The sequence below is a fragment of the Triticum urartu genome, chromosome 7A (genome assembly GCF_056163025.1).
Source record: "Triticum urartu cultivar PI428250 chromosome 7A, HENAU_Tu73, whole genome shotgun sequence".
Lineage (NCBI taxonomy): Eukaryota > Viridiplantae > Streptophyta > Magnoliopsida > Poales > Poaceae > Triticum > Triticum urartu.
The window spans coordinates 10,863,283-10,934,845 of NC_141879.1; the positions used below are offsets into that span (position 1 = coordinate 10,863,283).

Below are 71,563 nucleotides of genomic sequence, written 5' to 3' on the forward strand. Positions count from 1 at the left end.
CTCGCTCGCTCGATCCCGTCGATCTGGACGAAGTCAGACGCCACGGCCACCATGACCGACCCTGTCAACATGGCCATTGCCCTCCCTGCGGTCTAGGAGCTTGTCGAGGAGCTCCGAACGCCTTCGCTACTTCGTCTACGCCAACGAGATCAAGTCCAGCACCCCTGCATCAATGTCGTTGTCGTCTTCCTCAACCTTGGGCCACCACGACATTGTCGTTCGATCCGCGCGGCCCCGAGCTCCCATGTCTTCCCCTAGGGCGCCATTGACACCGCCATGATCTCCTCTTGCCTTTCCCCTGTTTCCCCTCTCGTTTGCTCTCGTTAGGTATTTCGTCGTGGCCGAGAACCACCGTCCGCCATGGCCATTGCAGGGGTAGCCACCGAGCTCCTCGGATTGACCCCGTGGCACATGCCCGCTCCTATGCACGCCCATGCCCGAGCCTGCCGCTCTTCTTCCGCGCCCGCGGGGCCAATCCCTCTACATGCCCACGCCCGTGCTACATCGTGTCGGCCGCGCCCGCCGCTGCCTTCGCGCTCGCCGCAGCCACCGCACCACTGTGCCCCGCGTGACACACACCCTGGCCGCGCGCCACACTCTCGCTGGCTACGCTCGCCCCGTCTGCTGCCGCCTATCCCTTCGCTCTCCCCGCTGTCGCGCCCCTGCCTCACGCCGCCTCCAGTCGTGGCCATCTTCTGCCAGCCGCCCCCTCAGCCACGCCAGCCGCATCTCTGCCCTCCACCGTTGGCCGCTCGCCTCGCCTGCTGCGTGTTGCCTCCTGCTATTATGCGCTGCTCTACCGCTGGTACGCTGCTGCGCCATGCCCTCGACATCGTCGTGGACAAATGTGGCGGAGGGATTGTTAATGGAGTACGAGAAGGAGATGGCGGAGAAGATGTGGAGAGGCAGGAGGTCTGGGGCGGTGTCACCTGGCTGTGGTGGAGGTGTTTATGCAAGGAGGAGCCGGAGTGGAAGGAGAGGCCACAATTGGAAAGAATCGCAAAAAAAAATCATAACCCGGAGATCTCGGTTCAAAAAAATGGTAATATCGATGGAGGGGTGATTTCCTTCAATAAGTGGAAAACATAGGAAATATTGGTTGTTATCAAGGAAAGGTAAAAATTTAGCAAAGTTAGGATTTTTGAACTGATTTCTATGCAAATGGGGTTTTATTGTTTGGTAACATGATATCAGTACCTGCCGTTTGTGACGTGTCTAATTAGGAAAGTTTGCAAATGTTAATAAACTATTTATTGGGAGGAAAGTTGTGACGTGTCTGTTATTTGTTTCCTAAAACAAATCACTAATAAGAGAAATCGATTGATTTAGATAAGTTAGAAAAGTTAGATTAAAATGAATTATTTGTTTCCTGAAAATATGTTATTTGTTTAATAAGACAAATTGAACCAATAAAAGGAATAGATTGATTTGCATAATTTAAGGAAGTTAGATTAAAATGTATTATTTGTTTCCTGAAAATCTGTTATTTGTTTCCTAAGACAAATTGAACCAATAAAAGGAATCTATTGATTTGCATAATTTAAGGAAGTTAGATTAAAATGTATTATTTGTTTCCTGAAAATCTGTTATTTGCTTCCTAAGACAAATTGAACCAATAAAAGGAATCGATTGATTTACATAATTTAAGGAAGTTAGATTAAAATGTATTATTTGTTTCCTGAAAATCTGTTATTTGTTTCCTAAGACAAATTGAACCAATAAAAGGAATCGATTGATTTGCATAATTTAAGGAAGTTAGATACGTGATTGTTATACATTAGGGAAGTTCTGGTTGTAATAAAGAGTGGAGAGAAAAATAAACCGATGGACGAGGGTGGGGAGGGGGTGGTGGAAGGAGAGACGAAAAAAACCAGCGAAAATAAACCGCGGACCAGGGTGGGAGGGGGTGGTGGGAGGAGAGACGAAAAAAACCAGCGAAAATAAACCGCGGAGACGATTCACCAACTCGTCCATTAGAAGTAGAGATTAAGAGGCGCTAGAATGGTGGCCAACCAGCTACGCCATGTGGCGCATGCTGGTTGGTCACGGTGAGAAAGTATTTTTTTAATTTTTTTAAATGATAGGGAGACTTTTTTTAGAGAAGTTTTTCTAGATCTTTTTTTTTGCTTTTAAGATGGTTGTGATGTCCACGTAACGCGGGAATATTTTTTAAATTTTTTAACATGATGATGAGGTGTGCATAGTTTTTTCTTAAGCGGCCCGCAATGGCAGGCACCAACCATAGTGTTGAATCATGTAGCGCACGGACGGCAGCTAAAACATGACTTTGGTCTCATCTCGAGGTCTCGACCACTAGTGATCCTCCGCTTTAGATTGACACCGCAGTGGAAACAAGACGTTGACCATAGGGGTTAAACAGACAGACACAAGCACGCACGGTAAGAGTGTGTCACCATCATGTACATTAATTCAATGCGACTGCTAGCAATTAACCGGATGATAAGTGTGAAACTTAAGCCGCATCAAGAGCCGTCCGATCATTTGTGATCTGGGCGCAACGTGGCCACGCTCGGATGCAGGAGCGCCGGCAGCAGTGCCCCCTTCATTGCAGTATCGCCTGCCTCGACTTGTCGCGCCACCGGCAGTAGCGTCTTCATGGCAATGCCACCGCTCTCAACTTGTCGCAACGCCGGCAGCAGCAAGGAGACTGAGACGCTCCCGCAACACCAGAGATGCTGCATCGGTGCGCTCCGCAACACTGGGCGCTCCCTCGCAGCACCGCACCGCCGCGCTCACAACACCGGCAACTCCAGGTCGATGTGTATCGTCGGCATAGGGAGTTGCAGGTCAATGCGGGCGCTACAGATCGCCCAATTGTGCACAGCCGGCGCCAACCGGAACATAAGAATTTGTTACGTCGTGGTGCTACGTGGATGATACCTACACTTGGGATCAGGCCAGAGTACGTTACAGTCGCTGTAACGTGGGCAATTTGGATGTACACCGAAAATATCTCCTCTCATCTCTGTACTGCTGTCTGCTTTTACTTGGTTTCTGTAAAGCGACTGACATCACAACGGACATCGCATCAAACAATTAATCAAAAAAACTGTCATAGTACTCTCGAAAAAATTTGTCATAAAACGATGACACTAAAACGTCCATGTCTACACAAATCTGAGACAAGAGTTATGTATACTTACTCTTCTACGTACATTTGAAACTGGGTAGAGTATTACCATCACCTGCATTGATTCGTCTCCATTTCATCTATGGACAATACTGTACGTATTCTGGGACACAGCATACATCAGCAACACACCATAATTTCCCTCCATCAAACAGGGGCTTCCTCTTTTCTAAGATAATAAGAATGTTGCTCTCCCAAAAAAGAATGAGACTGTACATTCACATATTTCCAAAAAAACGGTCGTCAAAATACTGTAACCGGAGGAGCACCAAGGATTCCTTTCAGTCTTACTATTTGCCAAGAGTTCAAGATAATAATAGCGCACACCAGAAAATAGCATGCACTACTTCATTGGATTGGATAACAAGCAACTTATGTCTGAACATCAAGAACAAGAGAACTACCAGCTCACAGATCCTTTGCTCAATCTCGAGCCAAACACCAATACACGCAGAATCGACTCAACAATTAAACAATGACCATAGGCCCCCTCGAGTCTCGAACAAACCCATAAGAGGGCCAGGAGTGATGGACCTCCCAACAGCAGCACGGCTCCATTGCCATGTGAAACAGCAGCAAAGAGTAGCCTGCCATTTTCCTCGCACACTAATACAGTTTAGTCTACTAAGGAATCAACAAATTAACTTACTGTCAAACAAACTATTAAAAAACAGAAGAAATGCAGGTTAGGAATAGCAACTCCAGTTGTAGATAGCAAACCACTGTCTGCACATATCAACCAACAAAATCAAAAGAATCAGCAGATAAGTATCATATATCTTCTCTGGAGCATAAAACAGAGTCAGCCAAGGCCGACAAAAACAGATCCCAGTCGCTCTCAACATGCAGGGGCAAGGAGAGGGCACGTACTAATAATTCAATCAGCCAAGATAAAAATATATTCACCCAGCCTCACTCACCAGCCCCAAGGTAATTGGCCAGCGAACAACATGAGAACCAGGAGTCATTGATCTCCGAGCAGCACAACGACCCAGATGCCATGAGAAACTGAGGCATAGGGTAACCTGCCAATTTGCTCGGCTGAACTCTCGCTACTTCACTCTAGTCTAATCAGAAATCAACAACTAACAAAGCGTTCAACAGACCCAAAAAATCAAAAGAAAAACATGGTCAGGAGGAACAGCCCTAGGTAGTAGATAGCAGTAAGAAACAGACCACAATCTGAAAACATCAACCGATAAAATAGAAAGAACCAGCAGATAAGTTCAGCCATGGCCGACAAAAACAGATCTCAGTCACTGGAAAATAAGAAAACAGAGCAAGGAGGCCAACTGACTAATTCAACCAAAGAGGAGAGAATATGTTCACCCAGCCTCGCTCACCGGCCCCAGGAAAGTGGCCAGCAAACATCATGAGACCAGGGAGTGATGGATCTCCGAGCAGCACAACGACTCCGATGCCATGAGAAACTGAGGCATAGGGTAACCTGCCATTTTGCTCGGCTAAAACTCTCCCTACTACTTCAGTAAACACGAATTAGACATTAATCAAACAGTGAGAACCACAAACCAAGAACACAACTTCAATTGCAGGCTAAGTAAGATCATTTCCCCCTAAGGAGCCAGCAAGCAAATAGAAGTTCAATTTGCATGCAACAAGAAGACCAAATAAATAATAAATCCAAAGTCGAAGAGAGAAGAAATAGAAAGGAAAATGAGCTACTTCATTCGAATTCAATGGCAAGCAACATTATCTCGACATCAATCAACAAAATCAAGATATCTTCTATGCAGATTCTGAACAGTAAGAATATAGAAGATGCAACCATGCAAACAGAACTGACTGACCAAATAAACAAAGAGATAACATAGATGTCCCCTAGCTCCTCCCGGCTAGCCATGAAAAAGATGGCCAGCCAACAATGGAGAACCAGGATATCAATCTCCGAGCAGTACAACGACTCCAATGCCATGAGAAAGAGGCAAAGGGTAACCTGCCAATTTACTCGGTTAAACTCTCACTAACTGTCCATCTAGCCAAACCAGAAAACAATCAAATCCATCAAGCCAAACCAGAAAACAATCAAATAGAGAAGGAACTTTGGTTGCTAGTTTAATTAAAATCACTTTCCCAAAGAGAAGGCCGGCAAGAAAATTGGTGTATCAAGCGCTCAATGAATTTTCCAAGACACTGCTGGGCAGTGAAACAAACTGAGAGTACACAGCAAGCATACATATTTCCAGGTCAATGTACTAATAGAAACATCCTGAGGTCACAGCGAAGCATCAGTAATACACAAGCAGTGGGTTCTTTTCTTTACTCTTAGGAACAGGGTAAACATATCACCATTAAGATAACGTAGCTGTTACAGTTATGTCATACAAATCGATCTTCAGAATACAGAAACATCACAGGCTCTTTCAGCATGCATAATGTCCAGACAACATAAAGCATACAGCAGCATCATTTCATGTACCTATGCAGAAACTTGCGGTGGAAATCACTTCTGATGGTGTCATTGATGAACCGTTTCGGTGTCTTAGTCTCTCCACGAGCCTGGTTCTTGAATACAACATCATCATCCCACCTGCGACAAACACATATATGAACAGGATTAAGCTCGGCATAAAGCATGGCAGCATTCTATTCCTAAAAAAAGGACAACAAAACATAAAAGAAGCATATAATATGATACGCTAGGCATCACTGTCCTAACCTTCTCTTCACATTGAAGGAGCCAGAGTTATTCATATTGATCAGTGGGTTTCCTCGCATCAGCTCAGCCTCCTTCATCTTGGCCTCTTCTTCTGCTTGCTGACGCTCCTGCAGCAAACAGACATGAGTTCACATTAATTCTCTAAACCTAAAGAAAAAGAGCGCCTCAAAATGATAATACAGAGAAGAAAACAACAAACCTTTCTAAGCCTGTCCTCGGCTCTTTCTTTTTTAATCCTTTCAAGCTCTGCCATTAGTGCCTCAGTGTCATCGTCGTCGTCATCATCGTCGCTGAATATAAGATAATTTGATGAGTAAGACATAAATTAAGTTGAGATAACCAACTGAACTACAACACTGGACCCAGCTAAACAGCTCTGTCCCAAAAAATATCAGGACAATTGCTGTATTATACTTTTTTGCTATTTTACCATATGTTTTTCTTGTAAACATAAACATAATCCAACTGCAATGAAAAGAATGCTAGCCAGCATAAGAATGTGTATCACCCAATTCCAAAGTTTATGGTAGACAACACCTATTGAACAGTTTCGGCCCCAATTCAGGCTACAATTTATTCATGCAGTTAGAAGATGCAACAGAAAGAAGAGTCTCATCAGCATTTTGAATGGGTGTGATTGATAAACTACTGAGCAAGAACTAAACAGACCTTTCATCATCACTTTTTAGTTCCACGTCAGAGTCATCTGCATCAATTTCACGTGGAACTATCTTATCCTCATCCCGTTTTGAACCTGTGATTACCAGAAGAACCAAGTAAATCATTATGCTGCCTTGAACCTAGGCACTAAGCAAACTTTGGTAAAGTAGTGTCACCGACCTTCTAAGAGCAGGCCTGAACTTTTTCGCCGGTCCCTCTCGTCTGCGAGAAAAAAGTGTTTGAACTAATCAATTACAATTCCCAGATACAATAAAACAACAATAGATAAACATCACGGAAGAAAGGATGTGACAAGCACTATCTGCCCAGATGAGGGACAAAGAGCAGATGGATCTAGAGGCATTACCAACATAGGACTTATCCTTGGATGAGAAGTGCTTGCGTTCACGCTCCTCAAGTTCATCCCTAAGATTCCTCTTCTGTACCTCCTCTTGAGTTTGTTGTCCCTCTTTTCTGCACATAAGAGGGAGGAATGTCAGTATGTAGACATCAAAGAACTGCCAGCCCATTTTGTTAAGGATTCGGTGTCAAGAACAAAAAACAATCATGTCAGGCTGAAGCAATAGTTTGGCAATATATGGTGTTCTAGGTTATGTTTAACAGGCAATAAACCCCAGATCAGGAACCAAATATATGAACCATGGTAAGCAATTTGTTCATAGATTTGCTCTCTTGATGCAGCAGCAGCAGACAAATTCAGGTTATTATGTTAAACGTTACAGCTACATTTGGTGCTAAGTAGCTACTGCAGCATCAAAATGCAAATAGTTGGTTGTCCTGGTGATAAATAGCTACATTTCGTTTGATATTCCCAGGTTTTTCCACATAACAGGACTTATTTAGGTCAGGTGTGGTGCAGTAAACAAGTGTCTGGGTTTGTACAGAAATCGACCTAATCCTGGCAACGTTGAACCAAGTAGCAGACTATTTGCAAAGATTGCCAGAGAAAAGCCAATTGTAATGGCCAATACTTGGCCCTAAACAGAAGCAATATAGCTACTAAGTTGGCAAAACACCAACCACAACCAGCACCGATGTAAGGACTGGCAACCGGCATCTGTCGCTAACACTCTACCGCACAGAGCTCAACAAGCATGGGCAGGGCCAGCCATCCCTATCTGACACCACTGCAAACCCCAAGTCCCTCGAGACGAACCCTAACCAGGGTAAATAAATAAACAATCATGTGAAGGTTGAACCAATTGTTTAGCCACATACGGTGTCATCAGTTCTTGTTAACGGGCAATAGACCCCAAATGAGGAACATATGCACCATGATGAACCATTTGCTTATGGTGCCTAAATTTATTCTCCATATGCCGTAGCAGCAGCAGACAGCATTAAGGTAGTTGTGTAAAACATTAACACTTGGTGCTAAGTAGCTACCCCAGCTCCAAACCTCTAAAAGCAATCGGCAACATTTTTGTTTGACCTTTGCAGGTTTCCACACGCATCCGGACTTTCTTAAGCCAAGTATACATGTATGTTGGTTAATTAATTCTGTTGTTGCAGCAAACAAGTAGTGCCTTGGCTTGTCAGATTGTACCGAAATCGACCTAACCCTGGCAACCTCGCACAGAATAGCATAGCAGGCGCTGCGTCCATTTCAAGCGATTAGCGGGGCGGGGTGGGTTGTATTGCCCCCATTTGGGACCTAAGCAGATGCAAAACCACTATATGGAACTTTTTTTAGAATACTATATGGAGTTGGCGATACACGACCACCCCAGCCTGCAACGAGGCAGGAGCTAGCGATGGCTATATGTCGCCAAGCAATTCCACCGCACCGAGATCGACGAGGCCAGCCACCCCGATCTGGACGGAGCCCAGGTCTCCAGTAGCGACGAACCCTAGCACCCTTTCCCCCACCGCAAAATTCCAACGACGGCGTGCGCGCGAGGCCTCTAACCAGGCGGGCGATTCGACCCACCGGGGGGCGTGGATTCGGCATCGGAGCGCGGGAAGGAAGGGGGTCGACTGGCGGAGTTTAATTTACCTGGGCTTGAGGGAGGTGTGGGCGGCGAGGTCGCGGGAGGAGTACTTCCCGGAGGGCCCGAAGATGCGCGTGCCCCCCTGCTCGTTCCCGCCCTTCGCCGGCGCCCACGTCGGCCGCGCCGCCGTCGTCATCCTCTCTCTCCCTCTCTCCGGCCGGCGGGAGGCGGAACCCTAGCTAGCTAGCCTCTCTTCCTCTTCCTCCTTCGGTTCTGGATTTGGAGTGGCGTTGGTGGAGACGACGGGGAAAGAGGAAGGCGATTTTTGCGGAGAGGACCCTGCAGAAGCGCGTTTTTGTTTCCTTCGTGGCGGGCCTCCAGCGACCAGAAACTGGGCCTCCTCCTACGCCTCACAGTCTGGGCCCAAACCCTATTTGGCGCCTTACGCGCCAAAAACAGGGTTATTTACAAATAGCGCACACCCCCTCCCTTCAATTCAGCAATCTGACACATGGGTTCACACGCCCATGAGCAGCCGATCCGAATGGGTAGGGCTATGGGTTGTCAACTTCATCCATGGGTCTTACCCTAGGTAACCCGATTAGTTGTTGTGGGTAGGGTATGTGTATAAGTTCATGCTCGTGGGTTACCCGATAGGTCACCCGATTAATATTAAGAATTAAATAAAAAAAATTTCTTCATTATGGTTTATCTTTTTAATATATACATACATTCACATATAACGTACGTAAGTAGCATGGCTAAGAGGTCAGCCCATTAGTAGGCCTTCTCTCACTTCTATATGTCACTCCCATGTTTTTCATGGCCCAATCTTTGTTTAGCTTCATGGGTTTGGAAAGGACCAGATAAGGTGTCAGGCATGGGTTTGGTAATGGTCAAACCGACGAAACCCGGCCCGGTTGCCAGGCTGACCCTCGCTCCCCATTGTTCCTAACGAGCCAGCCCAAAAGATTAGTTTGAGTTCACTTTTCAGAAGCCCCTCCATTTTGGGGAAACTTCCAAAAGCTTCCCCATCAATATTTTATGTGTTTTTGGTTCCCTCTTTTCTTATTCCACTCGATTTTTGTCCATTTTTTCTCTTTTCGTTTACTTCTTTCCATTTTCCATTTTTGTTTTAATTTTCTTGTTTCCCAGTGCATGAACTTTTTTTCAAATTCGTTAACTTTTTACATTTTTGGATCTTTTCTCAAATTATGATGTTCCCAGGTATTAAACTTTTTTCAAATTTAAAAAAGAAATTGTGCATTTTCCCCAAATTTCATGAACTTTTTCCAAGTTTCTTAACTTTCCTTAAAAAAATAAACGTTTGAAAAACAAATAAAATCGAAACCTTTTAATTCGTGGAATTTTTTGAATAAGTTGGTTTTTGAATTCGTGAACATTTACATGTAGAATGGACATTTTAAAACAAGCATTAGAAGGAAACAATATGTTTAAAGGAATGAGACAAACGAAACAATGAAACAGGTCTCGGTCGAAACAGTCACGCAACCGATCAAACACCAATTGGGCCTAGTAAATTGAGCCCACTATCATGCATACTGGGAGCTAGAAAGAGAAACAGACCGGCACTGAAATCGCCAATAAGGAGCTCCCAGTCTAGGGGGTCAAAGCGCCAACTCATGAAGCCACTTGCCTTATTTTGCATTTTCTTTTGTAGGCACCGTAGCGCACGGTTTTCCAGTCAATTTTGGAAAAATATTTAAGCTTCTATTGTTTTTTAAACATGATTTTTTTAAATGAACATTTATAGAAAAGCGAACAATTTCCAGATTTTTTTTAAACTAGAAAGTTTTCATTTTTTTTTAAATGCAACATTATTTCCAAATACTTGAACATATTTTAAAACAAAACTATTTTCAATTTTGCAAACATTTTTTGAAAACATGAACAAATTTTGAATTTTCTAAATAATTATGAGAATTTTTTTTAGAAACGCGATCATTTTTATAAAACAGGCACATTTTTAAAATTTCCTAAAACTCAAACATTTTATTAAAAAGCAACAATCCTTGAAATTCCTGGACATTCCTGTAAAAAGAAAAAAAATTAAAGGAAAAAGAAGAAAACCTGTGAAAAGAAACAACATGGAAAAAACAAAAAAAATCGGAATTGAACCAGACCAACCCCTCCGGAAGGTTCCAAAAATATATGTGGATAGGCTAAACGGGCTGGGCCAATCGCTCTACCTGAATAAGGGGCAAGTAGGAAACATCTCACATGTTTCTCAAAAAAAAAGAAGTCTCATAGTCTTCATCATTTTTTTGATTTTCTGTTATTTCTGGAGAAAAAAATAATGTGTTTCATTTTCCTAAAGAACCACCTTTGGATGGTCGAGACCATACTCGAGTTGGTTTCAACCATTGGCTTGGTCGGATGGCTCTATGCGACATCGGCCTGAATCGATCCTCTCTTCATCATGGGTTGTGCTTCATAGGCAAGACCATCTCCCGCTTAGGCCTCGTTTGGTTGTAAGGGGAAAGTATCTCAGGGCTCTAATCCCCTTGAGGGGGATTTCCATGGCCGCCCGGGGTGTTCTCGCACCACGGGAAGATCACCATGTGAGTTTGGGGGACTGGCAGGAAACTGCCAAATTTCTTAGAAAACTTATATTGTCAAAAAACATGCAAACCTACTCCGATTCTTTTTACACAAACTTCATTTAAGTTCAAAATTAATTGAAATGTGTATACATGTCCTTCGAGAGTCCATGAAATTCGGGAAATTTAAGAAAAACAGAAACATGAAATGTACCCATAAATAAAAATAGCAAAGTAATTCAGCCCAATCATGCACGCTGACCATAAGCTATACATGTCAAGTCGCACAAGTATTGCTATACCAAGGATAATTAAAGCGTTAACCATGGGCTTAACATCACAAATGATAACTCCAATTAGAAATCAAGCAATAATTAACATCCAGTTCCATGAAAACGATGCCTATATGTGACTGCCCAAGTCAAAAGGATTTGTTGTTGGAAGAATCATTGGTTTCACATTAACTTCTTTGCACATTTTCATAGGCGGGCTTTAAGAAACCTGCAAAGCAGAAAAGAACAAATGCAGTTACTATAATACCGAAACCAGCAGCAACACTAGCGATGATCCTGTTGCGCTCCATCACCACCAGACTGTTGCAAAGTTCAGTTGGCTACATCGTCGCACCTAGCACGTTACGTGCACACACATACAAGCGTGCATATGCATATGAATTCATACACACACCCTTTATTTCTAAATGTAAGACGTTTTGGCAGTTCAATTCAAATTTAAACTGCCAAAACGTGTTACATTAAAAACAGAGGTGATACAATACAAGAGTCTGCATATACGCACGTATCCGCAAGTAGAGTAGACACATTTTATGTCACGTGGCATGCAAATTGTTCATGATCGATATGGTACTATATATTATGTATGAATCTTACATTAATCGTGTGATAAACTGCTAATTTCCCCGGGTGTTGGGTACGGATTTGAAGAGCATTCATCGGCGTGACGCTGCTGTACGTGATGGGGCCGATAGACGTCATCTTCCATGACCGATTGCTGTCAACGACGACCACAAAGTTGTCGTCCAACTCGTGTTAATAATTAACACCCATCAAATTGACCAATGACTACTACACGGAAAGTAATTGAGGGGAAAAGGAATACCAGAGCACGCGCTCGATCGATTAGTCGGTCCTGTGTTAATTCCTCGTGGCGCATTTGGTGTTCTCTCATCTCACCCCTCTGGCGCTTAATACAACATTAGTTTACTAATTATTGTTTGTAGAAAGGGTGAACATTAGTTAGTTTACTGATGGTTGGGGATTGCCTACTAACGACTACTTGTGAATTCTTTAAGTTGTTAATCCTCCGGTCATGCCCTTAGCAAGCATGCATGCTGGACTCCATTAGCCGGCTATGCCCGACCATCGTCACTCATCAAAGATAAAAGCAAAAGGATCTCGAGTCAGGTCATTGTTTCGGTGCTTTCACGACCAAATTGGCATAAACAAGTTAATTAACATTTGCTCGGCACTGTTTTTGTCGCATCTGATGATTTGATTGATCGTCTCCTTTCACGACCAGGAATGTAGTTTAGTGTTGTTGTAGATTCGATAAGAACTTCAATACTCTTTACCACAAAAGAGTATTCGGTTGGCTTTTCCATCAACACGCTTGCTAGCTTTAACAAGTCAGATCCAGGATATGTACCAGAAAGCGGTCGTAAAAAGATTCAGGATATGTAGCAGAAAGCGGCCGTAAAAAGATTCAGGATATGTAGCAGAAAGCAGTCAACACACACTGGTTCTGCTCAAGAAAGATTGTTACCTCAACCATTTTACTAAAGTTATGGAGTTCTTCAATTTTGACAGTAAAGGGGCTTCAGAATATTAACATAAGATGTACAATTCTACCTGATGATGCCAAAGTGTGGTCTGTGTGCGTATCTGTTCAGACTTAGATTGTGACCCAAACATGATTAACTTAACCGAAAGAACAAACTTTGAGCCTGGTATCTGACGCAACATTGGAATATTGACCATGCATGCTATCATGACACATCATATTAAGGTACTTTGGGGATCGTTGCAGGTAGAGAAGCAATAAGCAAAGGTTGATGTGATGGTAACTAACGCTATCAGATTACTCATATCTGAAACATTTGATTTCTCCGATGTTCTTTTTCTTCCAAAAGATGATTCCCTCCTCGCTATTAAGATAAGGAAAGGTAGTAGAATGCTAACCATACAAAGTGACGATCGAACTATCAAATCTTAATTAGACTTTTTTTTCTTTGGAAAGGGATATTCCGGGCCTCTACATCGGTTGATGCACACAACCATCTTATTAAAGCAAAGTTAAACATCCATACAGTCTTGCAATAAAAGAAAAAAAAACAAGTGGTGCCACAATCGCCTAGAATAGGATTGCATGACTCATTCACAAATCCTACTACAGGACCATCATCCAAACTGGTTGAATATAACCCAAGTGACCATCCCTCATTGGCTACACCACAAAGCCATGGCCGTCCGTGCCTCCACATGACGCAGGGAACACCACATATGGATCCACCTGGTAGCTCCAAGGATAACTGCAATTATTTTTGGAAGTTTTGACATGTTAAAAATAATAATCAGCCTGGCAATTTCAGATGGCCCAAACTAAAGCGCAACCCATGTCATTCAGTTTTCAAACAAATTTGGTATACTTGTTGAAGTGGGTGAATTATAGGCCACATGGACGGTTGGCTAGATTATGGTGGTAAAAGGACAGGTCAAAAATAAGTGTTGAGTTGTTTCCTCCTTATTATCACAAAAGCTCACACTTCTTGGAGCCCTCTATCTCCGTTTGGCCAGATTCTATTTTCTGAGAACCACATTTCTGTCCAAGTACCACATGGATATCTTGTTTTTAATGGCAACCATTTACTCCCTCCATTTGAGGTATTTGCTACAAAGCAACTCATGCCAAACTCCCCCTCCCTACCCATCATTAAGCATCTTAAACAACCATTTACTCCCTCCATTTTTACTTACCCGCATATTAGCTTTGACTTAAGTCAAACTTTATAAACATTTGGCCAAGTTTTTAGAAAATAATCTAAACTTTCACAGTAACAAATACTATACATGGTATGTAAATATATTCAGTCATGATTCTAATGGTATTGATTTGATATTGTGGATGTAATATTTTTTTATATAAACTTGGTTAAAGTTTGCAAAGTTTAACTCGAGACAAAGCTAATATGCAAAGTAAATAAAAACGAAGGAAGTAGTAGGTAGGCACTTATTCTTAATTTCCAAGTCCTCGATATCTATCCCACTTAGCTCCTTACTTTTTACTTTTTTCCTTTACATCACGTTGCCAGAGAAATCTGGATCAATAATAATCCAATCTTTTCATTACCCCTTTGCGTATCTCAAAGGAAAGCATAAACATCGGTAAGATACTGAATATCATTTTTTATAGAACACAGTATAGACACATGCGCTCATCTATGCGCGCATACACTCATTTCTATGAATACACACGCAAACCCTACCTCTATGACCACCTACGAGAGATTGAGGACGTCTTCTCACACCGAACGCGCATCACCGAAGATCCTGAAATGAATCCAGAAATTATGTAAGCACTAGGATTTAAACCTTGATGTGCTAGAAACCACTGTCCTCCTAACCATCCAGCCCCTAACCAGGGTTAGTTCTTAGATACTGAATATCATTGATAAGTAAGTCTACCCCCATAAGACTTGTACGTAGTCAAAGTCATACGTAGAAGGCCATAAAAAAAATCCTATATTTTGGGGAAAGGGGAGTCGAGTTTAAGCTTACATATACCCGTGGAGTCACACATACATGCATGCATGATTAGCCGTTGAGACGCTAATTGTAGCATTTTTGTACGCTAATTAGTCTCATCCGTGGATTAGATACCCCGTGAGACCGTATCCAAACCACCAGGCCGGACCCACAGCCATGCATGCAGATCGTATCCAAACCCTAATTAGTTAGGCACGGCGCTCGATCTCCAACCTTTATAAAACCCTACCCGCGCTGTGCAGCAAACCTTGCTCTCATCATCACCAACCCATTTTGCTTAGCTCCGATCTGATTCCGAGCTCGACCACCAGCTCCAAGCTACCCGGCGCGGGCTCTCATGGCCATGGCCATGGTTGCCAGGCCAATCACGGCCCTCATCTTCACATTTCTCCTCTTCTTCCTCTTCCTCCACACCGCAAGCCCGGCTCTCTTGGGAGAAGACGACGACCGCTCTGTGCTTTTAGTCTTCAAGGCCGGCGTGTCCGGCGACCCCAAGGGAGCACTCGCCGGCTGGGGCTCGCCGGACGTGTGCAACTGGACCGGGGTCACTTGCAACACGGACGCGGAGACGACACGGCGCCGTGTTGTCAAGTTAATACTAAGCGGGCAGGAGCTTTTTGGCCAGGTCTCGCCCGCGCTTGGCAACCTCTCGCACCTCAGGACACTCAACCTCTCCGGCAACCACTTCACCGGCAGCGTCGCACTTGAGCTCGGCAACCTCTCCTACCTCAAGTTTCTCGACGTGTCCTTGAACATGCTCACTGGGACGGTTCCGCCCGAGCTCGGCAACCTCTCCCACCTAAAGTTTCTCGATGTGTCGTCGAACACGCTCACCGGGGCGGTCCCGTCGGAGCTCGGCAACCTCTCGAGACTCAGCATCCTCGATCTCTCCGAGAACGTCTTCTCTGGGGCGGTGCCACATGAGCTAGGGAAGCTTTCTCGGCTGACGCAGCTCAGCCTCAGCGGAAACCAGCTGGAGGGATCGATTCCGGTGGAGCTCTCGCGTATTCGGCGCTTGGTATACCTAAATCTCGGCGACAACAACCTCTCCGGGCATATCCCGTCTGCTATCTTCTGCAACCTCTCCGCCTTGCACTACATTGATATGTCGTCAAACTTTCTCGGCGGAAAGATCCCCATCCGAGCGGATTGCCCACTCCCTGAGCTGACATCCCTCGTGTTGCGGTCCAACAAACTCCATGGCGTCATCCCCCGCTCACTGTCAAACTCAACGAAGCTCCGATGGCTGCTACTGCAATCGAACTTCCTCACCGGCGAGCTGCCGCGGGATGACATGTTCAGCGGCATGAGCAACCTCGAGTATTTGCACCTGTCGTTCAACCACCTCGCGAACTCGCGGAACAACACCGGCCTTGAACCATTCTTCGCCTCGCTTACCAACTGCACCGCGCTAAAGGAGCTCGGCGTCGCCGGGAATGACATCGCCGGCACGATCCCGCCTGTCGTCGGTCGCCTCGCTCCCGGCCTCATGCAGCTCCACCTTCAGTTTAACAGACTCTTTGGCCCGATCCCGGCAAACATCTCCAACCTCACAAACCTCAACACCCTCAACCTCTTCCATAACCTCCTCAACGGCTCCATCCCACAGGGCATCTCCAGCATGCGGCAGCTCGAGCAGCTGCACCTCTCAAACAACCTGCTCTCCGGTGATATCCCGCTATCCCTTGGCATGATCCCGTGGCTCGGGGTCGTCAATTTTTCGCAAAACCGGCTCACCGGCACCATTCCGCCGAGCATCGTGCAATGTGTGACGATGGAAAATCTTGATCTCTCCAACAACATGCTGCAAGGCAAGATCCCAGCTGGCTTATCTAGGCTGAGCGGATTGCTCAACCTCAACCTCGCGGGCAACTTGTTGTCTGGCGTCATCCCGGTGACCATCGGCGAGATGGTTAGGTTGCAATTGCTTAACCTGTCATCAAACCAGCTCTCCGGCACGATCCCGCCGCAGCTCGGCAGCTGCATCGAGCTCAAGTACCTCGACGTGTCCTGCAATGGCCTCATGGGGACCCTCCCTCAATCCTTGGAGAAGGTGGCGTCGCTGCTGCGTGTTAACTTTTCATACAACGACTTCTCAGGCGAGGTGCCGAGCGGCGGGGCCTTTGCAGGATTTCGGGCGGACGCGTTCCTCGGCAATGACAGACTGTGTGCGGGGACGGCGTCGATGACGCCTGGGTTGCCTAGGTGCAGCGGCGCGAAGCGCAACTTGCTCCATAACCGGCGAGTGGTGTTGCTCGCCGTCGGCACAATCGCGAGCTTCACGATGGCAATCATTGGGCTGGCCATGTGCCGCGCCGTGGGACGAGACAGGCGGCGCTCACCGTTGCTACCATGCGAGCCCAGCACGAGGGGAGACTACCCGAGGATCTCTCAACGGGAGCTCTACGAGGCGACGGCCGGGTTCGAGCAGTCAAGGCTGATCGGCGCGGGGCAGTTCGGGCGCGTGTACGAGGGGACGCTCCGCAACGGCACGCATGTCGCCGTCAAGGTGCTCGACCCCAATACCGGAGGCGGCGAGGTCTCCCGGAGTTTCAAGCGGGAGTGCGATGTGCTGAGGCGGACGCGGCACCGGAACCTGCTGCGCGTGGTCACCACATGCAGCCAGCCGGACTTCCACGCAATCGTGCTGCCGCTGATGACCAATGGTAGCCTAGAGAGCCACCTCTACCCGCGTGACGGCAGTCCCAGACGTGGCATGGACCTCGCATGGCTGGTTGGCATCGCCGGCGACGTAGCCGAGGGGCTCACCTACCTGCATCACTATGCACCCGTCCGCATCGTACACTGCGACCTTAAGCCCAGCAACGTCCTCCTCGACGACGACATGACGGCCGTGGTGGCTGACTTCGGCATCGCGCGGCTGGTCAAGGACATGGGCGACGACGACAATGCAGGCTTTGCCGATCCCTGCAACTCCACTGCCGGATTGTTGCAAGGTTCTGTGGGCTACATCGCACCAGGTAATTTACAACACAATCGAATCAACATAGCATATAAGTATAGTGTAAATGCATGTGATCAACATTCTTATCTTAACATTTCATGACGTTTTTGTTGCGTGATTTTAGAGTACGGACTAGGGGGCCACCCTTCGACAGAAGGCGACGTGTACAGCTTCGGCGTGATGCTACTAGAGATGATCACCGGGAAGCGCCCGACCGATTTGCTCTTCCAAGAGGGGCTCACATTGCACGGCTGGGTGAGGCGGCACCACCCGCATGACCTCACCGCCATCATCGCACAGCCATGGCTGGCGGCCACGGACGCGATGTTGTCGGCGGCACAAGCGGACAACGTCGTCGTCGAACTGATGGATCTTGGGATAGCGTGCACTCAGCACTCGCCGCCGGAGCGGCCCACCATGGTGGAGGTGTGCCACGCGATCGCCCTCCTCAAGGATTCGTCTTCTTCCTAACGTACTTGTGGTTATGTATCCATGATATATATTGTGGTAGACTCATAGCATCGAGGTTATACAATAAACTTGTGGCATCCCCCGTCCGGATATGAAGATAGTCGCAGGGTTTGCAGAAAACTCAGGGGTGCCCGACGTAAGGAGATGTGCAAGTAACAAGAAGGCAGCAGGTGTGGCAGGGGAGTACGGGTTAGAAACTATCCTTATAAGTTGATGGTAATATGGTATTGAGCAGTGATCCTACACTCACGGGCAAACAACGGGCTTTTACGGAGGCCTTAGTGCTAATTAACTTCTCTGTCCCCTGATTTTCAGGGAGGATGGGGCCCTTCCTCCCTTTAATCCCAATCAAATGATGCCATGTGTGACAGTCCGTGAAACCCGTAAAACTCCGTCCGTGTGTCTAGCAAAGTACGGTATTCAGTATGCTTTTGGATCTTATATAATTAAACTGTTACACCAGGGCTTGATGCAATTGTATAAGCACATGAACCAGTGGTGTTTTCGGTCATCAATCTACGGTGCTGCAACTTGATAAGCAGCAGATCGTGTCGTAGAGGCATGGCATGTCAGCACTTGGTGTAGCTCGACAAGGCTTCCAAGAAGGGGGGCTGGACCTAAATACCTTATTTTGGGACGGAGGGTTTAGCCAATAGGTGATTTATGGGATGATTCGATGAACGATGACCTAATTGGAGTTTAGAGGAATAAAATTGGGATTGATTCAAATCAATTTACCTGCGCAGCTTACACAGGAGGGAGCTCAGGCAGGCATCGATATGCGCCGGCGGCCGGCGGCTGCTCCTTTTCTTGGAGGAATGACTGCTTTTTTTTGAGGCGCCTGCTTTTTAAGATAAGAATGGCTGTTTTTTTTGAGAAAAAACCCTGCAACGTCCTCCTCGACGACGACATGACGGCCGTTGTGGCTGACTTCGGCATCGCGCGGCTGGTCAAGGACATGGGCGACGACGACAATGCAGGCTTTGCCGATCCCTGCAACTCCACTGCCGGATTGTTGCAAGGTTCTGTGGGCTACATCGCACCAGGTAATTTACAACACAATCGAATCAACATAGCATATAAGTATAGTGTAAATGCATGTGATCAACATTCTTATCTTAACATTTCATGACGTTTTTGTTGCGTGATTTTAGAGTACGGAGTAGGGGGCCACCTTTCGACAGAAGGCGACGTGTACAGCTTCGGCGTGATGCTACTAGAGATGATCACCGGGAAGCGCCCGACCGATTTGCTCTTCCAAGAGGGGCTCACATTGCACGGCTGGGTGAGGCGGCACCACCCGCATGACCTCACCGCCATCATCGCACAGCCATGGCTGGCGGCCACGGACGCGATGTTGTCGGCGGCACAAGCGGACAACGTCGTCGTCGAACTGATGGATCTTGGGATAGCGTGCACTCAGCACTCGCCGCCGGAGCGGCCCACCATGGTGGAGGTGTGCCACGCGATCGCCCTCCTCAAGGATTCGTCTTCTTCCTAACGTACTTGTGGTTATGTATCCATGATATATATTGTGGTAGACTCATAGCATCGAGGTTATACAATAAACTTGTGGCATCCCCCGTCCGGATATGAAGATAGTCGCAGGGTTTGCAGAAAACTCAGGGGTGCCCGACGTAAGGAGATGTGCAAGTAACAAGAAGGCAGCAGGTGTGGCAGGGGAGTACGGGTTAGAAACTATCCTTATAAGTTGATGGTAATATGGTATTGAGCAGTGATCCTACACTCACGGGCAAACAACGGGCTTTTACGGAGGCCTTAGTGCTAATTAACTTCTCTGTCCCCTGATTTTCAGGGAGGATGGGGCCCTTCCTCCCTTTAATCCCAATCAAATGATGCCATGTGTGACAGTCCGTGAAACCCGTAAAACTCCGTCCGTGTGTCTAGCAAAGTACGGTATTCAGTATGCTTTTGGATCTTATATAATTAAACTGTTACACCAGGGCTTGATGCAATTGTATAAGCACATGAACCAGTGGTGTTTTCGGTCATCAATCTACGGTGCTGCAACTTGATAAGCAGCAGATCGTGTCGTAGAGGCATGGCATGTCAGCACTTGGTGTAGCTCGACAAGGCTTCCAAGAAGGGGGGCTGGACCTAAATACCTTATTTTGGGACGGAGGGTTTAGCCAATAGGTGATTTATGGGATGATTCGATGAACGATGACCTAATTGGAGTTTAGAGGAATAAAATTGGGATTGATTCAAATCAATTTACCTGCGCAGCTTACACAGATTCAGATGGATTGAAAGGAGTTTCCTAGCCGGGTCGCCGCCTCGCCGCCGTCGTCGGCTCACTGTTGCATGCGTGCGAGGGTCTGCTCCTGACCCCTGAGCGCCGGTCGTCGGGGGTCGCCAGTGGACCGTCTGGACGTGGGGTGTGAGGGAGCTCAGGCAGGCACCGATATGCGCCGGCGGCCGGCGGCTGCTCCTTTTCTTGGAGGAATGACTGCTTTTTTTTGAGGCGCCTGCTTTTTAAGATAAGAATGGCTGTTTTTTTTTGAGAAAAAACCCTGCAACGTCCTCCTCGACGACGACATGACGGCCGTTGTGGCTGACTTCGGCATCGCGCGGCTGGTCAAGGACATGGGCGACGACGACAATGCAGGCTTTGCCGATCCCTGCAACTCCACTGCCGGATTGTTGCAAGGTTCTGTGGGCTACATCGCACCAGGTAATTTACAACACAATCGAATCAACATAGCATATAAGTATAGTGTAAATGCATGTGATCAACATTCTTATCTTAACATTTCATGACGTTTTTGTTGCGTGATTTTAGAGTACGGACTAGGGGGCCACCCTTCGACAGAAGGCGACGTGTACAGCTTCGGCGTGATGCTACTAGAGATGATCACCGGGAAGCGCCCGACCGATTTGCTCTTCCAAGAGGGGCTCACGTTGCACGGCTGGGTGAGGCAGCACCACCCGCATGACCTCACCGCCATCATCGCACAGCCATGGCTGGCGGCCACGGACGCGATGTTGTCGGCGGCACAAGCGGACAACGTCGTCGTCGAACTGATGGATCTTGGGATAGCGTGCACTCAGCACTCGCCGCCGGAGCGGCCCACCATGGTGGAGGTGTGCCACGCGATCGCCCTCCTCAAGGATTCGTCTTCTTCCTAACGTACTTGTGGTTATGTATCCATGATATATATTGTGGTAGACTCATAGCATCGAGGTTATACAATAAACTTGTGGCATCCCCCGTCCGGATATGAAGATAGTCGCAGGGTTTGCAGAAAACTCAGGGGTGCCCGACGTAAGGAGATGTGCAAGTAACAAGAAGGCAGCAGGTGTGGCAGGGGAGTACGGGTTAGAAACTATCCTTATAAGTTGATGGTAATATGGTATTGAGCAGTGATCCTACACTCACGGGCAAACAACGGGCTTTTACGGAGGCCTTAGTGCTAATTAACTTCTCTGTCCCCTGATTTTCAGGGAGGATGGGGCCCTTCCTCCCTTTAATCCCAATCAAATGATGCCATGTGTGACAGTCCGTGAAACCCGTAAAACTCCGTCCGTGTGTCTAGCAAAGTCCGGTATTGAGTATGCTTTTGGATCTTATATAATTAAACTGTTACACCGGGGCTTGATGCAATTGTATAAGCACATGAACCAGTGGTGTTTTCGGTCATCAATCTATGGTGCTGCAACTTGATAAGCAGCAGATCGTGTCGTAGAGGCATGGCATGTCAGCACTTGGTGTAGCTCGACAAGGCTTCCAAGAAGGGGGGCTGGACCTAAATACCTTATTTTGGGACGGAGGGTTTAGCCAATAGGTGATTTATGGGATGATTCGATAAACGATGACCTAATTGGAGTTTAGGGGAATAAAATTGGGATTGATTCAAATCAATTTACCTGCGCAGCTTACACAGATTCAGATGGATTGAAAGGAGTTTCCTAGCCGGGTCGCCGCCTCGCCGCCGTCGTCGGCTCACTGTTGCATGCGTGCGAGGGTCTGCTCCTGACCCCTGAGCGCCGGTCGTCGGGGGTCGCCAGTGGACCGTCTGGACGTGGGGTGTGAGGGAGCTCAGGCAGGCACCGATATGCGCCGGCGGCCGGCGGCTGCTCCTTTTCTTGGAGGAATGACTGCTTTTTTTTTGAGGCGCCTGCTTTTTAAGATAAGAATGGCTGTTTTTTTTTTGAGAAAAAACCCTGCAACGTCCTCCTCGACGACGACATGACGGCCGTTGTGGCTGACTTCGGCATCGCGCGGCTGGTCAAGGACATGGGCGACGACGACAATGCAGGCTTTGCCGATCCCTGCAACTCCACTGCCGGATTGTTGCAAGGTTCTGTGGGCTACATCGCACCAGGTAATTTACAACACAATCGAATCAACATAGCATATAAGTATAGTGTAAATGCATGTGATCAACATTCTTATCTTAACATTTCATGACGTTTTGGTTGCGTGATTTTAGAGTACGGACTAGGGGGCCACCCTTCGACAGAAGGCGACGTGTACAGCTTCGGCGTGATGCTACTAGAGATGATCACCGGGAAGCGCCCGACCAATTTGCTCTTCCAAGAGGGGCTCACGTTGCACGGCTGGGTGAGGCAGCACCACCCGCATGACCTCACCGCCATCATCGCACAGCCATGGCTGGCGGCCACGGACGCGATGTTGTCGGCGGCACAAGCGGACAACGTCGTCGTCGAACTGATGGATCTTGGGATAGCGTGCACTCAGCACTCGCCGCCGGAGCGGCCCACCATGGTGGAGGTGTGCCACGCGATCGCCCTCCTCAAGGATTCGTCTTCTTCCTAACGTACTTGTGGTTATGTATCCATGATATATATTGTGGTAGACTCATAGCATCGAGGTTATACAATAAACTTGTGGCATCCCCCGTCCGGATATGAAGATAGTCGCAGGGTTTGCAGAAAACTCAGGGGTGCCCGACGTAAGGAGATGTGCAAGTAACAAGAAGGCAGCAGGTGTGGCAGGGGAGTACGGGTTAGAAACTATCCTTATAAGTTGATGGTAATATGGTATTGAGCAGTGATCCTACACTCACGGGCAAACAACGGGCTTTTACGGAGGCCTTAGTGCTAATTAACTTCTCTGTCCCCTGATTTTCAGGGAGGATGGGGCCCTTCCTCCCTTTAATCCCAATCAAATGATGCCATGTGTGACAGTCCGTGAAACCCGTAAAACTCCGTCCGTGTGTCTAGCAAAGTACGGTATTCAGTATGCTTTTGGATCTTATATAATTAAACTGTTACACCAGGGCTTGATGCAATTGTATAAGCACATGAACCAGTGGTGTTTTCGGTCATCAATCTACGGTGCTGCAACTTGATAAGCAGCAGATCGTGTCGTAGAGGCATGGCATGTCAGCACTTGGTGTAGCTCGACAAGGCTTCCAAGAAGGGGGGCTGGACCTAAATACCTTATTTTGGGACGGAGGGTTTAGCCAATAGGTGATTTATGGGATGATTCGATGAACGATGACCTAATTGGAGTTTAGGGGAATAAAATTGGGATTGATTCAAATCAATTTACCTGCGCAGCTTACACAGATTCAGATGGATTGAAAGGAGTTTCCTAGCCGGGTCGCCGCCTCGCCGCCGTCGTCGGCTCACTGTTGCATGCGTGCGAGGGTCTGCTCCTGACCCCTGAGCGCCGGTCGTCGGGGGTCGCCAGTGGACCGTCTGGACGTGGGGTGTGAGGGAGCTCAGGCAGGCACCGATATGCGCCGGCGGCCGGCGGCTGCTCCTTTTCTTGGAGGAATGACTGCTTTTTTTTGAGGCGCCTGCTTTTTAAGATAAGAATGGCTGTTTTTTTTTGAGAAAAAACCCTGCAACGTCCTCCTCGACGACGACATGACGGCCGTTGTGGCTGACTTCGGCATCGCGCGGCTGGTCAAGGACATGGGCGACGACGACAATGCAGGCTTTGCCGATCCCTGCAACTCCACTGCCGGATTGTTGCAAGGTTCTGTGGGCTACATCGCACCAGGTAATTTACAACACAATCGAATCAACATAGCATATAAGTATAGTGTAAATGCATGTGATCAACATTCTTATCTTAACATTTCATGACGTTTTTGTTGCGTGATTTTAGAGTACGGACTAGGGGGCCACCCTTCGACAGAAGGCGACGTGTACAGCTTCGGCGTGATGCTACTAGAGATGATCACCGGGAAGCGCCCGACCGATTTGCTCTTCCAAGAGGGGCTCACGTTGCACGGCTGGGTGAGGCAGCACCACCCGCATGACCTCACCGCCATCATCGCACAGCCATGGCTGGCGGCCACGGACGCGATGTTGTCGGCGGCACAAGCGGACAACGTCGTCGTCGAACTGATGGATCTTGGGATAGCGTGCACTCAGCACTCGCCGCCGGAGCGGCCCACCATGGTGGAGGTGTGCCACGCGATCGCCCTCCTCAAGGATTCGTCTTCTTCCTAACGTACTTGTGGTTATGTATCCATGATATATATTGTGGTAGACTCATAGCATCGAGGTTATACAATAAACTTGTGGCATCCCCCGTCCGGATATGAAGATAGTCGCAGGGTTTGCAGAAAACTCAGGGGTGCCCGACGTAAGGAGATGTGCAAGTAACAAGAAGGCAGCAGGTGTGGCAGGGGAGTACGGGTTAGAAACTATCCTTATAAGTTGATGGTAATATGGTATTGAGCAGTGATCCTACACTCACGGGCAAACAACGGGCTTTTACGGAGGCCTTAGTGCTAATTAACTTCTCTGTCCCCTGATTTTCAGGGAGGATGGGGCCCTTCCTCCCTTTAATCCCAATCAAATGATGCCATGTGTGACAGTCCGTGAAACCCGTAAAACTCCGTCCGTGTGTCTAGCAAAGTCCGGTATTGAGTATGCTTTTGGATCTTATATAATTAAACTGTTACACCGGGGCTTGATGCAATTGTATAAGCACATGAACCAGTGGTGTTTTCGGTCATCAATCTACGGTGCTGCAACTTGATAAGCAGCAGATCGTGTCGTAGAGGCATGGCATGTCAGCACTTGGTGTAGCTCGACAAGGCTTCCAAGAAGGGGGGCTGGACCTAAATACCTTATTTTGGGACGGAGGGTTTAGCCAATAGGTGATTTATGGGATGATTCGATAAACGATGACCTAATTGGAGTTTAGGGGAATAAAATTGGGATTGATTCAAATCAATTTACCTGCGCAGCTTACACAGATTCAGATGGATTGAAAGGAGTTTCCTAGCCGGGTCGCCGCCTCGCCGCCGTCGTCGGCTCACTGTTGCATGCGTGCGAGGGTCTGCTCCTGACCCCTGAGCGCCGGTCGTCGGGGGTCGCCAGTGGACCGTCTGGACGTGGGGTGTGAGGGAGCTCAGGCAGGCACCGATATGCGCCGGCGGCCGGCGGCTGCTCCTTTTCTTGGAGGAATGACTGCTTTTTTTTTGAGGCGCCTGCTTTTTAAGATAAGAATGGCTGTTTTTTTTTTGAGAAAAAACCCTGCAACGTCCTCCTCGACGACGACATGACGGCCGTTGTGGCTGACTTCGGCATCGCGCGGCTGGTCAAGGACATGGGCGACGACGACAATGCAGGCTTTGCCGATCCCTGCAACTCCACTGCCGGATTGTTGCAAGGTTCTGTGGGCTACATCGCACCAGGTAATTTACAACACAATCGAATCAACATAGCATATAAGTATAGTGTAAATGCATGTGATCAACATTCTTATCTTAACATTTCATGACGTTTTGGTTGCGTGATTTTAGAGTACGGACTAGGGGGCCACCCTTCGACAGAAGGCGACGTGTACAGCTTCGGCGTGATGCTACTAGAGATGATCACCGGGAAGCGCCCGACCAATTTGCTCTTCCAAGAGGGGCTCACGTTGCACGGCTGGGTGAGGCCGCACCACCCGCATGACCTCACCGCCATCATCGCACAGCCATGGCTGGCGGCCACGGACGCGATGTTGTCGGCGGCACAAGCGGACAACGTCGTCGTCGAACTGATGGATCTTGGGATAGCGTGCACTCAGCACTCGCCGCCGGAGCGGCCCACCATGGTGGAGGTGTGCCACGCGATCGCCCTCCTCAAGGATTCGTCTTCTTCCTAACGTACTTGTGGTTATGTATCCATGATATATATTGTGGTAGACTCATAGCATCGAGGTTATACAATAAACTTGTGGCATCCCCCGTCCGGATATGAAGATAGTCGCAGGGTTTGCAGAAAACTCAGGGGTGCCCGACGTAAGGAGATGTGCAAGTAACAAGAAGGCAGCAGGTGTGGCAGGGGAGTACGGGTTAGAAACTATCCTTATAAGTTGATGGTAATATGGTATTGAGCAGTGATCCTACACTCACGGGCAAACAACGGGCTTTTACGGAGGCCTTAGTGCTAATTAACTTCTCTGTCCCCTGATTTTCAGGGAGGATGGGGCCCTTCCTCCCTTTAATCCCAATCAAATGATGACATGTGTGACAGTCCGTGAAACCCGTAAAACTCCGTCCGTGTGTCTAGCAAAGTCCGGTATTGAGTATGCTTTTGGATCTTATATAATTAAACTGTTACACCGGGGCTTGACGCAATTGTATAAGCACATGAACCAGTGGTGTTTTCGGTCATCAATCTACGGTGCTGCAACTTGATAAGCAGCAGATCGTGTCGTAGAGGCATGGCATGTCAGCACTTGGTGTAGCTCGACAAGGCTTCCAAGAAGGGGGGCTGGACCTAAATACCTTATTTTGGGACGGAGGGTTTAGCCAATAGGTGATTTATGGGATGATTCGATGAACGATGACCTAATTGGAGTTTAGGGGAATAAAATTGGGATTGATTCAAATCAATTTACCTGCGCAGCTTACACAGATTCAGATGGATTGAAAGGAGTTTCCTAGCCGGGTTGCCGCCTCGCCGCCGTCGTCGGCTCACTGTTGCATGCGTGCGAGGGTCTGCTCCTGACCCCTGAGCGCCGGTCGTCGGGGGTCGCCAGTGGACCGTCTGGACGTGGGGTGTGAGGGAGCTCAGGCAGGCACCGATATGCGCCGGCGGCCGGCGGCTGCTCCTTTTCTTGGAGGAATGACTGCTTTTTTTTTTTAGGCGCCTGCTTTTTAAGATAAGAATGGCTGTTTTTTTTTGAAAAAAAACCCTGCAACGTCCTCCTCGACGATGACATGACGGCCGTTGTGGCTGACTTCGGCATCGCGCGGCTGGTCAAGGACATGGGCGACGACGACAATGCAGGCTTTGCCAATCCCTGCAACTCCACTGCCGGATTGTTGCAAGGTTCTGTGGGCTACATCGCACCAGGTAATTTACAACACAATCGAATCAACATAGCATATAAGTATAGTGTAAATGCATGTGATCAACATGCTTATCTTAACATTTCATGACGTTTTCGTTGCGTGATTTTAGAGTACGGACTAGGGGGCCACCCTTCGACAGAAGGCGACGTGTACAGCTTCGGCGTGATGCTACTAGAGATGATCACCGGGAAGCGCCCGACCGATTTGCTCTTCCAAGAGGGGCTCACGTTGCACGGCTGGGTGAGGCAGCACCACCCGCATGACCTCACCGCCATCATCGCACAGCCATGGCTGGCGGCCACGGACGCGATGTTGTCGGCGGCACAAGCGGACAACGTCGTCGTCGAACTGATGGATCTTGGGATAGCGTGCACTCAGCACTCGCCGCCGGAGCGGCCCACCATGGTGGAGGTGTGCCACGTGATCGATCGCCCTCCTCAAGGATTCGTCTTCTTCCTAACGTACTTGTGGTTATGTATCCATGATATATATTGTGGTAGACTCATAGCATCGAGGTTATACAATAAACTTGTGGCATCCCCCGTCCGGATATCATATTTTTGTTACACATTTTGTTACACATTGTACATTTTTAGTACACGTCAAGAACATTTTTAAATTCATATCTAATATTTTTTAAATACATAATTATTTTTTTTGAAAATAAATGATTCGATGTCTATTCTTTTCACACACATTTTATAATTTTTGGTATACATCTAAAATATTTTTAATACAGGTTTAACATTTTTCAAATATATGTTTTGATGTCTAATTTTTTGTGCATATCGTACATTTTTTATATACATCTGATATTTTTTATACATGGTTCACATTTTATATATACATGTTTCACATTTTACATATCTATGATTACATTTTCTAAAACATATATTTTTGGATATCTACTTTTCCATACACATTATATCTTTTTTGTATAACTGGGAATACCTTTTATATACACGTTTAACATTTTCCAAATACATGATTAGTAACATTTGAAAAACTTATATTTTTTTATGTCTACTTTTCTCCATGCACATTGTATATTTTCTTTATATATCAGAAACATTTTTATACACATTTAACATTTTTAAATTCATTATTAGCACTTTAAAAATGTTTGAGGCAAAGTATTTTGTAATATATATATAGAATATTTGGAATTACAGAAAATATTATAAAAATAAAGCAAAATACAAAAAATATGAAAAACATATGAAGGAAAAATGTTGTGGCATGTGGGGCCTCACGCGCGCCTGGGCCGGCAATCTCACGGCTGCCTTCAGGCAAGGCTGCTCCTAGGTTTTTCTCAAAAAAGCGAGACACAGGTGTACCCTTCGATCCCCATGGAGAACAAATCGGGTAGATGCGCCCCCCCCCCCCCCCCCCCATTGATCTATTGCCCTATATTAGGTCTCCTTTGGTTTCGAGGAATTCAGTAGGAATTTCACAGGGTAGGATTTCTGTAGGAATTTTTTTTTCTTTAGAGCCCTTTGGTTTGTAGGAATAGAATCCTATGATGTGAATTTCCTTTTCCTATACCTATTCATTGGATTTCAGACACATGTCATCTCATTTTCTATGAATTTCCCATTTCTATGTTTTTTCTACCCTATGAACCAAATGAGGCATAGGGTCCATAAGAAATAATTAGACTGCAACGCAATGTGACCACACTAATATCATCCTAGACAAACAAATAGGCATATGGCAAGTGAAACAAGTTTGACTCACCACTCAAAAATAAAAAGAGTTAAAACGCCCCCCCCCCCCCCCCCGGTGATCGATCACCCAATATTAAATAACTATGTTGTAATACGTATCTTCTCGATATTAATGTATTTCATATGTCGAAAAAAATATACATACTGCAATATTCGCAATATTAATATATTCCATTTGTCAAAAAAAAAACTATACTGCAATACAATGTAATCACACTAAACATCAGCCCAGACAAATAATTAGGCATATGACAAGTGAAACAAGTTTCATGTGTGCTATTCCATGTAAATCTATTCTTGCTAACAAGCATATGAAAATTCATACTGCATGTCCTGTGTGTCAGGTGTATACTGAAGACATTCGGCATGCTTTATTTGAATGTGCCCGAGCGCAGATGGTTTGGGAAAATCTGGGTTTATTGGAAAAAGTTGAAAGAACTCTGAATGTTGATAGGGCCGGTTCACCTGTACTAGAGGAGCTGATTTGTACTTTAATTGATGACCCACTATATCTTGCTCAAATCCCTGTATCATGTTTGATTTGCGGTGGCCAGTTGGTTACTATGGTGGGAAGGGAGACAGTGTGCAAAAGGAGAAAAGACACCTGAACCTGAATGTTCTGCCTTATCAATACAAGCTCTTGCTCTTAACTTTTGTCCGGCGGGCACTGTTCAACTTCCGGCAAGAGAGGTAATGTGGGCTAAACCACCGCAGGGTACAGTCAAGCTGAATATAGATGCATCATTTGAGTATGAAGGGAGTACTGCTTCCATTGGCACGATCTTGAGAGATGATGCTGGCGATTTTATTGCAGCTGAGGTCTCCTATATGGGTAAAACAATTGATGCATATACAGCGGAAACTATGGCTATGAACAGGGGCGGAGCTGGGCCCCGGGCACCCAGGGCCCAGGCCCGGGGCGTGGGAATTTTACCCAGCTAGTATGTATATAGAATTTGTTTTGGGCCCGGGGTACAGCCAGTGAAAGGAGGCCCGAAGTCAGCGACGAGCCCACGACCTACAGAGGCACATGACTCGCCCATCTCCAGCGATCGAGCCGCCGCCTACCCGCCTCCCTCCCTGCTCGGTCCGTCGGTCGCCGTGGCATCGTCGCCGTCCGACATACACCGGCCACTGTCATCCACTTCTCTAGGCAGGCCCCTGCTACCCTGGTCCCTCCCCGGCGGCCCAGCGCTGCCCCTGTGTGCGCCGTTTGTTGCACAGCGCCATCCCTTTCTTCTTTTGCCCTGCCTAATCTTGATAAATTTCTTTGATTCTTTGCAGTTTGTACTTGTACCGTGTTCTACAATTTAACCTAGTAACCTCTGTGTATGAACTGCGCTGAACTAAATTTAATTGAAAAAAGGTGTACTTAGTCATGGAGGAAGAAGGAAAGCCGATTGCAATCTCAGCATAGTACTCTGTGTTGTTGAACTCAAACTGACGTATTGTCAAACTCAAATTGATGTATTTACAATTCCATTTATGTTGTAGAAATGGAAGATGAAGAGATATTTTTTCACAGGTGCCCGCAACAGGGGTGTCTTGAAGTTGATTTCCAAGTATTGATGATGATGATATTCTATATCACTTTCAATCATATAGGTCTCGTGAAGGGCTTTTATCACGTCAAAGTGGTAAGTATTTCGATTTGTTTCAATGATAATTGTTTCAATTGACGTTTATGATTTTTTACGAAATTATATATTTTCAAATGCCTTGAAGGTGTTGGTTCTTCTACCATTGATCAAGTTATGGGATGCACTGATGAACTATTCAATTTATTTGTATCTTTTTTGTATTCCCATATTACTATTTGTACTTCTGTCCCGCTTTATCTATTTTCTTGGATCATTGAGCATCAAGTTTAAATTGTAGATTTATTGATAAAATGAACTTTATTTTGTATGCTTTCACATGAGGTATTTTTTAGAAATGGTATGAGTTAGTTTTAAGGCCAAAGTTTTTCCATGTTGTCGAGAAAAAAAAATAGGCCCGGGATTTGCTTCATTCCTGGCTCCGCCACTGGCTATGAAGAAGGGTCTGCAACTTGCAGATTCTCTGGGTATTCATAAACTGTTAGTTCACACAGATTGTGCAGAATTGGTCAAAGAAATTAGGAGCAGTTAATTCAGTAGCGGCCCTATTTCTAATGATTGCTTTGAGATTTGTAATAATTTTGGCCATGTTAGTTTTGAGCATTGTGCGTGTGAATTGAATCGTCGTGGCTCATGAGCTGGCTAGAAGGGCTAGGGTTGATCCTCCGGGTGTGTGGACGGACAATCCTCCCTCTTTTATCCGTAGCCTTATTTTGGATGATTTGTCGTTATTTGAGATGAAATAAAACTAGCTATGATGGCATTTTCTAAAAAAAAGTTTGACTCGCCGGTCAAAAATAAAAGAGTTAAAAACACTCCAGATTGCCTCGAAAAAATCTACTCTAGCAGGCGAAGAAGAAAGAAAGAAAGCCACTGACTAGAAGCCGGCCATTCTCCGGAGCACGAACATGCCGAAGCCGATGCCGAGGAACGTGGCGATGGAGATCCCGAAGATGCCGACGAGGATGCCGGGCACGACGAGCGAGCCCCACCCTTTCGCCGTGGCCATGGCGGCGGCCGTGGTCGGCCCGCCGACGTTGGCGTTGGACGCGATGAGCAGCTGCTTCCTGTCCAGCCCGGCCAGCCTCCCGACGCCGAGCACCACGGCGAGGTGCACCGCCACCTGCACGGCCGCGAACGCGAACACGGCGGGCGCCTTGGTCACCGCGTCCACCACGCTGCCGTTGGCGCCCACCACCGCGAAGAACACCTGCATCAGGATCAGCGCTATGGTCTCCCCCGACGGCGCGAGCCGGCCCAGCGAGCCCGGGAACGCCGTCGCCAGGGCCACCACCAGCGCCGTCACGCACGGCAGCGTGCCGCCGGCGGCCACGCCCAGCCCCGCCGCGATCGCCGTGCCGGCCCTGCAGATCGCGAACGACAGCGCCAGCGCCGCGCCGCCGTGCAGCACCGACATGCTGCCCCGGGCCTCGCCCCCGCCGCCGTCCTCCGGGGACGTGGCGCTCTTGGGCTCCGGCGGTATCTTGGACGCCAGCGCGAAGAGGGCCGTGAAGTAGAGCGCCGAGATGAGGTTGTCCGCCGCCACGCCGGCCGCCACCACCGACGGCGTCGTGCCCAGCGCCTCCGAGATCGCCACGAAATTCACCGCTGCCGCCGCCATGATCACATCACAGTGCGTTCATCAGACATGATCGATCAAATGCATCCATCAGTTTACATCTAGCAAATCCATTACCTCCGCCAATGTAGCTCCCCATGAGAGCGGCGGCGATCTTCCAGCCGTCCTGGCCGAGCGACCTCATCGGGAACAGCAGATAAGCCACCGTCGTGCCGATTACAGTTGCAACTACATCCAATTACACCAATCATCCTAAACTGTAACAGTACAGAGTGACAGTGGCCATGGATTTGCTCAACTGTTTCTGTTGAAAACAAAAGAAAAGAAGGGTCTTTCGGGCCTACCTGATCCGATGAGGAAGGCCTTGAGGAGGTCGCCGGTGGTGCGGACGACGCGGCGGAGGTCGGCGCCGAGGAGCAGGAGCGGGACGGCGACGGGGAGCAGGTACTCCATGACGACGGCCTGCGCGGGCGCGCCGGGCGCCACCAGCCCCGCCGACGACGCCGCCAGCCCCGCCAGGATGCTCACCAGCGCCCCGCTCAGCGCCGCGCCCCACGCCGTCCGCTCCTCCGCCCTGACCAACACATACACGGATGGATCACTCCTAGTCCTCCACGGCGGCGACGGACGGACGGACGTAGCACGCGCGAGCTGAGGGGTCTCGGCCGGCAGGTCAGGTGGTTTGCGTGTCGGTTACCAGGTGCCGAAGGCCGCGGCGGAGAGGAGGAACGCCCAGTTGCCCCACTGGTCGCCGGGCGCGATGACGGGCACGGCTCGGAGCGGCCGGACATGCCGGAGCCGAGACAGGCACTCGCTGCCGCCGCCGTCACGCGAGAGGCGACGGAGAGGCAATCGCGGTGACCGAGGCGCTAGCAGCCGGAGGCTGCCGGGGCAGCGTCGGAGGAGGAGATGGCACGGCGGCGAGGGGGAGGGGAGGAGCAGGGAGGCGGCCAGCGGCGCCATGCCGGCCGCGCGATCCAAATCCTCTGCTTGTTTGTTTGTTGTGGCGCGGCAACGGCAGCGCTGGGCCAAGTGTTCTCGCTCGTGAGGTCGACCCAACCAACGGCCGAAATAACATTGGACAAGTGATGGCGACATTCTTGTCTTCTTGTTCTGCATCTGATGTTTTTTGGTGTCTTCTGTACCAACCACACTAGTACAGCATGTTGTTACTTATGAGAAGCAAAAAACATATAATTAGGAAATTCTCCCTCTGTAAACTAATATAAAAGCGTTTAAATCATTAAATGCTCTTATATTAGTTTACGGAGAGAGTACTATCTTGTTTCAAAATAATAATAGTAATAAGGAATATCAATTGAAAAGCTTGGTTAAGATGCAAGATGCAGCCGGCCGAACTACTCTTCTTGTATAGTCTCTGTGGCCGGCATCCGTCTGCTTCCTGGCATTTTCCTTGGCTCCAAATGTAGTGCAGGCTGCTTGTTCTATACTCAAACCTGTCATCAGAGCTTATGATGCCTTCATCATCATGTCTTGATTAATCAGACACTACTTTCTAGATCCATGGAATGCAGATGATCAACAGAAAAATTCAGAGGTCTCATCATCAATCAGCAGACAACCATGTAGTTAATCTATCAAGAAGAAGGTTGGTATTGGAAAATTGATGGTGACTCAAATTGCTGTGGATCAGGTCTCCGTTTTTGTATGTCAACCTTTTCCAACTTTGAGTGAAATAAAACAAGGTCAAAATGTCTATACATAATTCCGAGACAAAAATTTGTGTTATAGTAGAATATTTTATCAAATTGAGTTTTCCACCAATTGTTTCAGAACTTGAAACATATGTTTTTTTTTCTTGGCAACGAAATTATCTCCTTGTACCATGTACCATGATAAACCACACCAAGTACCTAGCTATGGTCCTAGTACATTTTTAGAGATGGTCCTGAGATGAGAGTATTTGATGTGACAGGTTACAGCAACCTTATTTGTGAGCTAAATATATACTGTACTATGTATATATGCAAGATGCGGGCGGTTGGACCGTCTTGGTGTACTATGTGGCCTGCATCTGTTCCTGGCCTTTTTCCTTTGTGCAAATTATAATTCTGTCCTTAAACGTATCATCATAACTGATGCCTTCATCGTCATGCCTTGATTAATCAGAATCTACTTTCATGATTCATGGAATGCAAGCGATTAGGAGGAAATTGCCATGTTAAGAAAGATGCATAAGTCTTGTGACCAATCACAGGAGGCAGCCATGCATTATCCTATCAACAAAAGGCTGGCCACAATGTCTTCCATGGGGGATCATGCAGATACAGGTGTCCAAACCAAGACCAGTCAAGGCCAACCACTAGACTGCACCTACTACATCAGATAAGACAATGCAAATGATTAGCAACACAGATGCTAGGAGGAACCTTCTGACTACCCCCAATTGACAAGCATAATCACACAATTAGCAACATAATCCCAGATGATTCTTCATAAGCGGATCAATACTCTGGATCTTGGGGCATCACAGGTTGGCAGCCATTCTCTGCTCTGCACATACATGTACATGACACAACAGGTGTCCAAGATTGGCAAACAGTGTCTGTTTAAGGGTCAATGATTTGCAGATAACAGAGGGACAAACAGCCCCAAATCATGACCGTGACAAAACAGAACGCAGAAGCTTCTTATACCAACAGACATTACGTATAGGGTTACATCTAAAATGAACACTATCCAAAATAAAGTCAGTCGTGGCGCCCTCCATTGATAAGACAAAGGGGCAAGAATTTAGCTGTCATGTATTGCATCCAGATAAGGCTCCTTGAAGCCTTATAAATAGACGAGACCATGCAGGGAGGAGACATCAAGCAGAAGTGCAAGCAAGCAACCAAGAAAGTTCAGTCACACACACCTCCTTCACCACCATGGGTGAGAAAGTCTGTGCCAGCGATCTCATCGGAGTCTACAAGGGCGAAAGGCGGAGCGGGGTTCGGCCGCTGCCGCGTCGCGGGCAGATAAAGCTGAGGATCGCGCACTTCGTGATGCACTCCGTCGCCTCGGCGCTTCAAATTCTTGATCACAAGTGAATGTATGTCACTGGCTCCGTAGATGTTAGGATCTGTTGTAAGCCGCTCCCTATGTGTAGCTGTCTGTTTTTATGAATTTGAGAATGTTACTCCTATTTCGATCTGCACATGATCATGGCGTGGTCCGTTCTCGCTTTTCACGGTTTGTTGCTCTTGGCTTGCATCATTTTGGTCTGTGTTTTGATCACTGCAACTAAAATGATGTTTACCATCTAGTTCATTGTCTGAGCTCGACGATGCAGGAATTTCTCTCGCGTCCCTGTAGTGATAAGAGCGCATTCTCTAACAGCTTTGAAGCCCAGGCAGCCATCCTTTTGCCAATCCTAAACAAAAGAAAGAAAAGCCCAACCCGCCTTCATTGGTTGAGCAAGGGGCATTTACCTATCAGTCCCAGTCCTAAGGCGCAATCGAAGCACTAAGCCCAATTACAACTTTACTCCGTAAATTGGACCTCATTCTCCTAGTCCCATTCCTGATTGTTATTTCGGATTCTGTGCCTGGGTGGTATCTTCTTACTATTGATTCAACCTCTTCGGGCAAACGTTGTCACTTCCTTTATTTGAAAAAAGGGGTCTAGAACTACAGTGATCTGATACCTTGTTCCCTTGGTCTGGGTAGGTAGGTTATGTAGGCTACAACTGTTCATAGGTTGTTCGATCACAAAAGGCCAAATAATCGATTACTAGTATGCCGGATATTGCCAGGAGGCCCTTCCCCCTGTGTTTGACTCATCCAAGATGGGTTCACATGTTGGAAATATGCCCTAGAGGCAATAATAAATTGGTTATTATTATATCTCCTTGTTCATGATAATCGTTTATTATCCATGCTAGAATTGTATTGATAGGAAACTCAGATACATGTGTGGATACATAGACAACACCATGTCCCTAGTAAGCCTCTAGTTGACTAGCTCGTTGATCAATAGATGGTTACGGTTTCCTGACCATGGACATTGGATGTCGTTGATAACGGGATCACATCATTAGGAGAATGATGTGATGGACAAGACCCAATCCTAAGCCTAGCACAAAGATCGTGTAGTTCGTATGCTAAAGCTTTTCTAATGTCAAGTATCATTTCCTTAGACCATGAGATTGTGCAACTCCCGGATACCGTAGGAGTGCTTTGGGTGTGCCAAACGTCACAACGTAACTGGGTGGCTATAAAGGTACACTACAGGTATCTCCAAAAGTGTCTGTTGGGTTGGCACGAATCGAGACTGGGATTTGTCACTCCGTGTAAACGGAGAGGTATCTCTGGGCCCACTCGGTAGGACATCATCGTAATGTGCACAATGTGACCAAGGAGTTGATCATGGGATGATGTGTTACGGAACGAGTAAAGAGACTTTCCGGTAACGAGATTGAACAAGGTATCGGGATACCGACGATTGAATCTCGGGCAAGTATCATACCGATGGACAAAGGGAATTGTATACGGGATTGATTGAATCCTTGACATCATGGTTCATCTGATGAGATCATCGTGGAACATGTGGGAGCCAACATGGGTATCCAGATTCCGCTGTTGGTTATTGACCGGAGAGTTGTCTCGGTCATGTCTGCATGGTTCTCGAACCCGTAGGGTCTACACACTTAAGGTTCGATGATGCTAGGATTATAGGGAATAGATATACGTGGTTACCGAATGTTGTTCGGAGTCCCGGATGAGATCCCGAACATCACGAAGAGTTCCGGCATGGTCCGGAGGTAAAGATTTATATATGGGAAGTCCTATTTTGGTCACCGGAAAAGTTTCGGGTGCTATCGGTAACGTACCGGGACCACCGGGAGGGTCCCGGGGGTCCACCAAGTGGGGCCACCAGCCCCGGAGGGCTGCATGGGCCAAGTGTGGGAGGGGACCAGCCCTAGGTGGGCTGGTGCGCCCCCCACCAGGGCCCAAGGCGAAGAGAGAAGGGAAAAGGGGGAAACCCTAGGCTCAGATGGGCCTAAGGCCCACCTAGTGGTGCGCCCCCCCTCTCTCCCCCCTTGGCCGCCCCCTAGATGGGATCTAGGGCTGGCCGCCACCCCTAGGGGTGGAAACCTAGGTGGGGGCGCAGCCCCTCCCCTCCCCCTATATATACTTGAGGTTTTGGGCTGCCATAGACACGAGAACATCTCCTTCTTGGCGCAGCCCTACCCCTCTCCCTCCTCGTCTCTTGCGGTGCTTGGCGAAGCCCTGCTGGAGTACCGCGCTCCTCCACCGCCACCACGCCGTCATGCTGCTGCTGGATGGAGTCTTCCCCAACCTCTCCTTCTCCCCTTGCTGGATCAAGGCGTAGGAGACGTCACCGGGCTGTACGTGTGTTGAACACGGAGGTGCCGTCCGTTCGGCACTAGGATCATCGTTGATTTGGATCACGACGAGTACGACTCCATCAACCCCGTTCACTTGAACGCTTCCGCTTAGCGATCTATAAGGGTATGTAGATGTACTCTCCTTCCCCTCGTTGCTAGATTACTCCATAGATTGATCTTGGTGATGCGTAGAAAATTTTGAATTTCTGCTACGTTCCCCAACAGTGGCATCATGAGCTAGGTCTATGCGTAGTTTCTATGCACGAGTAGAACACAAAGCAGGTGTGGGCGTCGATATTGTCAATTTACTTGCCGTTACTAGTCTTATCTTGATTCGGCGGCATCGTGGGATGAAGCGGCCCAGACCGACCTTACACGTACTCTTACGTGAGACTGGTTCCACCGACTGACATGCACTAGTTGCATAAGGTGGCTAGCGGGTGTCTGTCTCTCCCACTTTAGTCGGATCGGATTCGATGAAAAGGGTCCTTATGAAGGGTAAATAGAAATTGGCATATCATGTTGTGGTTTTCACGTAGGTAAGAAACGTTCTTGCTAGAAACCTATAGCAGCCACGTAAAAACTTGCAACAACAATTAGAGGACGTCTAACTCGTTTTTGCAGCATATGCCGTGTGATGTGATATGGCCAAAAGGATGTGATGAATGATATATGTGATGTATGAGATTGATCATGTTCTTGTAATAGGAATCACGACTTGCATGTCGATGAGTATGACAACCGGCAGGAGCCATAGGAGTTGTCTTTATTTATTTATGACCTGCGTGTCAATATAAACGTCATGTAATTACTTTACTTTATTGCTAAAGCGTTAGCCATAGTAGTAGAAGTAATAGATGACGAGACAACTTCAAGAAGACACGATGATGGAGATCATGGTGTCATGCCGGTGACAACGATGATCATGGAGCCCCGAAGATGGAGATCAAAAGGAGCAAAATGATATTGGCCATATCATGTCACTATTTGATTGCATGTGATGTTTATCATGTTTTTGCATCTTATTTGCTTAGAACGACGGTAGTAAATAAGATGATCCCTCATTAAAATTTCAAGAAAGTGTTCCCCCTAACTATGCACCGTTGCGAAAGTTCGTCATTTCGAAGCACCACGTGATGATCGGGTGTGATAGATTCTAACGTTCGAATACAACGGGTGTTGACGAGCCTAGCATGTACGGACATGGCCTCGGGACACATGCGAAACACTTAGGTTGACTTGACGAGCCTAGCATGTACAGACATGGCCTCGGAACACAGAAGACCGAAAGGTCGAACATGAGTCGTATAGAAGATACGATCAACATGAGATGTTCACCGATGTTGACTAGTCCGTCTCACGTGATGATCGGACACGGCCTAGTTGACTCGGATCATGTTTCACTTAGATGACTAGAGGGATGTCTATCTGAGTGGGAGTTCATTAGATGAACTCAATTATCATGAACATAGTCTGAATTGTCTTCGCAAATATGTTGTAGATAAATAGCTCACGTTGTGACTCCCTGTTTCAATACGTTCCTAGAGAAAGACCAAGTTGAAAGATATTGTAAGCACTGATGCGGACTAGGTCCGTAGTCCGAGGAGTGTCCTCACTGCTACACAGAAGGCTTACGTCTTTAATGCACCGCTCGATGTGCAAACCCCTACAACGTCGTATGTGGATGTTGTGAACACCTGACAGACACATCCTGATGACTACTTGATAGTTTAGTGCACCATACGTTACGGCTTAGAATCAGGATTCCAATAACGTTTTGAACGCCATAGAACATATGAGATGTTCCAAGAGCTGAAATTGGGATTTCAGACTCATGCCCGTGTTGAGAGGTGTGAGACCTCTAACAAGTTCTTTTGCAAACAAGATGGAGGAGAATAGCTCAGCTAGTAAGCATGTGCTCAGAATGTCTGGGTGCTACAATCACTTAAATCAAGTGGGAGTTAAACTTCCAGATAAGATAGTGATTGATAGAGTTCTCTAGCCACTATCACTAAGCTACTAGATCTTCGTGATGAACCATGACATGCAAGGGATGGAGTTGATCCCGGAGCTGTTCGCGGTGCTTAAGACCGCAAAAGGTAGAAATCAAGAAGGAGCATCAAGTGTTGATGGTTTAATAAGACCACTGGTTTCAAGAAGGGCAAGGGCTAAAAGGGAAACTTCATGGATGGCAAACCAGTTGCCGCTCCAGTGAAGGAACCCAAGGTTGAACCCAAACCCGAGACTGAGTGCTTCTATTGTAAGGGGAACGGTCACTGGTAGCGGAATTACCCCAAATGCATGGTAGATAAGAAGGCTGGAAACTTCAACAAAGTATATACGTGTTATTAATGTGTACCTCACTAGTACTCCTGGTAGCACCTGGGTATTGGATACCGGTTCTGTCACTATTATTGGTGACTTGAAGCAAAAGCTACGACTAAACGGAGACTGGCTGAGGGCGAGGTGACGATGTGTGTTGGAAGTGTTTCCAAAGTTGATGAGATCACCATCGCACGCTCCATCTACCTTCGAGATTAGTATTGAACCTAGATAAATGTTATCAGGTGTCTACGTTGAGCATGAATATGATTTGATCATGTTCATTGCAATACGGTCATTCATTTAAGTTAGAGAATAATGGTTATTCTGTTTACATGAATGATACCTTTCATGGTCATGCACCCTATGTGAATGGTTCATTGAATCTCGGTCGTGGTGATACACATGTTCACGCCAAAAGATGTAGAGTTAATAATGATAGTACCATTTTCTTGTGGCACTGCCGCTTAGGTCATATTGGCGTAAGATGCATGAAGAAACTCCATATTGATGGATGTTTGGAGTCACTTGATTTTGAATCGCTTGACACATGCGAGCCATGCCTCATGGGCAGGATGACTATGACCCCGTTTTCAGGTACAATGAAACGGGCAAGTGACTTGTTGGAAATCATACATGCTGATGCGTGTGATCCAATGAGAATTGAAGCGTGCGGTGGATATCGCTATTTTCTCATCTTCACTGACGATTTGAGTAGATATAGGTATATTTACTTAATGAAGCACAAGTCTGAAACGTTTGAAAAGTTCAGGCGATTTCAGAGTGAACTTAAGAATCATCATAACAAATAAGATCATGTTCCTACGATCTGATCAAAAGGGTATTTTCTGAGTTATGAGTTTGGCAATCACTTAAGACATTGTGGAATTGTTTCACAGTTGAAGCCACCTGGAACACCACAAGGTAATGGTGTGTCCGGACGTCGTAATCGAACCCTATGAGATATGGTGCGATCTATGATGTCTCTTACCAATCTACCATTTTCATTTTGAGGTTATGCGTTAGAGACAGCTGCATTCACTTTAGATAGGACACCATTTAAGTCCATTGAAACGACGTCGTGTGAACATTGGTTTGGCAAGAAACCAAAGTTGTCACTTCTTAATGTTTGGGGCTGCGATGCTTAAGGCTTCAGCCGGAGAAGCTCGAACCCAAAGCGGACAAACACATCTTCATAGGATACCCAAAGGTGACAGTTGGGTACACCTTCTATCTCAGATCCGAGGGCAAATTGTTTGTCGCTAAGAACGGGTCCTTTCTCGAGAAGGAGTTTCTCTCGAAAGAATTGAGTGGGAGGAAGATAGAACTTGATGAGGCTGTCGAACCTTTACTTCAACCAGAGAGTGACGCAACACAGAAAGATGTTTTCTGTGGCGCCTACATCTGTTGAATATGAAGTTAATGATAGTGATCATGAAGCTTCGGATCAAGTTGCTATCGAACCTCGTAGGTCAACAAGGATATGTACTACTCCTGAGTGGTACGGTAATCCTGTCTCAGATATCATGTTGTTGGACAACAATAAACCTACGAGCTACGGAGAAGCGATGGTGGGCCCGTATTCCGACAAATGGTTAGAAGCCATGAAATCCGAGATAGGGTCCATATATCAGAACAAAGTATGGACTTTGGTGGACTTGCTCGATGATCGGCAAGCCATTGAGATAAATGGATCTTTAAGAAGAAGACGGACGTGGGTGGTAATGTTACCATCTATGAAGCTCGACTTGTGGGAAAGAGTCTTTTCGCAAGTTCAAGGAGTTGACTACGATGAGAATTTCTCACCCGTAGCGATGCTTAAGTCCGTCGGAATCATGTTAGCATTAGCTGTATTTTTCGATTATGAAATCTTACAGATGGATGTCAAAACAAGTTTTCTTACCAGTTTTCGTAAGAAATGGTTGTATGTGATACAATAAAAGGTTTTGTCGATCCTAAGGATGCTAAAAGGTATGCTGGCTCCAGCAATCCTTTTATGGACTAGAGCAAGCATCTCGGAATCGGAATATATGCTTTGATGGAGTGATCAAAGCTTTTAGGTTTATACAATGTTTGCTAGAAACTTGTATTTACAAGAAAGTGAGTGGGAGCACTACAACATTTCTGATAAGTATATGTGGATCACATATTGTTGATCCGAAATGATGTAGAATTTCTGGAAAGCATAAACGGTTGTTTGAAGAGTGATTTTCAAAGGAAGACCTGGATAAAGCTGCTTACATATTGGGCATCAGGATCTATAGAAATAGATCAAGACGCCTGATGATACTTTCAAAGAACGCACACCTTGACATGTTTTTGAAGGAGTTCAAAATAGATCAGTCAAAGAAGGGGTTCTTACCTGAGTTGTAAGGTGTGAAGTTGAGTAAGACTCAAAGCTTGACCACGGCAGAAGAAAGAGGAAGGACGAAGGTGTCGCCTATGCTTTTGTCATAGGCTCTATACGGTATGCCATGCTGAGTACCGCACCTGATGTGTGCCTTGCCACATGTCTGGCAAGAGGGTAAAAAGGTGATCTAGGACTGGATCACCAGATAGCGATCAAAATTATACTTAGAGGAATAAGGAAATGTTTCTCGGTTATGGAGGTGATAAAGAGTTCAACGTAAAGAGTTACATCGATGCAAGCTTAACACCTATCCGGATAGCTCTGAGTAGAGATACCGGATACGTATAATGGAGCAACAATTTGGAATAGCTCCAAGTGGAATGTGGTAGCAGCATCTACGATATAAAGTTTTGCGAAATACATAGGGATCTGAATATGGCAAGACCCGTTGACTACAACCTCTCTCACAAGCATAACATGATCAAACCCAAAACTCTTGGAGTGTTTATCACATAGTGATGTGAACTAGATCATTGAGTCTAGTAGACTCTTGGATGTTGGTCACATGACGATGTGACCTGTGAGTGTTAATCACATGGCGATGTGAACTAGATTATTGACTCTAGTGCAAGTGGGAGACTGTTGTAAATATGCCCTAGAGGCAATAATAAATTGGTTATTATTATATTTCCTTGTTCATGATAATCGTTTATTATCCATGCTAGAATTGTATTGATAGGAAACTCAGATACATGTGTGGATACATAGACAACACCATGTCCCTAGTAAGCCTCTAGTTGACTAGCTCGTTGATCAATAGATGGTTACGGTTTCCTGACCATGGACATTGGATGTCGTTGATAACGGGATCACATCATTAGGAGAATGATGTGATGGACAAGACCCAATCCTAAGCCTAGCACAAAGATCGTGTAGTTCGTATGCTAAAGCTTTTCTAATGTCAAGTATCATTTCCTTAGACCATGAGATTGTGCAACTCCCGGATACCGTAAGAGTGCTTTGGGTGTGCCAAACGTCACAACGTAACTGGGTGGCTATAAAGGTACACTACAGGTATCTCCGAAAGTGTCTGTTGGGTTGGCACGAATCGAGACTGGGATTTGTCACTCCATGTAAACGGAGAGGTATCTCTGGGCCCACTCGGTAGGACATCATCGTAATGTGCACAATGTGACCAAGGAGTTGATCATGGGATGATGTGTTACGGAACGAGTAAAGAGACTTGCCGGTAACGAGATTGAACAAGGTATCGGGATACCGACGATCGAATCTCGGGAAAGTATCATACCGATGGACAAAGGGAATTGTATACGGGATTGATTGAATCCTTGACATCGTGGTTCATCTGATGAGATCATCGTGGAACATGTGGGAGCCAACATGGGTATCCAGATCCCGCTGTTGGTTATTGACCGAAGAGTTGTCTCGGTCATGTCTGCATGGTTCTCGAACCCGTAGGGTCTACACACTTAAGGTTTGATGACGCTAGGGTTATAGGGAATAGATATACGTGGTTACCGAATGTTGTTCGGAGTCCCGGATGAGATCCCGGACATCACGAGGAGTTACGGAATGGTCCGGAGGTAAAGATTTATATATGGGAAGTCCTGTTTTGGTCACCGGAAAAGTTTCGGGTGCTATCGGTAACGTACCGGGAGGGTCCCGGGGGTCCACCAAGTGGGGTCACCAGCCCTGAAGGACTGCATGGGCCAAGTGTGGAGGGGACCAGCCCCAGGTGGGCTGGTGCGCCCCCCCACCAGGGCCCAAGGCAAAGAGAGAAGGGAAAAAGGGGAAACCCTAGGCTCAGATGGGCCTAAGGCCCACCTAGTGGTGCGCCCCCCTCTCTCCCCCCTTGGCCGCCCCCTAGATGGGATCTAGGGCTGGCCGCCACCCCTAGGGGTGGAAACCTAGGTGGGAGCGCAGCCCCTCCCCTCCCCCTATATATACTTGAGGTTTTGGGTTGCCATAGACACGAGAACATCTCCTTCTTGGCGCAGCCCTACCCCTCTCCCTCCTCGTCTTTTGCGGTGCTTGGCGAAGCCTTGCTGGAGTACCGCGTTCCTCCACCACCACCACGCCGTCGTGCTGCTGCTGGATGGAGTCTTCCCCAACCTCTCCTTCTCCCCTTGCTGGATCAGGGCGTAGGAGACGTCACCGGGCTGTACGTGTGTTGAACGCGAAGGTGCCGTCCGTTCGGCACTAGGATCATCGGTGATTTGGATCAAGACGAGTACAACTCCATCAACCCCGTTCACTTGAACGCTTCCGCTTAGCGATCTACAAGGGTATGTAGATGCACTCTCCTTCCCCTCGTTGCTAGATTACTCCATAGATTGATCTTGGTGATGCGTAGAAAATTTTGAATTTCTGCTACGTTCCCCAACATCACACCTGTTGATTCCGGTCAAAGAAAAAAAATCTTTTCACATTCATACCGACCCGCATCAGGTGTTTCCTATTTGACGCAAATTGTCGAGGAAATGCACAAGCGAGGGAAGGGAGTGAGGTAAATCTGCCAGCCCATTTCTAGTAGCAAACCTGCATACTACAGCGGACCCGGTTTTGGAACCTTCTAGAAGGTTCCTGAACGTTTTTTTGCCTTCTCTTTTCTTCTCTTTACTGTTCTTTTTCAAAAAGAATAATATTTTTCAAAAATTCTTCTCGCTTTTCAAGAAAGTTCGCGTTTTCAAGAAATCTTCAGAAATTTAAAAAAAAATCATACTTTATTTTTTCAGAATTTCAAATATGTCCGTGCTTTCAAAAACTGTTTTGCATTTTAAAAATATTTTGTTTACGAAAGATGTTGGGAATTTTAAAAACTTCCATGTTTCTTAAAATGTTCGGATTTTTTTAGAAATTTCATGTTTTCCAAAAAAATCAAAATTACAAAAATTATGGTGCTTTAGAAAATGTCGGGATTTTTAAAGAGAAATCAGTAATTTCAGGGAAAATTCAATTTCATAAATGATCTAAAATTTAAAAAATGTTTTTATTTTTCAAAAATTCTCCTTTTGTTCACTTTTTTTTGGGAAAAACGTATGAAACAATAAAAATGCTACAGTCCCGAATGTCATCTGCGCTGGAATGGGTCGGCCTAGTCAGGGGCTCGCCTATGTGAAACAATAGCAAGTTGACGCAGGGAGCGTCACATAACTGCTCCCAAGGAGCATGCTGCTCTTTAACACAATACTTAGAAGCAAATAGAGGCGGCTAAGTCGGAAACCCACACACATCAATCGACAGTCGGAACTCACACGCCGCCAACAGATTTAGCTGGACTCGACCGATAAGAGAGAGAGAAGGAGGTCTTACGCTTTTTACCATCTCTGTTTTGTTATTTTTTTTCTTTTTCCCAAACTATGATTTTTATTCTATGTTTTTCAATACATAAACATTTTAAAAATTATAAATATATTTTAGATTTATGAATGTGTTTTAAATTCATAATTTTTTAGGAAAAATACACAATCATTTGACTTATGGTCCCTATTGTTGGCACCACCTTAGTTGGTGTGTTCAATAAACGAGTCGGGAGCACAAACAACTGACAATAGATGTAGGTTTGATTAAACATAGGTTGTCGTCATCTAAACTTGATAGTGCATAGACTCTATTCATTACACTTTAGATAAGAATGGGAGAGATTTTACATGATTCAAACTAAAAAGTACATATAGTTAAATTGATACTGAAATTGAGAATGAATATATATATATATATAAATGTTTGCAACATTGATTATTCTTTTATATATGGAATTATTATTGATTATGATAAAATATTGTAAATAATATAAAAATCTAATGGTAAAAACAATACTAGAAAATTTATTAACAACATTAATACTAAATAATCTGTCATTGTGCATGCAGTAATGTTTAATTTAGTTATTTAATTGAGTCGGATAAAATTAGAATATAGTATTTCCCGTTTTACGCACTTAATTATTATTTTAATTATTTTTAATTTATTTTTGTTTTTGCTTAGTATAATTCAGTAAAGCTATTAAAATGGACGACGCATCATTAATCGAAGTAAACAATGTTTCTCATTCATTTATACCAAACTTGTATACTTATTTATGATCTATTACATCAAAATAAGATTTTGATTAATATATTTTCTGTTATACTTAATACAATTAGCAGTATGTTAGTGCTTTTCCTACGGTTTCATGGTAAAAAATAATTAGCAACATTAGAATGCTATTAAATATTTCAATATAATTTTTGTTATAATTTTGATATTTATCTTGGAAATACACTTGTGCTGAGCTGAAAATGTTAATTTGCAGCAAAAAAATGTGTTTTTTTCTCTTAAAATCTTGTTTGACGTATTGCTAAGAAAATCTTTGGACCGAATCATATCTCACGTCCATCAAAAGAAACATAGTAATGACAAAATATCTTTCCTGTATGGATTAATATGTATCGTTAGATGTGTTATAGTTTATTTCTATGCGGTTAGAACTATTTTAATATCCTCAAGCATGTTTCTAGATGGCCCGAGAACTTATGTGTTTAAGGGATCTAGAAAATCATAATATCATGTTGGACATTCTAAGTATAGGGTGTAAAAAGGTCTTGCCTTCCCATCTCATCATGGATATAAAAAAACGTGTGCAAGAGCACACACACCCATATAGATTAAAACTTGTAAATTTGTTTAATCTGCCATGATGACTACAAAATTTGTAGTACATGGATATACCTTTAGTGGTCTTCATGTCTCGTACATATACCCATATCTAAACAATATACGTCCATTGATATCGACAAATGGACTAATCGAACGGATCCAATATACATTTATATATAAATCATACAACCATGAGATCAACATCGTACATTGCAGTAGGCAGAGTTGACTACAAGCAACGAAAATGTACCTGAAACACAAGTTATAGGGCTAATTTGTGTCATTTTTACTCTTTATGTATAAATTTATACCCGTCATGCAAATTTTGTACTGTAGGTGCAATTAACTCAGAAACTATTGAGTAATAAAAGAGCCATTTACCCTTAAAGAGTGACTAAATGAAAAGTAATTTGAGACACTTGATATGCATAGGGTCCTTTGTCTATAGTCTAGTTAACGTAATCTAGGACTACAAATGGCTAAACAGAGAGCTAGAAGTCATTAAGCACTTCAAACAAGGTGTAAAAACACAAGTTCATCATGTAATTTAAGCTCAGAGATTGTTATTGTTGTATTTCATTTCGTTTGAGAATGGTCTCAATCTAGAGAAAAGGTGCATCTGCACGTAGGGTAAATGATGAGTTCGTTTAAAATAGCAAAAAACTATAAAAATCAGGAGTTTTTTAGCATCCAAGATGCTCGAATGTACGATGTGCGTTCAAAAATCCGTAGTATTTGGACATTCGAGTAGGCCGTGAAAGAAAAATATTGCTGTGGAGAAACTTTGTAAAAGTACACTGGTTGAGCCTTTTTTTTCTTTTTTTCCTAAAGCACTTCAAGTCTACAAACACCAAGAAAATTTACATGCTCCTTGCACACTCAGCATCTTCATTTATTTTTACTATTTTTCTGAATTTACTGGTCATCAAAAGTAGATGTGCCTGGGCTTAGATGTGAATTACCCCAATCTAGAGCTGTACTTACTTACTTGAGGATTATTAGCAAAAGAGTCCGTGCATTGCAACAGGAGAAAAAAAATACCAACATGCCCCTAACCCAATGACCATGACTGAATACCTGATAGGTTTACATCCTTTATTTAACACATGGCATCTCCTCTGTTTTGCCACTTATCCTTCTTTATCTAACACGTCGCCACCGCATAACCATTCCTCTACATTAAATCGTCGCCCGTAATTTGCAACTCTCGCCGATGACAACCACCAAATCTAGAGAAAGGACCCTCATGAAGACCTTTCGATGGCCATTGCAATCCGCAGAAATCCGCCGCCGCAGACCGAGTAGATGTGCCTGGGCTTAGATGTGAATTACCCCAATCTAGAGCTGTACTTACTTACTTGAGGATTATTAGCAAAAGAGTCCGTGCATTGCAACAGGAGAAAAAAAATACCAACATGCCCCTAACCCAATGACCATGACTGAATACCCGATAGGTTTACGTCCTTTATTTAACACATGGCATCTCCTCTGTTTTGCCACTTATCCTTCTTTATCTAACACGTCGCCACCGCATAACCATTCCTCTACATTAAATCGTCGCCCGTAATTTGCAACTCTCGCCGATGACAACCACCAAATCTAGAGAAAGGACCCTCATGAAGACCTTTCGATGGCCATTGCAATCCGCAGAAATCCGCCGCCGCAGACCGGAGTGGCATAGATGATGGAGCCGCAATATCTGCCACCTCAAGAAAATGCCGAGGTCTTATCATCAATCAGTAGACAATCATGTATTAATCTATCAACAAAAGGTTGACACTGGGAAATTGATGGTGACTCATTACATTGTTGTGGATCAGGTCTTTGTTTTTGTATGTCGACCTTTTCCAACTTTGAGGGAAATAAAACAAGCTTAAAATGAACAATACATATTAATTTTACTCACGCATCTCCCGTCTTGACTATATCAAAAGGGGATTGAAGCTGGACGGCACAGATGCAAGTCATAAAACTTGAACCGACAAGTTTTAAAACGTGCACTGATAAGTTTCAAAACTTACACCGGCAAATTCTAATAAAAACTTAAAAGACCAATCTAGACCGTGTATCTTTCACCACAAGGACTGTTTCTATTATGAGGTAAATACACTAGGAGTCTTACAACTTGCACGCGGCGGTCAGTTTGGTGCACAAACTTGTAAAATACGTGTTTCTGGTCCACGAACTTGCATGAAGGTGCAAATACGGTCACATTATACGTATGCGAACATATCTACTCCCTAGTTGGTAGGCCAGCGTGGCAAGGGCCCGCTGTCAGCCACTGTAATAGTTCTTGCATGATAAATTTGCAGAAAAGCCCATGCCTTTTTTGTTAATACATTGGGCCACTCAAGTAAAATAAAAAAAACAAGGGCTGAGGATGGGTTTCAAATGGATGACCTGCAGCTAAACACAACCAGCGGACCGGCAACAATACACGTTCATATCGCACGACTATAGTATATTTTATCAACAGGGACCAAAAATTTTAAAAAGAAATCAAACCCGAAAAAAAGGATCCCACAATTCAAACCTGTGAAATTGTGGTCGCCCATGACTAAGCTAACCACTGGGCTACAATGGCACACGATGTTATAATTATATAAACACTGTTTACGTTGTTATGTCTTTTGTTCAATGTAAGAAATACAAAAAAAACTTATATTCTAGTGTTGTGACCTTCCAAAAATGTCCATGTGTTACAAAAAAAGGTACGTTAAATATTAGATAATATTTCAACATTGTAAAATATATATTTGTATAATTACAAATATACATTGCATTTAGAAATGTTCATGCATTTAAGAAAATGTTCATGACATTTAAAAAATTAATACAATGTAAAAAATGTTCACATAGTTTAAAAATATTTTCTATCATCCAAAAATGTTTAACATGTATTTGAAATAGGTTAAAACTTGTATTTGAAAAAATGTAAATTATATGTTTAGAAATATTAAACAAATATATAAATGTATTTAGAATTTAGATGTATACCTGAAAGTATGAAAAAAATTGACATCAAAACATATAATTGAAAAAATGTTAATAATGTATTTGCAAAGTGTATAAAAATATTTCTGTTGTATATAAAAATGTAAAATATGTATGGAAAAGTATATATCAAAATATATATTTGAAAAAAATATTAATTACGTATTTGAAAATGCTAAACATATATAAAGAATAATGTTTAGTATGGTACCATGCATTTGTTTTTTGCGGGAGCAGTACGTATGAGCCTGTATGTAGTTATAATATTTGAATATTATCCAACTCAAAAAATGTTTAAATATTATTTAAAATGCCGCGTACCTTTTTTTATAACGCATGAACATTTTTGTGAGGTCACAAACACTAGAATATAAGTAGTATTTCTTACGTCGAACAAAAGAGACGACAAGATATAAAATGTTTAGCTCTTTGGAACATTATTTTTTTTGAGTAGCGTCCAGGACTCCAGGAGGTCACAGGTTCAAACTGTAATTCTTTAATTTTTCCAGTCCGTGTTTATAGGATGTAAATGGTAGTCTTACTATTCAATCATTAAAGGTTATCTGGTCTAGTGGCTGTTCACGCGAGACTATTAGCGGCAGGTCATGTGTACGAAACCCAACACCTTTTCCCTTATGTTTTTTTCCTTTACGTGAAGGTTTTCTGCAGATCTACCATATGAGAACTGTTATAGTGGCTGACACCGGGCCCTAGCGATGTTGGCGTACCACGCAGGTTATAGATACGTTCACGTACGTAAAATGTGATCGTATTTGCACGTTCATACAAGTTAGCGGACCAAAAACACATATTTTGTAAGTTTGTGCACCAAACTGACCGCCACGCGCAAGTTTTAAGACTTCTAGTGTATTTACCTCTTCTATTATTGTTGCCCCCAAAATAACCACAGTACGGTACCTAGTATACATTGCTAGAGATGGTCCTGAGAGTACTTGATGCGACGGGTAACATCAACCTCTTTTGAGAGCTAATTATGCAATATGCAGCCGGCCGGACCGAACTACTGTCCTTGTATAGTCTCCGGGCCTGCATCTCTCTGTTGTTTCGTGGCATTTACCTTGGCACCAAATGGGAAACTGCAGCCTGTTGTTCTCTCCTCAAACCTGTCAATAAAAGTGATGCCTTCATTATCATGCCTTGATTAATCAGACTAAGCTTTCTTGATTCATCGAATGGAAATGATTAGGAGTAAAGTGCCATCTCAACAAAACCGTAGAGGTCTTGTGACCAATCACAGGAGACAACCATGTAGTATTCTATCACAGGAGGCAGGAGTGCGTACATACAAATGTTCAAACGAAGACATGTCAGGGCCAACCACCACACTGCAGCAGTTACATCAGACATGACAATGCAAATGATTAGCAGCAAGCATGAGATAGGAACCTTCTGACCGCCCCCAATTAACGAGCATAACCACACAATTAACAAGCATAATCAAAGATGATTCTTCCCAGAAAGATTGATACTCTGGATCTGGGGACATCACAGGTTGGCAACCATTCTCTGCTCTGCACATATAGTACATGATACATGCACCAGACACCACAGGTGACCAAGATTGCCAAATCATTTGGCCTAACAGGTGCACACAGTGTCTATTCAAGAGTCAAGGATTTGGAGGGACAAACAACCCCAGGTCATGCCTGGGACAAAACAGATCAACAGGAGCTTCTCATACCAACAACAGACACTACTACATACAGGGTTTGTATTTACATCATCCAAATACAGTCGACGGCGCCCTCCAATAACACAACAAAGGAGCAATGATTTAGCTGTCATGTCTTTGCATCCAGATAAAACTCCCTGAAGCCTTATAAATAGACGACCACGCAGGGATCACACATCAAGCATAAGTGCAAGCAGTTTCTAAAAAGAAGAAGCATAAGTGCAAGCAAGGAAGCAAGGAAGTTCAGTCACAGACATCTGCTTCACCACCATGGGCGAGAGAATCTGTGCCAGCGATCTCGTTGGAGTCTACAAGGGAGACAAGCGGAGCGGAGTTCGGCCTCTGCCACGTCGTGGACAGATAAAGCTGAGGATCGTGCACATCGTGATGCACTCCATCACGTCGGCACTTCCAAATCTTGATCACAACTGAATGTATGTGACTGGCTATGTAGATGTTAGGATCTGTTGTAAGCCGCTCCCTCTGTATAGCTGTATGTTTTTATGAATTTGAGAATGTTACTCCTATTTCGATCTGCACATGATCATGGTTTGTTGCTCCTGGCTTGCATCCTTTTGGTCCCTGTTTTGATCACTACAACTACAAGGATGTTTACCGTCTGGTTCATCGTCTGAGCTTGACGATGCATCTTTCATAAGACTCCTCGATGCCTTCATACTAGCCCCCATTAGGTGTTTCCTATTTGATGCATGCTGCGTCAAACTGTCGAGGAAATGCACAAGTGAGGGAAGGGAGCGAGGTAAATGTGCCAACCCATTTGTAGGTAGCAAACGTACATACTACACAGGACCCGGTTTTGGGAACCTTCTAGAAGGTTCCTGACCATTTTTTGTTTACTCTTTTCTTCTCTCTACTGTTTTTCTATAGAATCGCATTTTTCGAAAATTGTTCTCTCTGTCCAAGAAAGTTTGTGTTTGCAAGAAAACTTCACAAACTCAAAGAAAATCATGTTTATTTTTCCCAGAATTTCAAATATGTTCGCGCGTTCAAAAAATTGTCGCATTTTTTTTAAAAATCGGGTTACAAAAGATGTTGGGAATTTCAAAGTTTTCCATGTTTTTAAAAGAATGTTGGTGTTTTCCAAAGTTTTCAAAAATTCCAACAAGTATTGTGTTTTAGAAAATGTCCGAGTTTTTTAAAAAGTAGTAAAAAATTCCACGAAAAACAAGTTTTCTTAGATGATAAAAAAATAAGATTTTTTTGCGTTTTTATTCACCTTTTCAAATGATCTTTTTGGAAAAAACGAATGGAACATTAAAATGCTACAGTACCCAAAGTCGCTACAGATCAGTTACAGTCCCGAGTGTCATCTGCGCTGGAATGGGCCTGGCCTGGTTGGGGGTTCACTTATGCGAAACAGTAGCAAATTGACACTGGGAGCGTCACATTAAGCGCTCCCAAGGAGCATCCTGCTCCGAACAAAACACTTACGAAACAAATAGAGGTGGATGAGTCAGAAACCCACGCACCGATCGAGAGGTCGGAACTCATGTGCGGAGAACAAGGCTCGACCGATAGGAGAGAGAGGGGGAGGGCTTACGCATTTTACTTATTCTGTTTTTCTTTTTCCCATTTGCATTTTAATTCTATGTTTTTTCAATGCATGAACATTAAAAAAATTATAAATATGTTTTAGGTTCGTGGTTGTTTTTAAAATTGATGAACTTTTTAGAAAAAAACACAATCATTTCACTTGTGGTCCCTACGGTTGGCACCACCTTAGTTGGCGTGTCGAGTAAACGTGCCAAGAGCACAAACGACGGGTAGCGGATGTAGGTTTGATTAAACATAGGTTATCATCATCTAAACTTATACTGCATAGACTCTATACATTCCAGTTTAGATAATAATGGGGGAGTCATTGCATAATACAAACTGAAACACAAAATAAACATAATTAAAATGATGCTGAAATTCAGAATGAATATGTGTAAATGCTTGTAGCATTGATTAATCATTTATATATGAAATTACACTTGATTATGATAAAAATATTACAAACATTATAAAAAAATTATTTGTAACGATAGGAATAGAAAAATTTATTAATATTGTTTCGTACTAAATAATATGTCATTGTGCATGCATATATGTTTGATTTAGTTATTTAATCGAATCGGATAAAACATAAACATAATATTTTCGGCTTTACGCACTTCATTGTTTTTAGTTATTTATTGATTCACTACAATTTTTGCTTAGAATTATTCAAATAAACAAGTTCATTTATTTAACTTGAGTGGCTATACATATATGATGCACCGCTAAGCCAACTAAATAATATTTTTTATTTATTTATACCAAACTTATATACTTATTTATTATCTATTCCATCAAAATAAGATTTTATTTAATATGATTTATATTATACATAATGCAATTAGCAACATGTTAGTGCTTCTTTTACGGTTTAATGGTTAAAAATAAATTTGCAGCATTACAATGCTATTAAATATTTTTAATATAATGCTTGTTATATACACTTGCGCTGAGTTGAAAATGTTAATTTTCAGCAAAAGTTGTGTCCCCCCCCCCATCCCCCCTTTAAAATTTTGTTTGAGAAAACCTTTGGACCGAATCAAATCTCCCTCCCATCTAACGAAACATTATAATGGCAAAATAGCTTTCCTCTATGGATTAATATACATCATTATATGTGCTATAGTTTATTTCTATGCGTTTACAACTATTTTAATATCCTCAACTATGTTTCTACATGGCTCGAGAACAGATGTGTTTAATGGCTCTAGAAAATCTTAGTACCATGTTGAACATTCTAAGTATAGGGTGTAGAAAAGTCTTGCTTTCTTGTGTCATCATGGATATAATAAATAAATGTGTGCGGGAGCACAAACACGCATATACATTAAAACTTGTAAATTCCTTCAATGTGCCATGATGACTGCAAAAATTATCGTACACACATATACCTTCAGTGGTCTTCATGTCTTGTACATATAGCCATATCTAACAATATACACCATCTATATAAACAAATGGACTAATGAAACGGAGATCCAATTTACATTTATATATAAATAATACAACCACGATACCAACATTATGCATGCCAAGTTGGCTGAGTTGACTAAAAGCAACGGAAATGTATCCAAATGTACCTGAAACACAAGTTGTAGGGCTAATTTGTGTCGTTTTTTTTACTTGATGTAAAAATTGTACCCGTCGTGCAAGTTTATTTACTTAGGTGCAATTAACTCAGAAACTATTGAGTAATAAAAGCAGTTACATTAGACAAGAGACAGGAACCTTCTGACCGCTCCCAATTAACGAGCATAGCCCCACAATTAACAAGCATAATCAAAGATGATTCTTCATAGAAATATTGATACTCTGGATCTGGGGACATCACAGGTTGGCAACCATTCTTTGCTCTGCACATACATGTACCAGTCACCACGGGTGTCCTATATTGCGAAATCATTTGGCCTAACAAACAGGTGCACACAGTGTCTATTCAAGAGTCAAGGATTTGTAGGGACAAACAACCCTAGGTCATGCCTGGGACAAAACAGATCAGCAGCTTCTCATACCAACAACAGACACTGCATAGATGGTTAGTTTTAAAAATGAACATCATGTCTTTGCATCCTGTGCTCATATTGTATCCTTCTTTGTTGAAAAAATGTCTTTGCATCCAATAACACAACAAAGGAGCAAGACTCTAGCTTTCATGTCTTTGCATCCAGATAAAGCTCCCTGAAGCCTTATAAATAGACCAGACGACGCAGGGTGTCGGTGTCAAAACTGGCAGATCTCGGGTAGGGGGTCCCGAACTGTGCGTCTAGGCCGGATGGTAACAGGAGACAGGGAACACTTTGTTTTACCCAGGTTCGGGCCCTCTCGATGGAGGTAAAACCCTACTCCTGCTTGATTAATATTGATGATATGGGTAGTACAAGAGTAGATCTACCACGAGATCAAGGAGGCTAAACCCTAGAAGCTAGCCTATGGTATGATTGTTGTGTATGGAGTTGATTCTCCTACGGACTACAACCCTCCGGTTTATATAGACACCGGATAGGGTTAGGGTTACACAGAGTCGGTTACAAGGGTAGGAGATCTTGAATATCGCCTCGCCAAGCTTGCCTTCCACGCCAAGGAAATTCCCATCTGGACACGGGACGAAGTCTTCAATCTTGTATCTTCATAGTCCTGGAGTCCGGCTGAAGGTATAGTCCGGCTACCCGAACACCCCCTAATCCAGGACTCCCTCAGTAGCCCCTGAACCAGGCTTCAATGACGATGAGTCCGGCGCGCAAATTGTCTTCGGCATTGCAAGGCGGGTTCCTCCTCCCAGTCCTTCATAGAAGATTGTAATCACCAAGAGTAGTGTCCGGCTCTGTAAAATAAGTTTCCACATATTGCCATAGAGAGAATAATATTAACACAAATCAAATCTGCTGACGTATTCTGCAGTGCACCATCACACTACAGCCAAGTCCTTTACTCAAATCGTTTTTACTTTTCCACCTCAGCATGTTTTACGAGGCGATTTCCTTGGCACGTCTTGTTAAAGCAGAGATCGTGTACCCCCCTTTCACGGGATTCTCATCAATACGGACGTGGGTAACCCAATCGTTCCCGTTAGCACTTTTTCTCGATTAAAGGCGAGTCCCAAACGGTAACGGGGAGGGCCCTTGGTATTCGACCTCTTATAAAGAGACCAAGGCCTTACTCCTTTTTCCAATCTCAAACGAGTTCGCCCGTCACCTCGAGTTCCAACACCCTAGGCTTCAGATTCCGGGCGCTTTGGACCTTCGACAATGTCCGGTTCCGACCTTCAAGGCCGATGGATGCCCTCCTCCATCACGGAGGAGGACGTGCTAAAGTTGAGAGAGGCTAAGTTCTTGACTGCCGAAATTCCGCATAGGTTGCCTGCTCAAGGGCAGGCTCTTCCCAATCCCCAACCCGGCGAGAGCGTAGTGTTCATGTCTCACCTCCTTCGGGGGTTAGGCTTCCCGATGGATCCCTTCGTGAGGGGGCTGTTGTTTTATTACGTGCTGGAATTTCATGACTTAGCCCCGGAGTCTATCCTCCGCATTTCCTCATTCATCGTCGTGTGTGAAGCATTCCTCCGTGTCACTCCTCACTTTGGATTATGGCTCAAGACTTTTGGAGTGGAGCCGAAGATGATCGAGGGAAGGCACGCAGAGTGCGGAGGCGCTGTCATAAGTAAGAATGCCGATGCTCCATGGCCCGAGGGCTCTTTTCAAGAGGAGCTCGGCTTGTGGCAACGAGAGTGGTTCTATATCACCGCTCCCCGGAGCGCCAAGTGGGTGGCGCCTCCTGCCTTTCGCTCGGGTCCCCCACCACGGCTAGCATCATGGGTCAACAAAGGATTAGATTGGGGGTTACCCAAAGACGTGCCCCTGTTGCAGGGCCGCATTAGGGATCTTTTAGAAGGAGACCTCAACCTGGTCAAGGTGACGCAGGTCATGCTGATTCGCCGAATATTGCCCGGCAAATGTCGCCCCCTTCGCCTGTGGGAGTTTAATCCGGAGGGACCGCGAGCTCTCCAGAACTTCATGGGCGCGATGCTCGCGAAGATGTATAGACTGTTCTTCGGATCACAAGAGATGTGTCCGGATTTAACCGAGGACACAGGTCTAACCTGCAATCGCCCGGATACTCAAGTAAGCAACCTTGTGCCCGGACTTCCTATCCGTATAATTGTCATAAACTTGCCCCTAAAAGAGCCATCTTTTTAAATAGGAGTGGACAGCGAAGGCAAAGCTGATCAGGTGTCCGGCTCCCCTTCCTGAAACCAGGCCGGATACCGTGCTGGTCAGGATGCTGGAGATAGTGCTTTTGGAGAGGGAGGACAAGGAAGCTATGGCCTCCTCGAAGGAGGCTGCCCCGAAGGGAGGAACCGACAATTCCTCTCCCAAGGGGAAGAAGAGAGCCGCCTCTGACGACCCGGAAACCATGGTCTTGAAACAGGGGAGAAAATCCTTGTCAGAGGGTCCGGCGCCGGGGAATTCCTCGGCCGGACTATGCCCTCAAGGGGATCAGCCCTCCAGCGAGCCGTAAGTAGAGAGAGGTTTTCCTTTTGAGGGACGAGAGAAATCTTTGATTTATATCTGAGAAGATTAACTGAAATTTTACCTTGTAGCTCGGACCTCAGCCCTTCTCAGCAGAGCTCGTCTTCGGGGGATCTTCTTCCGGAGATGATGGAGAGCGGGACGCTTCCCCCTGCCGTGCTACCTAGCGAGGCGAGCGACCCTGAGGTGTCATCACGGAGGGTTTCTCCGAATCCGGCAGGGGCGGAAGGTGGTAGTGCGGCCCCCCGAAGTTCTCCGCGTCCGGCCTTCGAAAGAGGCCATAGGACAAGTCCGGCACCGTCTGGTGTTCGGCTGGAGGAGCTAAAGATTCTGTTGGGGCGAGCTTCTATCTCAGAGGAGCACCGTGCATTGATGGGCACGGTGATTGAAAGGATTTCATCCGCAGAAGACGGATTGCATGAGGCCGTCAAAAGCTTGCTGACGGGTTTTGAGGTATGTTAGATGATGTACACGTTTGTCAGTTGCGCATAAGTAAGATGCACCCTGTGTAGATAGTAGCCCCTGAGACTCGGCGCGTTGTCAAGAAATGACGGCGCGCGGAGGATCATAATCCCAGGTCTAAGATGTCGCCTTTGAATTTAGGTGGCGGGGTGTTCGGAATCGAGCCGAACTGATGAATTTGCCGAACTAAAGCGGTAACTGGACGTGGCAGATGCCGACATCACGCTTGTCAATAAGCGGCTTGATGAGGCTCAAGGTATGTAATTCTTCAGGCGGCGCCAGGTAAGAGGAGCTTCATGCCAGTGTCTTACAATTGTGTGTTCTTGACGCAGATGGTACGGCCGCCGTGGAGTATCTTAGGGCAGGACTTGCCCGAGCTAAGGAGCAAGCCAGAAAAAGCGATGCGGCTGCCCAGAAGGCCCTTGAAGAGCTGAGAGCCGAACAGGCTGCTCATTGCCGAAGCAAAGAGGAGATGGCCGAGATGGCCAACAAGTTGAAAAGCGCTACCGACCGTTGCAGGCTTCTTGAGAAAGAAGACCAGGCGAAACAGACGGACTTAGAGTAGGCCATCGCCAATGCCAAGGACACGCGCTCTGCGATGAGAGCTGCGAAGGAGGAGCTGCGTCAGGCCGAACAGATTGTGGCTGGAAAGCCCTTTATGCTGCGAAGGAAGGTTTGTGATCCGAAGTTTGCTCCGTTGGACCGGATGTGGAGTGTGGAGGACACCTATCTGGATTTGGCAGCGAGTGCTGCTGATGCGACCGAACACTTTCGAGATCAGAAAGATCGCGAAGTGGAAAGGCTTTTCTGGTCGCAGTTTCACAATCCAGAGCGTCCACTGGCAGTGGATGATCGTTTGGCTCAATGGGACGAACTGAATAGGTTGTCCGGACTCGCCATGAAGTACGTCGTGGGTCACCTGTGGCCGGGGAGTTCGGATCCGAAGAGTTATTTCAGCTTGGTGCAGCGATTTCTTGACGCGGTGCCGCGTATAAATGCAATTAAGAGGTCAGCATGCATAGAGGGCGTGAGGATGGCTCTAGCCCGTGTTAAGACATACTGGGCAGAGATGGATACCACCGTTGTTGCGTCCCGAGACTCGGACCAAAGCCGAGTACCCTCCGAGCACTATTTTCAGGAAGTTCTTGAAGGCGCTCGTGTAATAGAGACGCAGTGACCGAAAGATGCTATGTTATGATAGCATATGTAATTATAAAGTAATATTTTGATAAACTGTAGTGGCCTTTTTTATACTTGCGCCTCCAAGTATTGTAAACACCTTCTATGCGGCCATTTTAAGATATATATATATATATATATATATATATATATATATATATATATATATATATATATATAGAATCTGAAAGATGGCAGTCGTTGGCTTCAGCCCCCACGCACATAGTGCGGGGGTGCTCGCAGAAGACGCATTTTCACACTTAACCCAATGTCTTGGTCCTATAAAGGAGGTGATAGCGCGGCGGGCCAGGCAACCGGACTATAATGCTTTAACACTTTCACTTAGCCATAGGAGTTTGAAAATGAGACTCTTTAGGTAGCGCCTTGGTGGCAACTGCGCTCGTTCGAATTCGGGGCGCGTATGTGCCTGACCGGGAAGCGGCCCTTCGTTAAAGCGGAGGAATCCGATAGATTCCGATCGGTCATCGAGTGGCTGACCAGTCTCACGCTACATCATGACAGTCAGTTTTCGGCTTTCTCTACTGAGGTGCTCGCCCTGGCCGAACCGGGGGCACAATCGCAGTAGTTCTCCTGGTGCTACCTTAGCCGATAGAGCGGAACGTAAGGTAGCCGAACTCAGGAGCCGGGCAACCCAACATTTGACCAAAGACATGATTTGGAGCTGATGCATATAATGCCAAAACTCGCAACGCCGAACACTCCCTAAGGCGTTCGGTCTTTATGAGTGCGGGCCAAACAACACTCTTCATTAAAAAAGCCCCTAGTGTCCAGGTACGCACAAAATTCTGACGTGACCACATGCCAAGACGCCAGCCTCCTCCTTAGTTATACTGGAAAGAAAAAACCAGGGAGGTGTAGCAACAAGAGACAGTAAAAAAGGTTTACGCAGGGTCTTAATCTAAAAAGAATCCTTTAGGACGGGTCCCTACTGCACGTCTGTGCCTGTGTCTCCGTTGTGCCGTATCCTGGACGGGCGCCGCACGACATTCATCTGTAAAAGAGAAAAACTGAGTTTGGGTCGTGCCAGAAAAGTTAAAAATAAGCAAAATATAAAGTAAGATATGGAAGTTTGAGCTTTATTGTCTCTTATTGTATATGCGTGGAGCCCCTTGTGCGGGGGTATATGGCTTCTAGGCCTGTATCAATGATGATTTTGCACCGAACTCGTTTATCCGCGTTCGTGGTCTTTAAATGACCTATTTTGGAGTTTTTGGCCGGTGAGGCCATTTTGCTGTGGGGCTATTAAAGCGGCCGCACTGTCCTCCGCTTGGGGAGGCGCACTTTAGTGTTTTCCCATCAAAGAGATGATGCCCCGTGGACCAGGCATCTTAAGCGTAAGAGATGCATAATGCGGTATTGCGTTAAATCGAGCGAAAGCTTCGCGTCCCAGTAGTGCTTGATAGCGACTGGAGAACGGGACGACATAGAAGGTCAGCTTTTCGCAGCGGAGGTTATCGGCAGAGCCGAATGTGACTGTGAGCCGGAGAAAACCCGTACAACGGGTGTCCGGACCGGGTATGACCCCTTGAAAGGAGGTTTTGCTGCGACAGATTCTTGCTGGGTTTATCCCCATGTGCTGTATTGTATCCTGATATATCAGGTTTAGTCCGCTGCCGCCGTCCATAAGGACATTTGAAAACTTGAGTCCGCCAATTATTGGATCGAGTATCAAGGCAGTCCATCCTGCATTCTTGATATTCCTAGAATAATCTAGCTGATCGAAGGTGATCGGCTTTGACAACCAGTGGCAGGATCCTTTGGGGATGGGCCGTGTGGTGCGTACCCTTACGGGCACCGCACGTTTTGTGATGTGAAGTGAGTTCACTGTTTTTACTTCTTGCGGAAAGTTCTTTTGTTTCCTGGTGCTCTGCTGTTGGGGTTCGTCCTCGTCTTCGCTTGGTGTGTCGAGCCCCTTGTGTTCGGCATTGAGTCTGCCGGATTGTTTGAAGACCCAACAGTCTCTGTGGGTATGGTTCGCAGGCTTCGCGGGAGTACTATGTATCTGACATATCCTGTCCAGGATTTTATTTAGGCTGGATGGATCATCCCTGTTATCCTGGGGGAGTGATTTTTCCTGATTTTGTCGTGAGCCTTTGAATCCGGCGTTGACTGCCGTGCTCTTCGGACTTTTGTCCTTAGTCCAGCGACGATCCTTGTTACGTCACGGTCTTCCGTTTCCATCCCTGGTTTCGGATGTACTTGGGTCGCTGGGGCTGCACCTTGCCAACCAGCTGTCCTCCCCTGCACAAAAGCGGGTCATGAGGCTTGTAAGTGCGGCCATTGTTCTTGGTTTTTCTTGGCCGAGGTGTCTGGCGAGCCATTCGTCTCGGACATTATGCCTGAAAGCTGCTAAGGCTTCGGCGTCTGGACAGTCGACTATCTGATTCTTTTTAGTGAGGAATTTATTCCAAAACTGCCGAGCTGATTCTCCGGGTTGTTGAGTTATGTGGCTAAGATCGTCTGCATCCGGAGGACGGACATAGGTCCCTTGAAAGTTTGCTCGGAAGGCATCCTCGAGTTCTTCCCAGCTTCCAATTGTGTTTTCTGGAAGGCTTTTAAGCCAATGTCGGGCTGGCCCTTTAAGCTTAAGGGGTAGATATTTTATGGCGTGGAGGTCATCTCCTCTAGCCATGTGTATGTGGAGGATATAGTCCTCGATCCAGACTCCAGGGTCTGTTGTTCCATCATATGCCTTTATGTTTACGGGTTTGAATCCTTCTGGGAATTCATAGTCCAGGACCTCATCGGTGAAACATAGGGGATGTGCGGCACCCCTGTATTTGGGTATGCCGGATTCTGATGGTGGCTTCATAGCGTTGCTTACGAGAGCTTGCTTTCTTGGCCCATAAATGGACCTGACTGGGCCATGATGCGAATCCTTAAGTGGGTCGCATGCCGATTTAGGTGCGGCGCCGCTTGTCGTTTTATGGGGTCGTCCATCCGACCGTGTGGCTTTTTCATTTTCCGAATGCGAGGGCTCTAGGGCTTCTTCGTCGAATTCAGGTAGTAGCTTTCTTTTCGGATAGCTTCTAGTGCGGCGACTGTCGCCGTACTTATCTGTGGCATTGATTACCTTGCTCCATCTGATCCGGAGTGCGTCTTCCGCTGTTTTTAGCTTCCGCTTCTTCTTTTTTAGGCTGTGTGCAGTTGCAACGAGCCTCTCATGAAGATTCTTCTGCTCCGTGAGTTTATTCGGCGTGCGGTTGTCCAGAATGCCGTTTTCGCCGGAGGAGGGATGTTCGTTTTCTCTATCCGTGTTGCCCTATTCGGACGGTTGCTCTAAGGCCTGCCCGTCGTTTACCGGCTCGTCCTTCTCTATGGCTGGGTTTGTGTCAAGGCGGGGCTTGGGTCGGCGTTTACGCCGACGCCTTGATTGCTTTTCGGGGGGGGGGGGACGATCTCTCGTCTCCTCCTCTTTTTCCTCGTTGTCGTCTCCCTTAGGGGTGTCCACCATGTATACATCGTGAGATGAGGTGGCTGTCCAATGCCCAATGGGCGTTGGTTTGTCGGTATCTCCTCCATCGTCATCCATGCTGTCGATGTCTTCGGAGCCGAAGTCGGGCATGTCGGTTAAATCGTCGACAGTGGCTATAAAGTGGGTGGTGGGTGGGTTTTGGATTTCTTTGTCGTCTGCATCCCAACTTTGCTGACCGTAGTCCGGCCAGAGCTTTCCTGACAACGAGAGAGACTTTAGAGAATTCAGGATGTCGCCGAAGGGCGAGTGCTGAAAGATGTCTGCGGCGGTGAACTCCATCATCGGCGCCCGATCGGATTCGATTAGCAGGGGCGCGGGGGGTTCGGAGTCCGGGGTGGAGTCCAGACCCTTGGAGTCACGGGTTGTGCAGGGTGCGGGGCTAGCGTTCGGCTCGATCACTTTTAGGATCGCAGCCCCTGAGGTGACGTCCAACCGCTCATCCTCGATTGGCGCGGTGGGCTCCGAATCAATGGTCGGAACCGGTGTGTGTGCGGCCTCCAAAGCGCTGTTCGGCGGCAGAGCTATATCATGCCCATCGAGACAGCGCGGCGCGCTTGGCTGTGGCTTGAATCCGTCGAAGATCAAGTCCCCGTGGGTGTCAGCCATGTAGTTTAGGCTTCCAAGCCTGGCCTGATGACCAGGGGCGTAGCTTTCGATCTGCTCAAGGTGGCCAAGCGAATTGGCCCGCAGTGCGAAGCCGCCGAAGACTAAGATCTGTCCGGGGAGAAGAGTCTTAACCTGGACTGCATCGTTGTTGATGATCGAAGGAGCCATCGGGCCCAAGGGCGACGACACAGAGGAACTCTGAATGAAAGCACCAATGTCGGTGTCAAAACCGGCAGATCTCGGGTAGGGGGTCCCGAACTGTGCGTCTAGGCCGGATGGTAACAGGAGACAGGGGACACTTTGTTTTACCCAGGTTCGGGCCCTCTCGATGGAGGTAAAACCCTACTCCTGCTTGATTAATATTGATGATATGGGTAGTACAAGAGTAGATCTACCACGAGATCAAGGAGGCTAAACCCTAGAAGCTAGCCTATGGTATGATTGTTGTGTATGGAGTTGATTCTCCTACGAACTACAACCCTCCGGTTTATATAGACACCGGATAGGGTTAGGGTTACACATAGTCGGTTATAAGGGTAGGAGATCTTGAATATCGCCTCGCCAAGCTTGCCTTCCAGGCCAAGGAAAGTCCCATCCGGACACGGGACGAAGTCTTCAATCTTGTATCTTCATAGTCCTGGAGTCCGGCTGAAGGTATAGTCCGACTACCCGAACACCCCCTAATCCAGGACTCCCTCACAGGGAGCAAGCATCAAGCATAAGTGCAAGCAGATTCTAAAAAAAGAGCATAAGAGCAAGCAAGCAAGGAAGTTCAGTCACACACATCTGCTTCACCACCATGTGCGAGAGATTCTATGCCAGCGATCTCGTCCGAGTCTACAAGGGAGACAGTCGGAGCGGAGTTCGGCCGCTGCCACGTCGTGGGTAGATAAAGCTGAGGATCATGCACATCGTGAGGCACTCCGTTTCGTTGGCGCTTCAAAATCTTGATCACAAGTGAAACAACCTCCAAACTCTACTTTAGTATTCCCCTTTCGCCATCTCCTGTACCACTGAACTGCTCTCCCTCGATCTCCCTCTGCTCTTCCTCGAGAACTCCCTCTCCCTCTCCGACCACCGGCATTGAAACACCAGCGCCCAGGATCCAAATCATGTGGTCGAGCGGCGGCTTGGTGTGATTGCGCCTATGTAGCGACGCGGGGCTGTAGCTCTGTGGATGGATGGTACTTTTGCATAGGATCCATTTCCGCCATTACAGCTCAAGGAGCCGAGGTGCATGCACTGTATTTAGTTCTTATATTACTCATGGGCAGCCATATTGGTTCTTCTGGTTTCTCAGTTTCCCCAAGTCGTTTGAACCCATTTCAGAACTTGAGCAGCATGGGGCTATGGGCGCCTAATTTATGTGCTATATCACAAATTACAATTGTTAGAGTGGAAAAGAGATGTGCTATGTCTGCTCTGATCCTTCATCTGTATAGAGCTATCATGTACTCCCTCCTCCCATAATATAAGAGCGTTTTTTACACTAAACGCTCTTATATTATGGGACGGAGGGAGTACTTCGCTAAATTTATACTAAAGTTGCAAATGAATGACTGAACATGTATGTGAAAAATGATTACCTGTGAGCCCGCGTACATGGCAAGAGTTTGTTCATTACTACTCCCTCTGTAAACTATTATAAAAGTGTAGTGATCTAAACGCTCTTCTAAAGTAGTGATCTAAACGCTTTTATATTAGTTTACGGAGGGAGTACTTTTTTTTGTGATGCTAATTACTACTTTTTCCTGTGATGCGTACACACATTATTTTTTATGTGAAAAATTATTACCTAGGAGCTCACATTTGTAGGTGTTTTGTTGAAGCATGCATATGTTTGGTTTATCCAGTTCTGTATAATTATTCTATGTAACTGTGAATGAGCATTACCGTTAGCTTCACGAACTTGATTGTATGACCCAGAAAGCCTAGTTTTACATTGATTTCAAGATTTGGTTCGTCTTTATATGTTACTTCCTTTTGTAGACAACTGCTATATATTGTGCTCATGTGACTATTGGGCCAATTAGCGTAACCTTATTACTATGTGTACTAAGCAAAATTCCTTTTTCCCCTGTGTGTTGTTGCTCTGTACTGCAGCAGCAGCATCATCTGAAACTTTGAATTAAGTGAGAACATGTTCAGCATCATCATCTGAAAATTTGAAGATAAGTGAGAACATGTTCAACCGTAGGAAAATATCCGGTGGCGCATAGGCTTAGGTGCACCTCTTTATCTAGCCATCGACCTCTGCATCGCCACTAGTAGAAAAAGGGTCAAACGTGAAGCACATTACTGCCGGTTTGAATTAGAGCCGGCACTAATGTGTACATTAGTGCCGGTTCGTGGCGGCGATCAATAGTACCGGTTCGTGCCGAACCTTTAGTACCGGTTCATGCCACGAACCGGTACTAAAGAGGCTATGTCAGCCTGCGGTCAGGCTATGGCCCCACCATCACCATTTAGTGCCGGTTCATACCACGAACCGGTACTAATGAGGTTATGGCAAGCTGTTTTTAGTCTCACCTCGCCAAGAGAGAGGCAGTATGAGTGGTTTATAAGCCGTGAGTGCACAGACAATGACGAAGAGTTGCAATGCTCACCTACATGTTGATTAGCTTCAAGCCTTGCGGAATAGCATAGATTGCACTAAGCTATGTGCAGTGCAGTCTACACTATTCCGAATGGCTTGAAGCAAATTAACCAGCATTGCACCTCTTTTTTTATTTTTAATAACTTATTTAAACTCCGGACTTCTTTTGTGTTCAGTATGCAGCATTTAAAGCGACGTCATCAATTTCCAACATGTTCTGACATCATTTGTTGTTTTTTGGTCATTTACCTAATTGTTTAGAGAGCTAAATGACCATGAAATTGAAAATCACTACAAAATGAATCCTGAAAATATTGAAACTTGGCATGATATCATCATATCACCCGCATAGCATGCGCGAAAGAGCAAAGAGGGTCACGGCAAAAACTGGACGCACTTCGTGTACAAACTGGACAAACTCTTTCCGAGTATCAGGGTTTCGGACGAGAACTCATCTGTTACATGGCCACTTCAATGTTTTTTAAACTTATTTGAACTCCGGACTTCTTTTGTGTTCAGTATGCAGCATTTAAAGCGACGTCATCAAGTTCCAACATGTTCTGACATCATTTGTTGTTTTTCGGTCATTTACCTAATTGTTTAGAGAGCTAAATGACCGTGAAATTGAAAATCACTACAAAATGAATCCTGAAAATGTTGAAACTTGGCATGGCATCATATCACCCGCATAACATGCGCGAAAGAGTAGAGAGGGTCACGGCAAAATCTGGACGCACTTCATCTGTTACATGGCCACTTCAATGTTTTTTAAACTTATTTGAACTCCGGACTTCTTTTGTGTTCAATATCCAGCATTTAAAGCGATGTCATCAATTTCCAACATGTTCTGACATCATTGGGCCTGCCAGACCTAGGGTGTGCAAATGCAGGCCCGGAAGGGCCAGCAGACTCACAGGGCAGCGCGCCTTAATTAATTAGGCCGAGAAGCCTGCTATATAGAGGAGTTCGAAGAGGTAGCCGCAGCTGGGTTTATAAACCAGTGCGGCTGCCCTTCGCCGGGCGAGGTGGGACTAAACTTTGGGGTGGCAGCGCAAGGCCTTTAGTACCGGTTGGTGGCTCCAACCGGTACTAAAGGCCCCCCTTTAGTACCGGTTGGTGGCTCCAACCGGTACTAAAAGCCTTCGTTTCCCGCCGCTTGGCCTGGCGAAAATAGGCCTTTAGTATAGGTTGGAGCCACGAACCGGTACTAAAGGCCCATCCTATATATATAGCACTTATGAAAATTTCAGTTTCATCTCCCCACTTCGTCTCCAACCTCTCGCGAGACAACGCCGCGCGCGCCGCTCGATCCCGTCGTCGCCGCCCGTCGCCCGTCGTCATCGTCGCTGTCCCCGCCGCCGCCCGACGTCGTCGTCGTCTCGCGCTGCCGCCCCGAACACCGCCGCCGTCCGTCGTCATCGCCGCGGCCGTACGTCTCTCTCGCACCCGCGCCGCGCGCACCGGCCCGTACGTACGCCGCCGCCCCCGCCCCATACGCCGGCGTCCCCGCTCGTACGTACGGGGAGGCGGCGTACGGGGCGGCACTGCAGTATACACACACACATACACACACATACACACACATACATACACACACATACACACACACATACACACACACATATTTTTTTTACATATTTTTTGTTTTCTGTTTTTTAGAAAATTTAATTAGATGATCAAATATTAGATTAATGTCGAATGTTAGATGAATTAGATAAAAAAGTTAAATATATATTAATGTCAATTGTTAGAGATGAATATAGCTAGATATTAATTAGGTATATGAGATTTGAACTAGTTGAATAATTAATATAACTAGTTTATTTTTAGTAAGAAAATTGTCGAACTAGTTTATTTAGGTATATGAGATTTGAACTAGTTGAATAATTAATATAACTAGTTTATTTTTAGTAAGAAAATTTAGGTATCTGAGATTTGATGATCTAATTAAAATATTATTTTTAATGAGTTTTTCTGTTTATTTAATTTTTTATATATTTTTAGTTTATATAAATGTTACATTAATGTCGAATGTTAGATGAATTCGATAGAAAAGTTAAATATATAGTAATGTCAATTGTTAGAGATGAATATAGTTAGATATATTAATGTCAAATGTTAGATGAATATATATTTGGCTAGATATAGGTGTTTAATGTTTCACCTATATGAACATAGGAAATGTCATCTGACGACGAATTTTTTTTCATTATGTGCGAACATTGTGAAGACCAGCGCGGCCTGTGCGACCAAAATTTCCTTGTTGATGGTAGGCGCTTCAGCATCAAGCTGGATGAGACATTCGAAGTTGATACAGTAAGTCACTTTGTCAATTATTATTTGAATGCAAAACTTATGCTTCATTTGCTTCAACTTATAATTTTAAATTTTCACTATTCTACTAGCACATCCCCTGCCATGCAAGAATTTTTGTCTTGGATAAGATAGGTTTTAGTGCTATAGATGATATGGAGGTAAAGAGAGTTTATTTGAAGACGGAGCATGGGTATACTTTCAACGTCAAATTATATAATGGAGACACATACACCCATTTTGAATGCAAAACTTGGCAAGCACTATGCAAGGCTTATGCATTTGAGCCTGATATGGTTATCACCTTTGATATTCGTCCGGAAGATGATATTGAAGGTAATATAGACATCTGGGTCGATGTGCAAACGCCTCCAGTTCTACTATTTGGTGAGTTTTTCTCAACCATGCATGCATATGTTTATGTCTTTCATACCGTTTATTCAAAAATAGTTGACAACTAATTTGTATTGTCAGCTTATTTCGGTTCAAGCAAACATGTCCGGCGCTTGGTAGACAGGACCTATTACTGCCCCGGGGCTCAACTAAACTGCGAGGAGATAAGTCATTATGTTTCATGGCTTGAGGATCTTAATACTGTCAAGACAATTTTTTTTCCTAAACTTAGAAATGTTAGTACTCAAAACGTGCGACCAATGGTGATCATATTGAACTACGGTCACATCTATAATCGAAAGATGGTAAGATTTTAAATATTTGTCCTTAATTAGTGAATCTTTTGCATACATTATTTTTAAAGCTAAACTTTCATTGCTTAGTATATTAATTACTATACGATGTTCTTCAACAGGGACTTCCGATGACAGTTGTGCCTCAGTGGATCGAGACAAAAGGTCGCATGTCAATGGTTAGCTTACGACCAAGATTTCCTACATTGCACATGAGTGCATTCAGGATTTCTGAAAGCGAAGAATGCTTAATAGTGAAAGATTGGAGCAAAATTGTTAACGATCGCAGAGAAGTACTAGGGGGCAGCAAGGAGAAGCGCAACCCAAGATTAGGAGACAGATTCATCTGCATGCTCCAGTATGATGAATCAGGAGAGCTATACATGTTCTATGCTATTCTACCTGAGAGGAAGCAGCAGGATCAGTAGCTACTAGTTCATGCTCTTAATTAGTACTTGTCTCATGTCCGTGTCCTGAACTTCGATGTTGGTGATGATTATGTTGAACTTGATGATATCTTTGCTTCTGTTACAAAGTGAATGTTTCCTCTTTAAGCTAGCCAGCGTTGATGATGATTAGATAGCTAGCGGTAATGACTATGATGATTAAATAGTGGTAATTAGACGACTATGATGATTTTTAGCTAGCTAGAGTTTATTAATATGCGATGATGATGATGATGATGATGACGACTACAACTCATTATAACGTAAAACAATCCTAAATTAAATTGATAACACAAATTTAATTAAAAATACAAAATAAAACAAAAACCCACAACCATTTAGTACCGGTTGGTGTTACCAACCGGTACTAAAGGGCTCCCGGCCCCCGGAGCTGGCTCGTGCCACGTGGTTCCCCTTTAGCACCGGTTCGTGCTAAACCGGTACTAAAGGGGGGGGGGGCTTTAGTGCCGAAACTTTAGTGCTGGTTCCTGAACCGGCACTAAAGGGCCTTACGAACCGGTGCTATTGCCCGGTTCTGCACTAGTGCGCGATCCATGCAAGGACTTTTGTCTTTTTTGTTTCTTCCAAATAAAACAACATATGAACTTCAAACTTTGCAGCACAACAAAACATTCTAACTAGAATGTGTGAAAAAACTTTCAGATTTTTTCGTGCATCATAAGTACAAAAAATAACATTTTTGAATAAAGAAAATCTCATTTTGTATCTTTATGTCGGTCGAAAAAATCTATAAGTTTTTTCTCACATTGTAGTAAGAATGTTTTGCTATCTTGCAAAGTTTGAAGTTCATATGTTGTTTTATTTGGAAGAAATAAAAAAAGAAAATTTTCATATAGTAACAAAAAATTTCATAGTTGTCTAGCACGGATCTCAAAGCTATATTAAAGGGTAAGGATAGGAGGTGTCGATGAGCCCACGCTCTAAAAATCTACGTCCTCCAACTGTAACAGATATTTTTAGCATCATCATCAGAAATTCTTGCTCTGTACTTTAGCAAGTGAGACTCTTCTAATAGACACACAAACAAGATTTAATTCTGAGCAAATATGTCTTAATTTTTCAGCATTATAAAGACAATTGTGATCCAACCATATCACTTTTGATCTTAGCACGGCCTTGCCTGGATCGCTCAAGTTCTGAGTTTTTTTCCTGAATTTTTCTTTGGACAACACGCTAGTCCTTATATGATTGAATCTTGTTTCTTACTTCCAGGCAGTTGTGTATTGTTTGTACTTGGAGTTTCAGGGCCGGCACATATTCAGTGAAGTGCAACGGGAAGCAAAGGGGATGGCAGTGGCACCATGCAATCCATGATTAGTGTTAAGCCATGAGTTGATGTAACTGGGGTTGGTTTGTGTGGTTCGGGTATTTTGGATATTGCTTTCTCGTTTAGATTAGTGTTAAGCCTTGAGATGATGTTGCCTGACAATCAGACTTGATGGATTCAGTTAAGCTATGTTATTAATGTACGGTTGTAACTAGGAACCTCACAGATGAGTGAATCCATTAAATCTGTTTCTATTAGAAGAAAATCACTGTTTGCCGATGTAGTTCGTTCAGTTTCTTTTTTTATATATATATACTCGTTCCATCAGTTCAAAGGTGGGTACTGCATGTGTAGAAGTGTGTCAAAATTTACTCTTACTACTAATGGCTTGGTCACAGTAACCAAGTCTACTGAAGAAAATATCATCTTAAAACTTGAGAAAATGGTTTTTCAACTTGGTCAAATAAAAAAAATTGATAACGTCTCCTCAAACTACACATGCTGCAGGTTATTTTCTGGCTCAGACTGGTACATCTGTACAGGACAGGGCAGTACTGTTCGTAGCATTCAATAATACTACAAGGTTCCCTTTGCAAAATGTACCACCGGTCCACGTTT

General features: G+C 45.3%; 3 protein-coding genes and 6 pseudogenes across 3 annotated transcripts; 7 read left to right on the plus strand and 2 right to left on the minus strand.

Moving 5' to 3' along the window:
• Nucleotides 1-5,401: 5,401 nt before the first annotated feature.
• Nucleotides 5,402-8,778, minus strand: LOC125521767 (uncharacterized). The gene is made up of 7 exons (XM_048686830.1): nucleotides 8,506-8,778; nucleotides 6,856-6,962; nucleotides 6,669-6,710; nucleotides 6,498-6,582; nucleotides 6,028-6,118; nucleotides 5,829-5,935; nucleotides 5,402-5,699 (listed from the first exon to the last, which is right to left on the minus strand). Exons 1-7 carry the CDS (start codon nucleotides 8,634-8,636, stop codon nucleotides 5,576-5,578), a joined length of 687 nt encoding a protein of 228 aa, XP_048542787.1. The 5' UTR covers nucleotides 8,637-8,778; the 3' UTR covers nucleotides 5,402-5,575.
• Nucleotides 8,779-15,132: 6,354 nt separating this feature from the next.
• Nucleotides 15,133-18,219, plus strand: LOC125522889 (uncharacterized). The gene is made up of 3 exons (XM_087534742.1): nucleotides 15,133-17,100; nucleotides 17,293-17,764; nucleotides 17,873-18,219. Exons 1-3 carry the CDS (start codon nucleotides 15,133-15,135, stop codon nucleotides 18,217-18,219), a joined length of 2,787 nt encoding a protein of 928 aa, XP_087390868.1.
• Nucleotides 18,220-19,078: 859 nt separating this feature from the next.
• On the plus strand, nucleotides 19,079-19,720 carry LOC147956891 (putative leucine-rich repeat receptor-like serine/threonine-protein kinase At2g24130 pseudogene; annotated as a pseudogene).
• Nucleotides 19,721-20,778: 1,058 nt separating this feature from the next.
• On the plus strand, nucleotides 20,779-21,369 carry LOC147956892 (putative leucine-rich repeat receptor-like serine/threonine-protein kinase At2g24130 pseudogene; annotated as a pseudogene).
• Nucleotides 21,370-22,429: 1,060 nt separating this feature from the next.
• LOC147956893 (putative leucine-rich repeat receptor-like serine/threonine-protein kinase At2g24130 pseudogene) lies at nucleotides 22,430-23,020 on the plus strand (annotated as a pseudogene).
• Nucleotides 23,021-24,078: 1,058 nt separating this feature from the next.
• LOC147956894 (putative leucine-rich repeat receptor-like serine/threonine-protein kinase At2g24130 pseudogene) lies at nucleotides 24,079-24,669 on the plus strand (annotated as a pseudogene).
• Nucleotides 24,670-25,729: 1,060 nt separating this feature from the next.
• Nucleotides 25,730-26,320, plus strand: LOC147956895 (putative leucine-rich repeat receptor-like serine/threonine-protein kinase At2g24130 pseudogene; annotated as a pseudogene).
• Nucleotides 26,321-27,380: 1,060 nt separating this feature from the next.
• Nucleotides 27,381-28,260, plus strand: LOC147956896 (putative leucine-rich repeat receptor-like serine/threonine-protein kinase At2g24130 pseudogene; annotated as a pseudogene).
• A 3,318-nt stretch (nucleotides 28,261-31,578) lies between these two features.
• LOC125518089 (uncharacterized) lies at nucleotides 31,579-33,481 on the minus strand. The gene is made up of 4 exons (XM_087537055.1): nucleotides 33,117-33,481; nucleotides 32,764-32,993; nucleotides 32,537-32,647; nucleotides 31,579-32,448 (listed from the first exon to the last, which is right to left on the minus strand). Exons 1-4 carry the CDS (start codon nucleotides 33,380-33,382, stop codon nucleotides 31,718-31,720), a joined length of 1,338 nt encoding a protein of 445 aa, XP_087393181.1. The 5' UTR covers nucleotides 33,383-33,481; the 3' UTR covers nucleotides 31,579-31,717.
• Nucleotides 33,482-71,563: the final 38,082 nt, after the last annotated feature.

Excerpts from the sequence above, each read along its gene's own strand:
- LOC125521767 (XM_048686830.1), bottom strand. The coding sequence starts at position 8,636 with ATGACGACGGCGGCGCGGCCGACGTGGGCGCCGGCGAAGGGCGGGAAC. Across the intron at positions 6,583-6,668 it reads TTCAGGCCTGCTCTTAGAAG|GTTCAAAACGGGATGAGGAT; the intron begins GTCGGTGACACT and ends TGGTAATCACAG. Across the intron at positions 5,700-5,828 it reads TCCTTCAATGTGAAGAGAAG|GTGGGATGATGATGTTGTAT; the intron begins GTTAGGACAGTG and ends TGTTTGTCGCAG.
- LOC125522889 (XM_087534742.1), top strand. The coding sequence starts at position 15,133 with ATGGTTGCCAGGCCAATCACGGCCCTCATCTTCACATTTCTCCTCTTC. Across the intron at positions 17,101-17,292 it reads GGCTGGCCATGTGCCGCGCC|GTGCTCGACCCCAATACCGG; the intron begins GTGGGACGAGAC and ends GTCGCCGTCAAG. Across the intron at positions 17,765-17,872 it reads TGTGGGCTACATCGCACCAG|AGTACGGACTAGGGGGCCAC; the intron begins GTAATTTACAAC and ends GCGTGATTTTAG.
- LOC125518089 (XM_087537055.1), bottom strand. The coding sequence starts at position 33,382 with ATGGCGCCGCTGGCCGCCTCCCTGCTCCTCCCCTCCCCCTCGCCGCCG. Across the intron at positions 32,994-33,116 it reads GCCGCGGCCTTCGGCACCTG|GGCGGAGGAGCGGACGGCGT; the intron begins GTAACCGACACG and ends TGTGTTGGTCAG. Across the intron at positions 32,449-32,536 it reads GGGGAGCTACATTGGCGGAG|CGGTGAATTTCGTGGCGATC; the intron begins GTAATGGATTTG and ends TGGCGGCGGCAG.